The sequence below is a fragment of the Phocoena phocoena genome, chromosome 19 (assembly GCF_963924675.1).
Source record: "Phocoena phocoena chromosome 19, mPhoPho1.1, whole genome shotgun sequence".
NCBI lineage: Eukaryota > Metazoa > Chordata > Mammalia > Artiodactyla > Phocoenidae > Phocoena > Phocoena phocoena.
This window is the reverse complement of record NC_089237.1, coordinates 50148964-50209619: the sequence shown is the minus strand read 5'-3', so window position 1 is coordinate 50209619 and position 60656 is coordinate 50148964. Positions and strand designations below refer to the sequence as shown.

At 43.7% G+C, this 60656-nt stretch overlaps 4 protein-coding genes across 4 annotated transcripts in view; 1 reads left to right on the top strand and 3 right to left on the bottom strand.

The window, feature by feature from the left end:
* Nucleotides 1-1140: 1140 nt before the first annotated feature.
* Nucleotides 1141-11753, top strand: ZFP3 (ZFP3 zinc finger protein). The gene is made up of 2 exons (XM_065898165.1): nucleotides 1141-1200; nucleotides 10011-11753. The coding sequence occupies exon 2, from the start codon at nucleotides 10019-10021 to the stop codon at nucleotides 11528-11530; it is 1512 nt and encodes a 503-aa protein (XP_065754237.1). The 5' UTR covers nucleotides 1141-1200; nucleotides 10011-10018; the 3' UTR covers nucleotides 11531-11753.
* An 11828-nt stretch (nucleotides 11754-23581) lies between these two features.
* On the bottom strand, nucleotides 23582-28211 carry ZNF232 (zinc finger protein 232). Its single transcript, XM_065897567.1, has 4 exons — nucleotides 27952-28211; nucleotides 26676-27153; nucleotides 26276-26402; nucleotides 23582-24385 (listed from the first exon to the last, which is right to left on the bottom strand). Exons 2-4 carry the CDS (start codon nucleotides 27093-27095, stop codon nucleotides 23625-23627), a joined length of 1308 nt encoding a protein of 435 aa, XP_065753639.1. The 5' UTR covers nucleotides 27096-27153; nucleotides 27952-28211; the 3' UTR covers nucleotides 23582-23624.
* LOC136139161 (zinc finger protein 594-like) lies at nucleotides 27820-40525 on the bottom strand. The gene is given in 5 exon segments (XM_065898055.1): nucleotides 27820-27926; nucleotides 28413-28545; nucleotides 35025-35960; nucleotides 36611-36684; nucleotides 40207-40525. Coding segments are annotated over 5 exon segments (1569 nt in total).
* A 12101-nt stretch (nucleotides 40526-52626) lies between these two features.
* The window catches only part of ZNF594 (zinc finger protein 594), a 10806-nt gene continuing 2776 nt past the window's right edge, over nucleotides 52627-60656 (bottom strand). The window contains exons 2-4 of the mRNA XM_065898054.1: nucleotides 53581-54300; nucleotides 53210-53520; nucleotides 52627-53047 (exon numbers count right to left, since the gene is read on the bottom strand). Coding sequence (XP_065754126.1) covers nucleotides 52627-53047; nucleotides 53210-53520; nucleotides 53581-54300 — 1452 coding nt within the window. The remainder of the gene's footprint in view (nucleotides 53048-53209; nucleotides 53521-53580; nucleotides 54301-60656) is intronic.

Here is a 60656-nt window from a genome sequence, read left to right as displayed (position 1 = left end):
TATAGTCTAGGGCCTAATCCCATGAACTCAAGCAAAAGCTTTCTTTTCCCCTTTCTTTCTTTTTTTTCCTGATAGGCTGTGTACTAGATATATACATAATATCACTTTCTGTGAGTAGTCACTCCCTTCCCTATTCCATAGGATTATGGTGAGGCGAACACAGAAGCCTGCCCCCACAATTGGGGCAGACAAGTGACCCAGATTTGGCTAAACCTACTATCCCTTTCCCCTGAATACAATGATTAGTCCAGGGGTGAGCACCAGACCTAAACAAGGCCAATCATAGTCCTTCCCTGTAACTGATATTTGGGAGGGGTATCATAGTTTGAGGCAACATTAGATAGGATGGAAGGCTTCTCCTATGCAGTTACCTTTGAAGTGAGACCTGAATAACAAGAAGCAGAGGAAGTAACAAGCACAAAGGTGCTGAGTTGAGAAGGGTCAAGCTGTTCAAGAAATAAGGAGGCTAGGGAAGAATGCCGTTCCCATTGCCGGAACCGCTGTCCCCTTCACTCTTGACCCGGGCAATTCCCGCTCAACCTTCAGATTTCAGCCCAAACATCACTCCCTCCAGTAAGCCCTCCTTGACTTCAAGAGCGGGTCTCCCTTCGCCCCCAGCAGATGACTGGCCTGTTCCTAGGATGTAGGGGTCTGTGTTTACCAGACTCGTGTAGTTCAAGGGAGGGAGTGACGGGATAAGGGATGCAGGGGGGCGTGTGATCTCTGCCCGGTGAGAAAGCGAAGCCAACTTTCAATTTCTCAAGTCCAGATCAATGCTTGGGGAGCGACAGCAGCGCGCAGAGCGGCCGATCCCAGGGCGGAAGTGCATCCCTGGAGCCTTTCTAGGAAACTCGGAGGACCTAGCTCGTCAGTGATCCTGGGGCTGAAGTGGGGCATCGTCAGGCGCACAGGGCCACTTCAGAGAGCTGGTGTGGCAGGGCAGCGGCGAGATGGGGCTCGGGTGAGCGCGAGAACCGGCGCAAAGCAAGCCTGAAAAGGGTGAGGAGACCCCGGCCTGCCGACCACCTGTTCCTCCTGGGAGTGCGGCGCGCGTTGATTGGCTGGAGTGCCGCCCGGGTACCGGAAGTGGCTGATGCCCATAGCCAGTGAAACCCAGACAACAGCTGCGGGTTCAGAGGCAGCGGGCGGAGCAGCGCGGGGAGCCCGCGGGGAGCGCGTGTGGGGCGGTGGCTGCCTGAGGTGAGACCTCATTCTGTCCCGGCCGGGGGTGGAGGGTGCTGCGCTCCCGAACCCCTGGCCCACCAGCCCCGCGAAAACCCGACGTTTAGGCCCGTGCCTGACCCGGGTTCGCTCTGTGACCTTGGGCTTTATGGTCTCCCCACCCCGCACCGGGTCCCCACCGGCACATACCCTGGACGCGGCCAGGGCCCGTCTCCGTCCTGGTTCCCTGCCTGTCAGCCGCTGGCACAGGAGCAGCAGGGACACCCCCTTCCGCGGGGGTGTCCTTACGTGGGGGATGATGGGAGCTGTGGTTTCCTCTGACATTCCATCCCCAAGTGAGCTGCGGGGACGAAATGGCGGGCAGTGTCATAAACTTCAGGCCTCCTGGCAGACTGTGCCCAGGGCCGGATATTGGTTTAAGAGGGTTAGTTACGGAAAGGAGACAGATTTCAGTGCAGAGTTAATAGAGCCTTTTGATTGTGGGAACCAGGAGGACAGAGGAAAAGAGGATAACAGTGCTTTAAATTAAGTGTCATCCAGATTGGCAGAAGGAACTTATTTTTACAAATAGTTATTGACATCAGCTATGTGTCAGACACCGATCTAGGCTCTTTAGATACAAAATGAATGAACTATCCAGTTAGTCCTCAAGGGTGTCACAGATTAGTTATGTAACTAAGATATTTACACAAATTCATTTAACAGATATTTAGCAGGTACCCGAAATGTGCTTGGCGCTGGGAATATCAAGATGAATAGAACATCATCCTTGTTCATGGTCTGAAGAAGGAAGCAGAGATGAAAATAGAGTAACAGTACAATGAGGTAGCTGCAACAAGGTGAAGGAGTCTTAGGGACAGAGAAGAAGACAGAGGGGACTCTCTGTCTCTGAGCTGAGTCTTGTAGATGTTTGTTAAGTGTAAAAGTGGGCAGTAGTATTCCAGGAAGTGGGAATAGCCTGTTCTCAAAGGCAGAGAAGCTTTAAAGAATAAGAAGTGTTTGAACTGCAGCACCCTGAGCATGACTGCAGCTCCCACCTGTCATTGGAGAGCCTGGGACAGGAGATGGGAAGGGAGACAGGGGCCTGACCAGGAAGGCATGATGAGCCATGTTAAGAAGTTTTAATTCTGTAGCCATTGGAGAGCAGTGAACAGGAAGCGACATGATAACTGTAGTACAAAGAAAGAGGTGAGTGAAATGCTGATTCAGAGGACCAAGAGATAACCTCCTTCCTGCAGGTGTAGGTGAAGACTTTGGGGAGGAGGTGATCCTTGTACTGGATACTGAGTATTTAGTAGGATCTGACCTTTCAGAAGTTAAGGGAAAGTATTTTTATGAATTAAGATGCTTTTGTCTATAAGTCACAGGATACAATTCAAGCTGGCCTAAAAAATACAAGTGTATAAGCTCTCATAATTGGAAGTCAAGAGGTGAAGTGGTTTCAGGAATGACTGAATCTAGTGGCCCAGCTGGCTCCATTTCCCCTCAGTTTTTCTCAGCTCGTCCTGCCTTCATCCACAGCTGGTAGTGAAATGGCAGCAGCGGTTCCAGGCAACAATATGTAGAAGTCTCTTCTGTGGTTCTCTCAGGACGGCAGGAAACTATTCCCAGAAGTTCCCAGCAAACTTCCTCAGAGTATCATTGACCCAGATGTCCATTCCTGAAACAATCCCTACTGTTCTGAACAGTTACTGGCAGGGGAATGGTATTAACTTAACTGGGTTAACTCATTTGGAGCTCACTCCTGGAGCTCTTGGGTGAGGTCAGATCTCCTGCAAAGAGTGCGAGGCCACTGCAAACTTTTTTGCTCAAATATCCCATAAAATAATTTGAAAAGCTTTGTGTATCCCCTTACGTGTTTGTAAGTTGACATCCAAAATATTTCATCATTTTTTCATCATGAATTTGAATAGTTGCAAAGGATGTTACAAATTCTGACATTTCAAAATTAAACGTCATGCCAATTGGCAGGATTCCTGCCCTTGGATCCGTGTGCTCACCACATCCTTCACCCTGTCTGTAACCTCCACTCTTCCCTCCTTCCCCCACTTCATTTGTCTCCCTGTCTCACTTGGTCATCTCAACTGTGTCCTGGCTAACATCTTCAAGTCCCTCACTTTCTCATTCTTCCACCACACGTGTCCCCAGATTCCCAGCCTGCTCTGGGGCTGTCAAAAGTGTTGCTGGAGAAAGTCAGGAAAGCACTCCGATGGGCTGATTTCGCTCCTCTCTACACTGATGTCTCCAGCATACTTGTATCAGCAAGAGGTGGTAGGGGTGTAACAGGAGAATGTGTGTAAGTTGCTTGGCACATAGTAAGAGCTTTCATTACTCCCCAGAAGGTCAGTGCATGCTCACTTATCTTCTCTCCTTCTTTACCCCAACTCTGCACATGCTACATTGAGGTCAGAATGTTCTTTCTGTTCCTTTTCTTATTCCTCCTGTACTTCCTAGTCTCTGAGGCTTTGCTCACCCCATGCTCTGCCCAGAATGCTGTTAAGTGCAGTAGTCTTCAAATGACATATATTGAGGGAGTCCACAAACATTTTCTATAACATCTGTAAGTGCATGGATTGTTGAATGGACATCAGTCTCTAGATCCTTGACTTCAGTTTGTACCCTTGCCTACCACCAGTGTGCTTGAGAGTGGACCTGTGGCCTATAGATTTCTCTTTTCCACCTCCTTTTTCACAATTGCTCTTTTCCTCCTTTACAGAAGAAAGACATACCTCTCACCCATGCCCTCCTTAATTTTACTATGGCATATCACTCTGGGGTGGAAAAACCTCTGGAGTGCCACACAGGGGGACAATTTACTGAGGGAGTAAATGATTCTTGGACCTTTTATAACTCAAGTCCCAATCTTTGCTTTTTTAAAAATTTTTAATTTTTTCCAATCTTTGCTTTTAACAGCATTTTAAAAAGACCTAATCAGGCTGTCAGCTGATAGATTATTCAATGATTTTTTACTAAAAATCACAATATGTTTTTGGCAGATGAGTTTAGAGGATTGAGTGATATTGCTATCCCAAGAGATTGCTGTAAACTCTGATTTAGGCAGTTTGGGCAAACTCAGGTCCAGTCACGGTAACTAGGGTCAGTCAGATAAGCGTAATGGAAATGTGACCTAGTCAGTTGTATTATATTCCCTGTCTGCTCCCAGAAGTTTAGGGTAGGGTTGGGGGAGGGGTCAAGTTGGAGGGCAGGAAAAAAGAATGCAGAGCAAGAACTGGCAGTGTTATCTGTAATCCTGCTGCTTTGCACACGTGTTGATCTGCTTGGTGGACCAGACCTTGGTACAGATGGATGCACCAGACTGAGAGTTAGATAACTCCAGTCACTCAGACTGTCAAACACAGTGGTTCCCAAACCTGATAGGGCATCAGAATCACCTGGGCACTTGTTAAAAATACACATTCCTTTGCCTACTCCTGGAGATTCTGACTCTGAGAGGTCTGATGTGGGACCTGGAAGTTAGTATTTTTAGAGATTTTCCAGTTGACTTTTCTTCATCTAACCTAATTCCAGGCCAAGAATCATTATTTAAGCATCGTTCATTAAAAAAAAAAAAACTTCCTGCTATGATTGTAAGCCAACTAAACAATTTTTAGGGTTTTATGTGGTGGCTTCTCATGTAGACAGTATGGTCCTTTTGAAGTTTTATTTCTCATGGTTAATTAATAGGTGGTTTATGCATCAGTATTTTGTGAATGAGGATTTCTGAGTGCATTGAAAAAAAAAAAATCCAGATCTGCAGAGTTGAAGACCCTATTCTGAACTATGGAGACCCAGTAGATGCTTGACATCCCCCAGACTGAGGACCAAGAGTGGTCATCCTACTCCTAAGATGGCACATCCATCTTATCTCTCTCCAGAAACAACTAATTTCAAATTTAGAAAAGTGAAGAAGTGACAAACATAAGAAATTATGTTTGGAAATTTAAATTTATGCTATGAGTAATAGAGTGTTTCCATATGAGGACGGGGTCTAATGTGTATCTGTGCCTCTGGAAAATCAACCAAAAGGAGAATGGCTTTGGGACTTCCCTGGTGGTCCAGTGGTTAGAACTCTGCGCTTCCACTGTAGGGGGCATGGGTTTGATCTCTGGTCAGGGAACTAAGATCCTGCATGCCGCACAGTGCATCCAAGGAAAATAAAAAGGAGGATGGCATTGATTTGTATATGAGAAGGTGTCTATTAAACAAAACAATATTTAACAACTGGCATTAATATCGTGTCACTGGTGGAATGCAAAGTAAAAGAATAGTCAGAGGGGGCAAATTTTAGTTGGGGAAGACTTTCTGGACTAGAATTTTGAACCAGGTGTTGAAGTTGGGGATAGATATACATACCTAACTTCTATGTCTTGCATCTTGTTTTACTGTGGACACGTGATTTTCCATATGGTGTGGGACAGATGTGGGTTTTATGAATGCTGACTTTGTGTGGAGCTTGATGTTGGAAAAGAAGTAACTATGGGAGAGATGCTGGTGAAAAGGAAAGGCCAGCGAGGGGGTCAGAAGTAGATAGGGACTGAAATACCAGCTTGTAGAACTTGTTCTTGGCTGAGCATTAGAGAGAAATTTATTTAAGACAGTGCTTTCTAACTCAAATAGTACGATGGATGAAGATAGCTAAATTCTCTACAATGGATTCTTACAGTTACATAGGTACACATTATCTATAATTTTCAAAAATTTCAGTGAAAAGGAGAAATCCAGTTTCTGTGTGCCTGCCCTTATTCCAGGGGAAAATTAGAGAAGGCGCTGAGTGGGGGAAAGTTGAAGAAGATTCCAGGTCATTTTTAGGGGTAGCACAAAGAGCTTCCAACACTTCAGGATTTCAGTAGGAGATCAGGTTCCTTCCAGGTGTCAGGAAAGAGGGCTTACCAGAGCTGCACCCCTGAGTGATTAGGGAGGCCAGAGGGTATGATCCTGTGGATGACTGGAGGCTGGGCAGAGAAAAGGGGCTGTACAAAGGGCACCCCAAAATCACCCCTTAGCCCTTCCCTCACCACTTGACCCCAGTCTCTCCTGCCTCTCAGGATCTTCATTTCTTCAGTAATCTCATCTTTTCTTCCCTCTTAACCTTTCTCTCTACTGGCACCATCCTTTCTAATATAAACCTGTTCAAATCTCTACCATCAGAGAAAATTCTTCTTTGACTTTCTTTGACCTTTTACACTACTGCCCATCTTGGTCCTCTCCTTTCACCCAGATTTTTTGAAAGAAGCAGCAAATTAATTAATCAGTCCACTGCCACCTGGCTTCTGCTTCTGTCATTCCGTTGACTCTGTTTTTACATGTCATCTGTGACCACCTAATTGTCCCAGCAGACGTTTTCCAGTTCTTATCCTACTGGATCTATCAACTGTGTGTGACGCTTTGTAATTCCCTCTGCCATTGCCTTGGTGACTTATATGACACTTTTTCTGGTTCTTCTCCTACTTCACTAACCATTCTTTCTCTTCTTGGCAGGCTTCTCTTCCTTTGCCTACCCCTTTATCATTAGGGTCCTAACAGGAAACAGGTACTTCGCTCAAATTAGGATAATTTGAGAAGGGTTTATTTGCAAAGAAGTTAATATAAAAGATGCAGGTGTAGGCAGGGTACTGAGGAAAGCTGGGATTGGCAATAGCAGAGTAGTCACCAGCCCTAGGCCAGAAGAGGCAAGAGGTAGGGGAGGGCCTGAAGCCCACAGAGACAACTGGGTAGGATGATTCCTTGAGAGGAGTAATGAACTTCAATTGAGGGACACCATGAACCCAAGGTGATCTCATAGGAAGGAACCAGGAGGATAAATACTCTGACCTCACTGTCCTCCCTCCTTCCAGCCTCCTGCTAGGGCTCCCCATTGGTGAAACACAACTGGAAGCCAGAGGGCCCCTTGATGAGTGCTATATAGGTTACCTTCTGGGGCAGAGAGCAAGGTGAAGAAAAGTTGAAAGATCTGGAGGGGAACATGGAAGTTAACTGGAGTACTCTTCAATGTTGGCCTTGGCTTTCTAGGTTTCTGTCTTCAGTATCTGACAGTTGTCACAACTATACTCATTATTGTCTATGCTGAGTACTCTCAAGTCTGTATCTTTAGTCCTGACTGCTCTAAGCTTTAGACCAATATATTTTGACTGATTCCTTGGTACTTCTGTATGGATGTGTTGAAACTCATCTTGTCCAAATCACAGCTCATTTATCATCTTACCCCCTAACCTAGCTGCTCCTCAATATTCCCAACCTTGGTGGTATCACTATCCATCTAATTACACCTTCCTTACACCTATATCCAATCATACCCCAAGTCTTAGAGAATTTGTCCTCTCAAGCACTTCTCTAGTCTGTTTCCTCTTCATTCACACTACCACTATTACCCTAGTTAGATCTCATCACCCTTTGCCTTGATGACTACATCAGACTTCTAACTGATCTCCTTTATGTCCTTGTCTGCTGCTTTCTGGTTCAGCCACTAAATGGCCACTTGTGTATATCTACCTGAAATGCTAATCTGACCATGAACTGTGTCATTCCTTGGCTTAAAAACCATTCCATGACTCTGCAAAATAAGGATGAAGTCCCATAGCTGCCCCATTCCCCCTTGAGAACCACCTTCTGCAATTAACACTTTTATTGATGGGAGGATTGTGTTGCTCAGATTTGCTGTGGTGCACAGATGCACTGCTCTAGGCAAAGGGCCTCTCCTCTTCAATATTAGCTCCCGGTTGCTTAATACCTGAACAGAAGCTGGGCTCATTTCCCCAGCATTTGGATCTTCTGTGAGGGGACAGCTAAATCCCTGGGGCCATTGTACCAATTAGGAGCAAGTTTCGCTTCATAAATTAAAAAACCATAATAGCTTAAGCAAGGAAAAAGCTTATTTCTCTGTTAGATAAAAGAAGTCCAGAGACAGGCATTCCAGGGCAAGTATGGCAGCTCCACAGAGTCATCAAGGACCCAGGTGCCTTCCTGTTCTTGTCCCACTGTAAGGTATGCTGGTGAACTCATGGTCCAGGATGGCACTTCAGCTATCACTTCATGCCCCAGGCACAGCACAGAAGAAGGTGAAGAAATGTATCCCCTTACTTTTAAGGAGATATCCCAGAAGTCCCTTGTGCTGTCATTTGCATTTTACTGTCTCATTGGCCAGAAGCTAGTTACATGGCCAAATCTAGCTGTAAAGAAGGCTGAGAATATATTTCTTTAGGCAGCCTCATTGCTACAAAAATAAATTCATTATTCTGTTGCTGCTGAGGTGGGGAAGAGTGGAGATTGGGATAGACAACTAAAAATCCTTGCCACAGCCTTTTAGAAGTTTTAAAAAAGTATAGGCTTTAAGATTTATAAAAGTGTTAAAGAGGGGCTTCCTTGGTGGCACAGTGGTTAAGAATCCGCCTGCCAATGCAGGGGGACACGGGTTCGAGCGCTGGTCCAGGAAGATCCCACATGCCGCGGAACAACTAAGCCGTGCGCCACAACTACTGAGCCTGTGCTCTAGAGCCTGCGAGCCACAACTACTGAGCCCACGTGCCACAACTACTGAAGCCCGCACACCTAGAGCCCATGCTCTGCAACAAGAGAAGCCACTGCATTGAGAAGCCTGCGCACCGCAGCAAAGAGTAGCCCCCGCTCGCCGCAACTAGAGAAAGCCCACGCACAGCAACGAAGTCCCAGTGCAGCCAAAAATAAATAAAATAAATTTTTAAAAAACTAAAAAAAAAAAGTGCTAAGAAAATTGTATAAAGGGACCAATTAGAATATTAGTAAGTAAAAATCAACAGCATTGCTATATGTATGTATATATATATATGTATACACACACACACACACATACACACATATATATATAATAACAACCAGTCAGAAAATATAAGAAAAACTCACTAAAAGAGAAGACATACAGGAACGTGATGGATATAAAAACATCAGGGTAAGTTTGGAAATTTTACAAAATTATACTAAAATTTATTTGGAAAAATAGACAGGAATATTTGAAAAAGAAGACTAACAAGTGAGCACTTTCTCTAACATATTAAAAAATTTAAAGCTACAATAGGTTGAACAGTTTGGTGTTAGAGAGGGAATAGATCAATAGAACTGAATGGAGCCTGGAAATTGACCCAGATATATATGGAACTTTAGACTATGGTATAGGAGGCATTTCAAATTAGTAGGGAAAATTAGGTATTGATACAATTTAGTAACCATCTAGAAAAAAGCTAGAACCATACTTTATCCAAATATACGGGAGCCAAGGGTGGTTCCTTCTGTCCCTGTTATAGCTAAGTCACATTAACCTTTTGAATAGGTAATGCCTACAACATATACAATCCCCTATTCTCTAGAGCTGGTGAGCGCCACAGAACTGGGCTAAAGATATTTCTTCTTGCTACTCATTTCTGGTTTCTTCCTCTATAAACCCAAAGGTTATATTAGTCATTTTTGTCCCTTTCCCAACCTTTTCCATATACCATCTATTAATATGGCCACAATTTTCCTTAAATATTTTTATTACCAACCTCAGGTTCTGCCTCAATTCACTGTTAATATTATGGAACTTTTATCAGCATCTTCTTACCATCCATTTCCTATTCTCTCCTTAAATCTTTTCCTCTGATAATTTCCCTCACTCTTCTCAGTCAGCATCTGCTCTTTGTGTAGCATGTCCACCATAATCCTAAATCTTTCTCTTCTCTTCAACAGCGTCCTGTAATCTCACCAGATACAGAGAGTGCTTTTGGGTGCTGTCAGAACCATGTCAAGCTCCATACTCCCTAGTATTGGCTTCATTTAGCTGTGATACAGCCACTTCACAGACTTACCCTCTCTCATTTCAGATTGTGAGATGGGGACTGAGAACAAGGAGGTAATTCCCAAGGAAGAAATTTCTGAAGAATCTGAACCACATGGGGCAATATTAGAAAAACTTCCAAAGGTGGTTTATCAGGGTCACGAGTTTGGAGCAGCATGTGAAGAAGACATTTTGGAGGAGCATTCCAGAGAGTCCACAGAAGAGGTTCTGGAGCAGGTGTCCCCTGAGGAGAGAGACTTTGCATCAGGGTTGATTATCTTTAAGAAATCACCCTCAAGTGAGAAAGACCATGAAAATAATGAAAGTGAGCGAGCCTACAATCCTAGCTCAAACCTGATCACGTACCAGGGAGATACTACGGCAGAGGCAGTTAGCACATTTGCTGCTTCTGGCCAAAACTTCATAGAGAATTTAGGACCTAATAAAACACATAGAAATTCTCTGGGAGAAAAGCCTCATACATGTAAAGAATGTGGGAAAGCCTTTAATCAAAACTCACATCTTATTCAGCATATGAGAGTTCATAGTGGAGAGAAACCCTTTGAATGCAAAGAATGTGGAAAAACATTTGGAACTAACTCAAGCCTTCGAAGGCACCTGAGAATTCATGCTGGAGAGAAGCCCTTTGCTTGTAATGAATGTGGAAAGGCCTTCATTCAGAGTTCACATCTCATCCACCATCACAGAATTCACACTGGAGAGAGACCTTATAAATGTGAAGAATGTGGTAAAGCCTTCAGTCAGAACTCAGCCCTTATTCTACATCAGAGAATCCACACTGGGGAGAAACCATATGAATGTAATGAATGTGGGAAGACCTTTAGGGTTAGCTCACAGCTTATTCAGCATCAGAGAATTCATACTGAAGAAAGATATCATGAATGCAATGAGTGTGGCAAAGCCTTCAAGCATAGCTCAGGCCTCATTAGACACCAGAAAATTCATACTGGAGAAAAACCCTATCTGTGTAATGAATGTGGGAAAGGCTTCGGTCAGAGTTCTGAGCTCATCCGGCATCAAAGAATTCATACAGGAGACAAACCGTATGAATGTAATGAATGTGGGAAAACTTTTGGCCAGAACTCAGAGATTATTAGACATATTAGAATTCATACTGGTGAGAAGCCCTACGTATGTAAGGAATGCGGGAAGGCCTTTAGGGGAAACTCAGAACTTCTTAGACATGAGAGAATTCACACTGGAGAGAAACCCTATGAATGCTTTGAGTGTGGAAAGGCTTTTAGGCGGACCTCTCACCTTATTGTCCACCAGAGAATTCATACTGGAGAGAAACCTCATCAGTGTAATGAATGTGCCAGAACCTTTTGGGATAACTCTGAGCTGCTTCTCCACCAGAAAATTCACATTGGAGAGAAACCTTATGAATGTAATGAGTGTGAGAAAACATTCAGCCAGCATTCCCAACTTATCATACATCAGAGAATTCACACTGGAGAGAAGCCTTATGAGTGCCAAGAATGTCAGAAGACCTTTAGTCGGAGTTCTCACCTCCTCCGACATCAAAGTGTTCACTGTATGGAATGATCTGCAAAGCATGAAAGCCTTCTGTGGAAAAGCTGAAGTCAGACTTATTGTTCTCAGTCTGTACCCCAAGTTCTCAGATCAAATGAATAGACAGAACCTCCTCTGTCCTTTTACTGATTTTTATTTAAACAGTTGGTCAAAAAGGATGAGGCACTTTTATGAACTATTCATTGAGAAGTTTCAGTGTACTGAGTTAAATCATAAAAGCTGTTTCAGGCCTTAATTCTCCACTATCCCTTTTTCCTTTCCTTCCTCCCTCCCCACTAGTGGATCACATAACATTAGGGGTCTTTACTGGCCATCTAGCCCAAATTGTTACTGTTCAGGAAAAATGGAGGAACATGATTCCATCACTTCCTAGGAATGACAGAGTTGACCCCTCAAATATTACCCCTGAAATGTTAAAGTCATGGCCTAGAAGACACACCTCTCTCTTTCCCACTCTTTAGCATTGGAATTTAGTAAGCTTTTTTAGCTTCAAAATCTTCCAAACTTGCTATCAAGTTCCCTTGGAAGATGGCAGCATTAATGAAGAAGCGGGAAGCTTGGGTCATTTCCCATCTCGTGCTAGGCTTCCTTAGTCATCTGAGAGGGTGCCATGGTAGAGGAAACTGACAAGCAATTTATAGGATTGTAAGTGAAGGCCCTCAGAATCCAGAGGGGCTGATTAGCAAGGCCAGGGGATAAACAAGTGAGGCCAGACTACTCAGCATGGGCAGAAGCAGCTCTTTTGCAGCTCTTTCTCATTTCAGGGCCGTTCAGACTGAGTGCTCCCAAGAACTCTGCTGCATTCACTTTGGGCCCCAGCTTGTGTTGCTGCTGACAGATCCTGTGTCAGGAAATAACAAAGAGGACTGCAGCTTCATTGTCACTAGGCACCTGGCCACAGTGATGAGCTGGTTCACCTGACTGACCAGGACCCTGCCTTGCCAAAGCACTTAAGCTCCCATGACCTGGGTCCCACTGCTGGGGTCCCTGGCTAATAGGCCAGGATGTGACAGCCTCTTCTCAATTTGTCCTTGGCTTTGGAATTCTCTTTCTTCAGCATTTCTACATGTGTTTCCTGTGTTCTCTTACGTGTTTTTTTTTTTTTTCTTCAAGGAAACACATCCTCAATTTTTCATGTGTCAATGTTTCTGAGGCAGTGAATGGTAGTGGGAATTGCACTAACGGGGATCCAGCTTGCTTGGGGTCTGGTCTTAGAACTAGACCTTGAATAAGGCACTTCACCTGCTGATCCCTAATTTCCTCATCTGTAAAATGAGGGGAGTTGAACTAAGTGATCTCAAGTTTCAACTGGCCCAATAATTCCTTTTTTCTTTTTAAAAAATTTAACTTTATATATCTTCAGTGTTTTATTCTTTAATCTCTTTATTACACTAATACTAATCACTAGTATTTATTGAATTTTTACTATGTGCCAGGCACAGTGCCAGACAGTTTACAGTTTTGTTTTCACAGCCTCCCTATGGTGTGGGTACTCTTTTTTTTAAAAACAAACAAAACGGCTTTATTGAGGTATAATTTACATACCATAAAATTCACCTGTTTAAGTGTTCAGTTGAATGCTTTTTAGTTAATTTACAGAGTTGCACAACCATCAGTGATGTGGATTCTCTTACACCAATTTGAAAGGTGAGGGGCAGGGGAGAAGTCAAGTAACTTGCCCATGATCACACAGCTGGTAAGTGCTAGAGCCAAGACTCCAGCCCTGAGCTGTGCTCCTAAGCACTGTGTTGTACTGTGAATAGGTGCATGCATTACTGCCTTATTCGAAATCCTTTGTACATTTTCTATTCATTATTAATTACTACATGAAATTGAATATAATGGATTTAAATCATGTCCTTGGAAACATAACTGGTCATAGCCAAAACCCATCAAGTGGGTTTATTCTGTACCCCAATATGTGCCCCCACCCCCAGGCTCATGCTCTTGGCTTGAGAAAAGGGCTGTACAAGTAAAACAGTTGATGGGGACTTCCTTGGCAGTTCAGTGGTTAAGACTTTGCCTTCCAATGCAGGGGTGTGGGTTCGATCCCTGGTCGGGGAGCTAAGATCCCACATGTATCAAGGCCAAAAAAACCAAAACATAAAGCAGAAGCAATATTGTAACAAATACAGTAAAGACAAAAAAAAGTCCATATCAAAACAAACAGAAAAAAGCTGATTACACAGTTTCCACATCCTTCCAGGTACCTCGGTCTCTAGTAGTTAGACGTTAGTAGAAGTTCTTTAACTCATCTCTTTCCATAGGGTGTTTACAAGTGCAGTGTGCTCTCATTCCTTTTTTCATCACTCAAGCTCAAATTGAATTATACCCAAACATATCTTTCTCATGTGAAACCTGGATGTTACTTATTCCCTTACCTTCTTATTCCTGTGTTTGAATATTTTATTTGCACATTCACCCCTTGCCAGCCCTTAATATAGAACTCAGCACCTATTCAAGCTCCCCAGAAAGGATCCCCTCACAGAAACATATCCATGAGTAATACGGACTCTACTTAAGATTCTGGTGTGTAAGAGGTGGAGAAGGGGGTTTGCATCCTACTAGACATCTCGTTCTCAGCAGTCCCTTCTTTGCTAAACTGCCACTGAAGATTTTTCTCTTTGTCTTCCCCTCTCAGGGCTGTCACCTCAGCTCCTTTTTAGGCCCTTCAATAACAGACCGCTCATTGGAACACTAGAAGGCAATTTAGTGACCAATTTTTGTTGTGCCTGATCATATTAAGGGAAGAAGTTCTCACCTCTCATTCTAAAAAGAATTTTCCAACATATATTAATTCTTTCCCAAGAGAAATTCTGGTGAATGAAATTATTTCCACCTTGTTATATACACTACACACACATCCTGTAACCTCACTACCTGCCCTTATCCACCTTACACCCAGCTAGCTCAGAAATATTTCTCTCTTTTCCTTGTTTGCCCCCTCCCCCTCAATTTTCTTAGGAGCCAAAATCTGACCATAATATAATTGACTGGTAGTCATAATCTAGTGCAAGTAGAATTCTATCAAGGAAAGTAAAGATGTGAATTTTCTTAATTTTAGACCCATTAAAAATACCAGGCCTCACAATCTCAAAAACCTACCAAAATACCCAGAAATACCCTTCAGAATTTTTGCAGACCTAACCATGTACATTTTCATCCTTCCCTAATTAAACAGTTTTACTGGTATATTAACACTTTATGTAAATAAAGTATTTCTTTACAATTTTACTGATTTGATGCCTTTCTAAGTATATTCCAAAGTACATTGTTTCATTATGGTCTTAATATGAATTTGTATGCCATTTTCCTGCCATCCTATAAATTTCACCTTAGTACCCCAACATGTGCTCTGGTAGCTTCTGGTTTTACGTAAGCTGTTCACTCTGTCCTTTTATTATTTTTTTTAAATTAATTATTTTTGGCTGTGTTGGGTTCTCATTGCTGCGTGAGGGCTTTCTCTAGTTGCGGTGAGCAGGGGATACTCTTCGTTGCGATGCGTAGGCTTCATTGCGTGGCTTCTCGTTGCGGAGCATGGGCTCTAGGTTCGTGGGCTTCAGTAGTTGTGGCATGCAGGCTCAGTAGTTGTGGCACACAGGCTTACTTGCTCCACGGCATGTGGGATCTTCCAGAACCAGGGCTCGAACCCGTGTCCCCTGCATTGGCAGGCGGATCCTTAACCACTGCGCTACCAGGGAAGTCCTGTTTACTCGGTCCTTGATCTTCTGCTTTGCTTGGTGAGGTCTTTTATCTTTCATGACAGGGCAAATGTTACCTACTTTGTTTATCTAGATAGATACAGTTAGTTTTTCAGGATTATCAACTTAATGTAAGGTATTCTGGATCTGGAATTTCTTGGTATCCAGTGGTTAGGACACTGTGCTTTCACTGCTGAGGGCCCGATCCCTGGTCAGGGAACTAAGTTCCCACAAGCCTTGCAGTGCAGGGGGAAAAAAAAAAAGATATTCTGGATTTAAAAAAAATGTTACTGAGATTTCTGTGCTGGTGTTTATTATTGTTTTGTTTTGACATGTTCTCCTGAGTGACTCCTGGTCTGAGGCAGTTTCCTTAGGTTGTTAGGTACGGGGTCTTTGAGACTCAGGAAAGCTCTATCTAGAAAAATGTGCATGCAAATTCAGGGAACTCATGGACCATCTGAAACTCATCTTTGGACCTCTGTAGTCCTTTACACGGTCCTGAAATCAAACTTTTACCTATAAAACAAATTACCAAGTAACCCGCAATAACCTCTACCTCATCACATCCCTCAGCTTTGGGGATGAAGCTATGCCAAGACTATCTGCCTGGGTGAACCCCTGAAAGTTCGGGAGTTGGAACCTCAGTAAATTCCAGTGGGAAGCGGGACGTGGTGATTCTGGTGATAACCTGAGGCGAGGAGCCTCAATAACGGGGCCCCTGCACATTCATCAACCACCTGCTGAGCCCCTACGACACGTTGGGACCTGTGCAACGCGCGGGGGGGCTAAGCGCTAAGAGGCTGGTGGGGACTTGAGCTATGCAGTAGAGGTCAGCCCTGCGGAGTGGGGAGTAGGCGAGAAGGCTTCGATTCTCCCACGGAGGAGGAAGCCCGCCTCCTCCCTGAGAGCTGGGGAGCGGCGGCCGACGAGCCAGGCGCGGCCCCCTCCTCGAGCCCCAGGACGTGAGCTCACTCCTCTGCACCCGCTGGCAGTCCCTGCCACGTCCTTGTCTCCAGCCTGGGCCTCGCACTGGGGCTCGGCCGCGACTCGCATCTCTCCTGCGGTGCCGCTGACGAGAATGCTGATGTTTATTTGTACTACGCTTTGCAGACAGTGTTTTCATCGGTGGACCCAACTTTGCCGGCACCGACACCGACGAACCTCTAAGTCATCGAAAGCGCTCGGCCACCACTGCCTCCGGGACCAAGAGGTACTGATAAGAGCCTCATCGAGCCCTGAGGCTGGGGCCGCTCTCGGAAGCCTGGGGACCCTTGTCCGTGCGCCACCTGGCGGGCGGGGGCGGGCCGGGGCGGCGCGCGGCGTGATTGGTCGAGGCCCGGGGTGCCTTTTTGCTGGTGACCGGTGGGGGCCGGAGGCTGAGGTGGGAGGGCCCCGAGAGTGGGCTACTGCGCGCTGCTGACCCCAGAGTCAAGTACTGGGGTACCCGCCGGACGGGACCTGGGCTGGCGTCTCTCAAGCCGCCGTGATTTGTCGTTTGTGAGGACGTTTCACATCCCAGGGTGGGATCTATTCCGCCGTTCCCCCTGATGTTCATGGAGTCCTTGCCGCGGCCCAGGTTCTTTCGAACTTCCAACCAGGCCTATTAAGATACTTATCTAATAACTAATTATTAAAATTTAATTTAGTGGCAGTGGGAAAGGACATACTCAAGGTACAGAAGGCAGGTTTGGCTTCAGAAAGAAGGAAGAAAGCACTGTCCTCTGAGGCTGCTGGAGGAACTGAGACGACAGATGTGGAGGGAATGAGCGCAGGGTGGCCAGCAGAGTTGATTATTTGAGGCCTTTTGCTAAGAAGGGTGATTATGCATTGGAGTGGGCAGATTACCCAAAACATCATCTAGAAAGGAGAAAAATGCTTCTGTGCCCCTGATCTGCTGGTTATGTCGGCATTCTCTGAGCTGGGTTGTGGTGGGGACAGGGCGGAACTTTAGTCACAGGAGGACTATAATCCACACTCCACTCCATTGACTCCCAAGTGGGAGGAATCCCAGGAGTGCAGCGAATGTAGGAAAGACCCGAGAGGTCTTCATGCGGTCGGGTGGAGCTGAGATTCTCTGCATCAGAGAGTTCACACTGGTGAGTAACCCTGCTAATGTAATGAATTCCACCTTCAGACAGAATTCCCACCTTGGAGTTCATCAGAAAACTTGTACTGGAGAGGCCCTTGGAATACCAATGCGGAAAATCCTCTGATCAGAACTCACCAGTTTCAGCATCAGAGCATCCACAGTGCACAGCGATCTGGGGATTTACTCACTGTAGGACACTTTCATTCCGACCTGAAACTTTGCTCTGATCTTTCCTCTTCTTTACCGATGTCACTAGACTGGAAATGCCCTTTGTGCCAGCTAATTTTGTCCTGCTCCTTGAGGACAGGGCTACCTTGTTGTAGAAGAGCGTATCGCATTCAGCCCAGGGTTGCCACTCAAAAATTAACCAATGAATGACTTAAATAAATAAGAGGCCATAAATGATGAATTGGACATTTCAAATTTAATTAACTGAATGTAGAATCATAATGCCTTTGCTGTCCTTTATTTTTCTATGCAGATCCTTTATCTCCTAAAATGATGGCCACGGCATTAAAGGTCTATATCACCCATCTAATATAAATTATATCTCTTTATGTGATATGGGGACATGTAAAATGTTAAACAGTTGAACCAAAACCTTTCTTTAGCTGAGGGAATTGATCCACTATACGATTTACTCAAATACAAGATAGCCACAGATTGCCTTAAACACACCTCTTTTCCTTGCAACTTTCAGCACTGGAACAAAACAAAACCCAAATCAGATACTTCACCTGTACCATCCTCAAAATCTTTCTTTCATAAGAGGCTTTGTTTACTTCTTGATCTCGTTTCTGTTTTTATACATTATTTCCATCTTCTTGGATATATTAATTTTTTTCTTCATGTGAGCTATATCTTAAATGTATTTGCTGGGATTCAGTATTCTTATTTTTGCAGCTGCTTCAGCATCATCATGGGCTTATGTTTTCTTCATATGTAGTAGTATGCTCAGGATAATCTTGAAAACTAGTTGTTCTTGTGTGTTTTGTTTTGTTGGCTGAGCCACACAGCTGAGCAGGGGTTGAACCTGGGCCCTCAGCAGTGAAAGCGTGGAGTCCTAACCACTGGATGGCCAGGGAATTCCTTGAAAATTAGTTTTTAAATGACTTGTTATTGAAAAGATTAGAATCTATTGCAGGACAAACCATATGTTGGGAGCCTCACTATCTACAGCAGAACCCTGCCAGGCTGGATGTTCTGTCCATTGAATACAGGCAACGCCTCTTTAACTCCTTTCTTTCTTTCTTTCTTCCTTTCTCCCTTCCTTCCTCCTTCCTCCTTTCTTCTTTCCTTCCTTCCTTCCTTTCTCTTTCTTTCCTTCTTTCATTCTTTCTTCCTTCCTTCCTTCCTCCCTCCCTCCCTCTCTCTCTCTCTCTCTCTCTCTTTCTTTCCTTCCTTCATTCCTTTCTACAGAAATTTATTTTCTCACAGTTCTGGAGGCTACAAATCCCAGATTGAGATGCCAGCCAATTTGGTTCCTACTGAGAGCTCTCTTCCGGGCTGTGGGTGACCACGTTCTCACTATGTCCTCACATGGTGGAGGGAGAGCGGGGGAAAGAGGAAAGAAGGAAGAGAGGGAGAGCGGGAGAGCTTCTTTTTCTCTTAAAATGTTTTCTCAGGTACCTTGGGGAAAAGTGTCCCTTTTTTCTCTCTATGCCACGTGGACCCGTTCATTAGCTAGAAATAAATTCCAATTAAGCAAAGAAACAGCAGTAATGCAGGAAATGCAAGTGAATCAAGGAAAAAGTAGCCATTTGTTTTTAAGGCAAACAACCAAATAACCAGTGCTACCAGCCTGTAAAGACCCCATACACACCCAGAAATCCCTTCAGAATTCATCCTGGATTGTCTAATCTTGGTTATTCCCTGAATTTCAATTTCCTCATCCATAAAGTGGGGAAAATACCCACGCTTCAAGTTTGTGGGAGTATAGTACAAAATGGTATATCTGACAGTCCACTGCTTTGTGTATAGTAGGAGCCCAATAAATGCAGTTTCTTTTTCTCTTTTACCCACTTTCTTTCTCCTCTGATTTACCCCAAGCTAAAGATCTTTCCCACAAGCGTTAGAATTCAAAGAGAATAAAAATTGCATCTTAACCACTACATTGTACTTATTTTTATTTCCTGTTTTTTTTTCTTTCTGTGTTTTATCTTAAATGTACATTATTTCATCTACCTTAAGGACACTAAGTAGCCCTTGTAAGTTGACATGGGAATCTAATTACCATTATAACACTGTTTCTTTGTCAGGGCCAATGTATTATGTTTGCAGGTCTATCACAGAAGATTCCTTCCTTTACGAGTGGGAATTCCATTGTGAAGTGCTTATAGGAAAAGTCAAAACTTCTTTCTACTGCTTATAAGTTTTAGTTCTTGTTTCTAAAATGAAATTCCATATCTCAGCTAATTCTGCTGCCTATGTATTTATTACTGGCTTTAAGCAATTCGATTTTGATAGTACCTTGGTGTATCTGTCTTCACGTTTCTTCTGCTTTGTGTTTGTTGAACTTCTTGGATCTGTAGATTTATAGTTTACAGCAAATTTGGAAAGTTGTTAGCTGTTACTTCTTCAAATGTTTTTCTGCTTTCCTCTTTCTTCCCCTTGGGACTCTAATTACACATGTATTAGGTTGATTAAAGTTGTCTCACAACTTACTGATTGATGCTTTGTTCATCTATTTTTTTTAAATGTATTTTTTAATCTCTGTATTTCATTTTGGATAGTTTCTATCCAGTACATTTTTCATCTCAGACATATCTTTCATCTCTAGAATTCAGTTTATGTCTTGTTAATATCTCTTCTCTTTCTCCGTGCTCATGTTTTCCTTTACCTTTTTGAACATACGGAGTATAATAGCTGCATTCAGTGTCCTTGTCTAATAATTATCATCTGTGTCATTGCTGGATCTGTTTCTATCGATTTTTTCTCCTCATTATGGATCATGTTTTCCTTTTTCTTGCATGCCTTTAATTTTTGATTGGGTGCCAGGCATTGTAAATTGTATGTTGTTGGGTACTTTTTTTTTTTAAATTTAATTCCTTTAAATTATTTTTGACCTGGGAAGCCCTAAGCTAACATTTTTTAATGTTACCTGTTCTGGTCACTGGGCTAGGTGTTATTGAATTTAATCCCCATCACGACCTATGGATGGGTACTATTATTTCCCCCATTTTACAGAAGAGAAAGCTGAGACTAGGAGAGTGATTTACCCAAGGCTGAGTTATGTGTCCCACAGAATTCATGTTGAGGTCCTAATCCCCAGTACCTCAGAATGTGTCTGCATTTGGAGATAGGGTCTATAAAGAGGTAGTGAGGGCTTCCCTGGTGGCGCAGTGGTTGAGAGTCTGCCTGCCGATGCAGGGGACACGGGTTCGTGCCCCGGTCCGGCAAGATCCCACATGCCGCGGAGCGGCTGGGCCCATGAGCCATGGCCGCTGAGCCTGCGCATCCAGAGCCTGTGCCCCGCAACGGGAGAGGCCACAACAGTGAGAGGCCCGCGTACATAAAAAAAAAAAAAAAAAAGAGGTAGTGAAGTTAAAATGAGGTTATTAGGGTGGGCCCTAACCCACGATGACTGGTGCTCTTATAAGAGGAATTTAGGCCACAGATATGCAGAGAGGGAAGACCATGTGAAGACACAGGGAGATGGTGGTCATCTGCAAGCCAAGGGGAGAGACCTCAGAAGAAACCAACCCTACCAACACTTTGATCTTGACCTCTACCTTCCAGAATCTTAAGAAAATAAATTTCTATTGTTTCAGCCACCCAGTCTATTGTACTTTGTTCGGGCAGCCCTCATGAACTCACAGGATCACCACAGCTAGTGAGTCCTGAGCTTTGGGATCTGTACTGGCTGCCTGCCTGCAGAGCCCACCACTGCTGAACTGACCACTGCTGCCGAAAGGGTTCTCTCAACTGCAGGCTGCCTATCAGCTTCCTGAGAGGGGGAACAATCTGTTTCTTCCTCTATCTCCTGCTGTGGACAAAAGACCACACTCGTTAGCAGGTACAAGTTCTTTTGTTTATTCAGCTGCACAGCTAGGGGGACTTTCTGCTACCAGTGAATTCCAAAATGCACCTGTGAGCAGGGCACTCATACATAGAAACACGAACAGATTATGATTGGACCAGTATGGCACCTTTAAATCCCAGGAGCCCCTCTTGGATACGGAACTAGTTCCTGTAATACAACCAAACTAAGTATACAGAACCTCTGCTGTTGGAATAGCTTCTTTTGCACTAACGAAGTCAGAAGAGATGGCCTCAGGTCAACATTTTGCCTACAAAATATTCTGGTTTCAGCTCTCCTCAGTGATGAATACAGGGTGCTGCAGTCAAAATGATGGCTATTTCTGGAGTGACCACCACCAAGACCAGAGCTCTAATCCATACCCTTGACGTCTTGACCACATCATCTGCTTCCCAGATCCTGCTCTGCCCTTTCAGGGACCAGGACTCTCCTTCGCCAGTCAGTCCTCAGCACCAGGCTGCAGAAGTGGGGAGATGTTCCATGGGGTGGAGCACGCTCATGGTCTTCCCAAATTTGTTCTCTCCTTCTCCAGTTTTAACTGGGCAAATTGTCACCCTACTAGAGGTGTTTTCCAGCCTCCCTGGTAGGTAGATGTGGCTGTGTAGTTGAATCTTCACCAAAGGATTGGGTCCCGTTCTGTGACACCTGCTGAAAAGGAAATTGCCAGTCCTTGAGACCATTACTTCACTCTTCCTGGGAAATGGGATGTGGATACAGTGAGGATCCAGCATCAACCATGCAGACAAACACATCCTAATCCAGGGGACAGAGGAGCAAGGTGGGTCCCTGACGTACCTGGTGGAATTAAACTGAGCTGTCCCTTAGACCAGGGCTTGAAAAAAATTTCCCGTAAGGGGCCAGAAGTAAATATTTTAGGCTTTGTGAGCCACAGTCTGTCACTTAACTCTTCTTTCCTGCTTTTTACACTTAAAAAAATGTAAAAACCATTCTTAGCTTGTGGGCTTTAAAAAACAGGCCGCAAGATGGATTTGGCCTGTGGGCTGTTTGCTGACCACCTGCTCATGTCTGGACATTTATGTGAGAGAGAAATAAAACTTGTATCTCAGAGTCAGGGAAGGCCTCTCTCAAGAGGTGACACTTAAGTGGAGATCTAGACAAAGTAAAATGTGACTTATGTAACGTAACTATCTGGGAGGAGAGCATGGAGTTAGGGAATGGAGAATGAGGACAGAGGTCCTGAGGTGGAAAGGAGCTTATAACATGGGCCAGTTAGCAAATAATCACCTCCTCACTCCAAGTCTGCCATCCCCTGCCGTACTCTATGAGACTGGAGCTGGAACTGTCGACATCTCCCCTTTGCCAGCTGGCACAGTGTCAGGCTTTGCCAGTAAAGGGCACTGGAGGGACACAGCAAAGAGGAAGGGGCCTGTCTTTCTGGTAGTTTTCCTTCTTGTCCTTAGAGTGCAGCACCCGTCCTCTGGTGAGTTTGTGGGCACCTCGACCAGTGGCTTCCTGCTCTGACCTGCAGAGCCTTGATGAACTTCACCAGCCAGTGTCAATATTTAACAACTAGTTAAAAAAGAAAAGCCCTGATTTGTAGCATTTCCTGACTTCCACGGCATGAATACTCTCACCATGGCCAATTTCAGTGCAGGCTGGCGAAAAGAAGTGCAGAACTGGCTGTTGCGAGCCTGTACAGACCAGCTCGCACATACCCCTGGGGCAGCCACACCTGTCCAGTCAGGCCTGAATTTCACCTGTCCAGTCTTGGGCTGGGGGTGCGGGGGAGGGTTGGCTCTCCTAGGTCTGCTTCTTCCTCTGATGCTCTCCCTCAGTCCTAGAGGTAGTAGCTGTTCCCCATGCTGCTATTCCCATATTAAGATCTCGTTACCTCCTTTAACAGATAATCCCCCTTTACTAGCTAGCACTTCTTTGTATTAAACATTTCCTGCTCAGAGAACAAGTGTGGTTTCTGTCTCATGCCTGGACACTTGTAGATGTGACCCTGTCCCAAGAGGCAGCTCAGTATGGGGCTGAGGAAGGGCCAGGACCAAAGGCCCATTCACAATAATACTAATATAGGATGGCCACTGCCTGCACAGCTGCTCTGTGCCAGGCCCAGAACCCTAATGAAGTCGGCATCTTGGCTGTTACTCGCAGCCAAAGGCACGCTAGTTGATACAGTCATCTCAAACAGAGGGCATGAGGCGATGAGCTGAAGGTGGAACTAGGTAAACATTTTTTCCTAAATCAAGAAAGACACAGGAAAAATCTTAAGGTGCTTATAACTTTTATGGAATATAGTCCTAAAACTGATCAGACAAAGGTACAATTCTGTCTGGAGACTTTCTCACCCACAGTCCATTGGGAAGGCTCTTTTTTGGCATGAACTCTCTGATGTCTGATAAGCTCAGAACTCCATCTGTAGGCCTTCCCACATTCTTTACATAGGAAAGGTTTCTCACCACTGTGGATTCTCAGATGCTGACTTAGATATGAGCTTTGACTGAAGGCCTTCCCACACTCATTACACTCATAGGGCTTCTCCCCTGAATGAACCCTCTGATGTTGAACAAGGTGAGCACTCCACCTGAAGGACTTCCCACACACATGACATTCGTAGGGTTTCTCTCCTGTATGAATTCTCTGATGCTGAATGAGGTTTGAGCTCTGGTTGAAAGTTTTCCCACAGTCACTGCACTTATAGGGTTTCTCTCCAGAATGGATTCTCTGGTGGATTATAAGGTGTGAGTTATAAATGAAGGCTTTACCACATTCACCGCATTCATGGTCTTTCTTCCCTGTGGGAGTTGTCTTAAGGGTGATGACCATCTGCCTGAAGCTTTTCCCCTGAGCGGGGGACTGCTTCAGCCTTTCCCCTTTGAGATTTCTCTGCTGCTGCTCTAAAGGGGCCTCAACTTCAGAGGCAGCTTCAAATGTAGAGGTGCTGGTGGTGAGTTTTTCTCTGAGCACCTGTGATTCCACGTCAGTAATGGGTGGTTCTGGCAATGACCCTCTGTCCTTGGGCTCTGCATCATCTTCTGCAACAACTGATGGAAAATGTAAATATACCTGTTCTGGAGGTATGGAGAAATGATACTTGGATTAGGATTTCTGGCATGAAAATAAAAGCTTAAAAAATTATTCAATATACACACACGACAAAATTCAGAAGGAAAGTCATTTAAATATGAACACTGGTCATCTGCTGGTGATGGGATTGTATAGGGGAGAAGGTTTCTCCTTTTTTCTCCCCCCTCCCCCTTATCTGTTTTTTCTAAATTTTCCTTAATGGAACACTGCAAAAATGTTATTTGAAAAATAAATTTCAAGGCAGGACCTTCTTTTTTTAGGATTTACTCTTAAAAAATATGAGCAAAAATAATATTTTCAAGAAACTGGGGAGTGATGTTGTGTGGGAAGGGAAAAATGAGAATCACAGGTTGAGGGAAAAGGGATGTTCCTAAACGCGCAAAGACCCTGCTCCTCCTGACTCCGTGACCTTCACCTCTTCCCCGTCATTCCCTGCCCCACAAATCTCTAGCCACAGAAAAGGATCCCCAAGCAGCTGGCTCCTTTACTGAAGGGACGACTGCCTTCTTGGTGCTTTCTGCCTTTCCCTTTGACCTGCTCCTTAAAAAACGAAGAGAAGAGTGCTTTGCGTTTTGGTTTTTAAAACATCTCTAACGCTTTTTGTCTTTTAATTGTAATGCTTTCTGTGGTCTAAAGAGGACAAAAAGCAATTGCTATAAGGTAATGCAAGACTTTAAAAATACATTTTTTTTCAGGTTAAATGCTTGTGGTTAAAGAAATCTGAAACATGCTTGCTGAAAAAAAAAAGTCAAACAGTAGTTAGCTTTGAAGAGAGACTTACAAAACAAAAGTAAAGGAGACAAGGAGAACTCTGCAAGAAAGGCAAGGAAGTGCTGGGAAATAAAAACATACTTATGGAGCAGACACTAAGATTAATCTCCATTTCTAGTTTTTCCCATTTTGTTGCCAACAAGAATTTGAATTTTCATAGGCTTTTGTCTGATGGTGGTGGGGTTGTGGTGTAAAATGAAGTATTTAAATAGAGTCTTCTTGATTAGCAAAATATTCATGTCACGTTCCCGATCGTTCATGAGGTTATACAGCACTCAGCAATGCCAGTGTGTGGTCCTGAGGCTCTCCCTCTAGAGTTTGCCGTAGGAAGGAGGAGAGGATGTTTGTGGGGATGAAGGCAGGCCGGAAAGGAAGTTTTTGTGGTGAATCTGAAGGGCAGAAGTGTAGATGGAAGAGGGTATCAAATAGGGCTTTTAGGTGGGGGGTAGGTGGTAGATAAAGGTGATGACAGGCTGTGTCTCACGTGGAGTGTGTTATGGCTTAAAAAGTATGTTTTGGGAGTCATGAGAAAGTTGAAAAAGATTTCCAGGCTGGCCTGTAGCCCAGGGCAGTGGAGATGATGAGACAGGAAGTGAATGAAGTATTTTCTGGTCCTGTTTTAGGGCCCTCTAAAGCCTGGAGATGCTGGTGAGGCTTTACAGCCAGGTTCTGATTGAAATTTAATCCTTACAGCTACTACATAAGGTAGGTTATCGTTATTCCTAATTTTGTGAGTGATGAAACAGGCTACGTCTCTCACCTAAGAGGTAAGAATAGTAAGGGCAAGATGAGGATAGCCAACTTTTTTTTTTTTTTTTTTTTTTTTTCGGTACGTGGGCCTCTCACCGCTGTGGCCTCTCCCATTGCGGAGCACAGGCTCCGGACGCGCAGGCTCAGCGGCCAAGGCCCACAGGCCCAGCCGCTCCGCAGCACGTGGGATCCTCCCGGACCGGGGCACGAACCCGTGTCCCCTGCATCGGCAGGCGGACTCTCAACCACTGCGCCACCAGGGAAGCCCAGGATAGCCAACTTTTGACCACCTACTCTGCGCCCTTTATACCCTCTCCTCCTCCTCTCCCTCCCCACAGAATCCTGCTCCTCACCACGCTCTGGGAAAGGCTGGGTCTCCTTATGCTGGAGCTGGATGCTTGGTTTCTCCTGGGCTGCTCCCACAGGCTCCTTCTCCTCCCACGGCTCTTCCTGTGCAGGTCCGTGTGCCGGGCCTGGGACCTGGAGATGATCAGGCACCACTCGGTTTCTGTGGAGCCAAAGCTTCCAAGGAGACTTTGGAGAGCCTCCTCAGAGTCAGCACAGGGGCAGGAAGAGGAGCTAGAGTCTTATTCAGGACTTGAGGGCAGAAAAAACACACAGAAACACACACTCACTGCTCTGCCTGGCCCAAAAGAGTTTTGAACTTGGCAACTCCCCCTACTGCTGCCCCTCTGTCCAGCCTGAAGGTCATTGATCTGGCTCCCACAACAGATCGTATGTTCCCCTTCCCACCTGCAGTCCTGGTTCATCAAGTCCTTTCTCTAAATCCTCCAGCACAGTCACAGCTTCCTCTCCACTCTCAGGGTGATGTCCCCGCACCCAGGACTGGAGCTTCTCTGGTAGGATGGTCAGGAATTGTTCCAGCACGAGCAACTCCAGGATCTGCTCCTTGGTGTGCCTCTCAGGCCTTAGCCACTCACAGCAGAGCACCCTTAGTCGGCTCAGGGCCTCCCGGGGACCAGGAGTCTCCTGGTAGCAGAGCTGCCTGAAGCGTTGGCGGAAGATCTCCTGACTGGGAGAGCGGTTCCCATGTAGCCTGGTCTCACACTCCCAAGACTGTTCCTCTTCCTTTGGCTCCATCATCATAATCTTCTCTTGACCCTGTGTATCCTGAAGGGCCAGAGTTTCAGCTGCTGTTAGTGATCCAGCCATCCTAGCCTGGACTGGCTCTGTAGAAGGCCCATACTAGCAGGAGTCTTTCAGGGGCACCCTGTAACATAAGTAGAAATCATTCTTTTTTTTTTTTTTTTTTGTGCTGTACGTGGGCCTCTCACTGTTGTGGCCTCTCCCGTCGTGGAGCACAGGCGCCGGATGCGCAGGCTCGGCGGCCATGGCTCACGGGCCCAGCTGCTCCGCGGCATGTGGGATCTTCCCAGACCGGGGCATGAACCGGCGTCCCCTGCATCGGCAGGTGGACTCTCAACCACTGCGCCACCAGGGAAGCCCCATTCTTTTTTTTTTTTTTTTAAATTCATTAACACACACTCAGAATCTACCAAGAGCCAAACCCTGTACTATACCCTTTAATACTTTTTTCTCCATTCATCTCCAGATTCTTATTCCAGTAAGAGTCATTGCCTTTGAGATACTTACAATCTGGTAGACAGATATGTAAAGAGTTTGCTACACTAGATTCTACAACTAGATAAATGCTATAGCAGGAGAAAACAGCAGGAAAAAAAAAAAGTGTTCCAGGATCCCACTGGAAGAAACAAGTTTAAGCAAAACCCAAGTTTCCAGAGCTCAGAGCTGAGAAACGTTTCAGTGCAAGGTGACTGACTCTCAGAGGTATTGAAGAGGCAGCCTCCTCCCAGATGGCCTCTCACTCTTTCTCAAGTTTCTGTAGTGGCCACAACAAAAGAAAAATTTAAATTTCCTATGAGGCAATCTTATTCAAACGCCCATGATCTGTAGTAGGGTCCTGAGATGCGGCTGCTATGGGCAAGACGTGGTCTCGGGTAAGGTGTCCAGCGTCAGGAAAATCTAAAGGGAAGGAGGTGGGACGCACCCAGAGGCCATTAAAGGCACACAAACAGGGGCGCTGGCCGAGGACAAAGGAAGCACGGAAGACGAGCGCAGAAGGCTGTTTCTCGGGGTGATGTTCCAGCGGCGCCAGCCCGCAGCTGAACTGCGCACGGCACTGGGCAGGGGACCGCCCGATCGCCTGGGGAGGGGGCTGTCCTCCATACCAGTTACAATTCCCCACCCTTCACTTTAACCCCTGGGATCTCCAGAGAAGAGAAGAGGCGCACCGGGCCAGCCACCGCCCTCCACAACACGTGACGTAATCCGTGCAACCGGGCGCGGGAACCGTGGGGACCCAGACCCCGTTCCACGCGGTCTGGCCTCGGCTCCTCACAGGGTTGCCTGCGGAGTGCGCTCACTGCAGAAACCGCCGCTGCCTTCCGGGACTGGCCATAGCAGCGCGGGCCGAAGAGCGACACCCGGGGCGCCGCCGCTAAGACTCACCTCGCAGGTCCCGGAGCTCCCATCTGACCACTTCTGCGTAGCGCGCTTCCAGCCCACCCGCGGGGGCAGGTGTGCGCCTGCGCACCCGCGGCCGCGACCTCTCCGGTCGCGGAGGGCTCTGGGAATCGCAGTCCTTGGACAGGGGAGCGGGGCCGGCGTGAGCGGGCCTTTTGGCTTAATGGCTGGAGGGCCTCGCTTTTCTGTTCAGTTGTAGGCCCAGGGGCCGTCCAAGCCGATTTAAACGGCAGGGAAATTCCAGCCTGTGCGTGGCCTCTTTGCAGCGTTTCCTCCTCTACGTTCTGTTTTCTCGTTACATCTTCCCAGACCTGATTAAAGGGTCACAGCCGAGGAGGAAGTTACCCCCAGGGAGAAAATATTCCCAACCACCGGCCTATGCGTGTCCGTTAGTAAATAAAAAACAATTCCTGTGGAGGAGTAAAAAGAAATGTAAGGTTGCGGTTTACTGGGGTAGGGGAAAAAGGACTTGTTGATAGAGGAAATCACTGCCATCTTCTTTTCCAATAATGAGAGAAATATGCATCTGATTATGAGTTCTAGGGGAGGTAACCATTATGGGAATGGAAAAGTACAGTAGAACGTCCAAAGTAACAAGGGAAAAAATAGGATGCACTAGAACTTGAGCAAACTAGTAAAAATCAGAAAGAAAAGAATCCAACTGGATCAAAAGAGGAAATCAAAAGCGAAATTACAAACTCTTGAATTCTGCAGGGGGGATCAGGAAAGCCTGAGATAAGAATTTGGACAATTCATTAGCTGTTTAGGGACAGGCAATAAACAGAACACTTCGTGGTAAAATCTATAGGACCTAGCAACAGCCATGCTTGAAAATGTATAACCTTAACTACCTCACTTGTTAATGAAAATAGATATAAAACAATTTAAGTCACCTTAAGAAACTTTTTTTCTTAAGCTGAATTTTTTTTTTTTTTTTAATTAATTAATTAATTTTTGACTGTGTTGGGTCTTTGTTGCTGCTCCCGGGCTTTTTCTAGTTGCAGCGAGCGGGGGCTACTCTTCGTTGCAGTGCATGGGCTTCTTATTGCGGTGGCTTCTCTTGTTGCAGAGCACGGGCTCTAGGTGCGCGGGCTTCAGTAGCTGTGTCTCGCGGGCTCTAGAGTGCAGGCTCAGTAGTTGTGGCGCACAGGCTTAGTTGCTCTGCAGCCATTGGGATCTTCCCGGACCAGGGCTCGAACCCGTGTCCCCTGCATTGGCAGGCGGATTCTTAACCACTGTGCCACCAGGGAAGTCCCAAGAACTTTAAAATCATAGTAAAATAAACCCAAAGAAGCAAAGAAGAGTGAATCAGTAAAGATAAAAACTAATTAATGGAGACTTCCCTGGTGGCGCAGTGGCTAAGACTCCGCGCTCCCAATGCAGGGGGACTAGATCCCACATGCCGCAACTAAGAGTTCACAGGCTGCAACTAAAAAAAAGATCCCCCATGCTGCAACTAAGACCCAGTGCAGCCAAATAAATAAGTAAATAAATACTTTTAAAAAAACATGGAAAAATTAAAAAGGAGAGATAAATTCAAATGCTCATTTCTTTGAAATGAGCAATAAGGCCGATAAACTTGTTAAGAGCCTTATTAAGAAAAAGAAAAATTAACCAGAATGGGAATGAGAAATAGAACATAACCATAGAATCAGAAGAGATGAAAAGAATTAGAGACCATTTCTTTAGGGTAGGATATTAGAAAACCTAGATGAAATGGATGATCTTCTGGCAAAATATAAATTACCAAAATTGTGTGCACCAGCCAAATGTATATAAAACAACCCTGACTGGGGGTGGCAGGGGGTGGGTAAGAAGACCCCAAGAAAGTGCTAGAGAGCAATTACATTTAGATGTAACATGAAGCACCACTTTCTGGCAAACAACCTAGTTTTAAATGGGAATCATTAAAATACTTAACTAGAGGGAATTCCCTGGAGGTCCAGTGGTTAGAACTCTGGCACTTTCACTTCCGGGCCCGGGTTGGATCTCTAGTCAGGGAACTAAGATCCCACAAGCTGCGTGGCACAGCCAAAACAACAAAAACACTCAACTAGAAACCAGTCACCAAGTTTAATTTGAAATAAATGGATACTTTGACCAAGCAAGCAAAATATAATATAACCTGAATTTTTTTCTGCAGTGACTAGTTTATGGTTACATCTGGAATGGAAAGAAAAGAAAGGAAATTACACATACTGTGCTCCTGTGATGACTATAGTTTTCAACAACTGCCACAAAACTAGAAAATTATAAACTCGGACATTCATTCAAACATTTATTGAACAAAAATATATATGTAAATCTAGGTCTGGGTTGGAGGAGAGGGGATACAAAAACGTAGTTCCCTGCTTTCAAAAAGCTAAATGTGGGGCTTCCCTGGTGGCGCAGCGGTTGCGAGTCCGCCTGCCGATGCAGGGGACGCGGGTTCGTGCCCCACATGCCGCGGAGCGGCTGGGCCCGTGAGCCATGGCCGCTGAGCCTGCGCGTCCGGAGCCTGTGCTCCGCAACAGGAGAGGCCACAACAGTGAGAGGCCCGCGTACCGCCAAAAAAAAAAAGCTAAATGTGTAGGGAGTGTGAAGAAAAAAGAACATGCATAAAAGATTTACAATGTAATAATGGCTTCCTGTAAGCTGTGAGACTGGAGAAACAAAGGACTTTGGTTTGTTCATTCAAACAAGTCATGCTTCAGTGTTTGAATTTTTCTTACAATGAACAATGTAAAAAAAAAAAAAAGCGACAAGGCATTTTCCTTTAAAGAATTGAGTGTGTACCAGAACCTGTCAGACATGTTGCCTGTGTTTAAAGAAAAAGTTAGTTTAAGCGGTGGGGACTCTGAATGCCGCAGGGGATCAGGAGAGCCTGAGATAAGAGTCAGGACAATGCATTAGCTGTTTAGGGACAGTAATTAGACCAGACCTCAAACTAAATGCCAAGCCAAGAACTTTTACTTTAGGTAATGGGCAGCCACTGGCTACTTTCTGAATGTGAGTTTGCATGTCTGTGTGTGAGATAATAAAAGCAGTATTTCAAGAAAATCAAATAGTGGTGTGTATGATGGATTAAAAAGGTGAACAGTTCTGAGGCAAGTAGAACAGCAATGGAAGACCAAGGCTCAGAGAAGCCTAGTTCACTTTCACTCTCAGGATCTCAAGGTGCTGCCAGATCTGATCCAGATTCTTTATGCTAAGAGGAAAGAAAGCACATGGGGGTACAGTCTCCTTGATCACACATCCAAAAAATGGTCATGGATACCCTTCAGAGGTAATGAGGAAAAATCATTTTACCCAAGATTCTAATAAAACTCCAGAGACAGAGAAACCAGTCCTTCCAAACTCGTCCCCAGCTGTTCAAGGCCCTCTTCACCATAGGCTTAACTCATGCCCAACCATACAAGACATGGGCATAGTGTCATATGACTGACCAGAATTTTAGGTCTTCTAATCTCATAAGCATCAGAGGTAGGGAGAAATTTCCTCCAAATCTTTATTTCATGAGAGATTCAGAAGCTGAAAGGAGAAATTATTTGTACTCTAACTGCAGCCAAAGGACATCAACATATTTACCTGCTCTATTTTCAACATCCTCAGCTGCTACATTCAAACCCATCCTGCTTCAGGGAAGAAATGGTTTGGAGGAAAGGAGCCAGCTCAAGAGGAGATTTAGTGACCAATGTCACTGGTGTGCTTGGTAAAGACAGATTTGATAGTGTGTTGGGAGAGAGACCTCAATGGGTTGAGGAAGAGAGTTAAGAATTGGAGACAATGTGGGAATCCCCTGGTGGTCCAGTGGTTAGGACTCTGTGCTTTCACTGCGGTTTTGATCTCTGGTTGGGGAACTAAGATCCTGCAAAAACTGGCTACAAAGGGAAATGATATAGGGAAAAAATGGGTTGGGGTTGAATTTTGTTTGGTTTTTAGGACGCAAGATACTTGAACATATTTGTACACATCTGGGGAGGGGCAGTGGAGAAGAGAGGTGAAGATACAGGAAGGAGATGGGATAATGGGATGCGGTGAGGTCCCAGAGGGAGTGGGATAGAAAGCACAGACAGAAAGATGACCCCCTAGATATGAGAAAAGGCAGTTCTATTAAGAAGGGAGCAAAGTTGGTTACAGTATATGAGAGATGTGTGAGGGAAAGGAATGGAAGCAGAAAGTTGAAAATGTTTCTGTGCAAAGGTCTCTACTTTCTTTGTGAAGAGATTGCGTGCTAAGAAGGGCAGTGGGTGGGTGGTTAGATGTGCAAAGAGAGGGGCAGGTGTTAAGTGGTATTACAGACAATGGGAGAGAGTGCCGACTAGAATTGTATTAGTGTTGAGTGTCCAAAGGCCTATGTCTCCCTAGGTTTGTGATTTTCTTCCTCAACCCAGGTGCAGGCTCAGGAAAGGACAATTAGGACTGTCCATGGTAGTTTCCTTTTGGCCAGGTACACGTGACTGAAGAATGAGGCAAAAAGGATATTGGTAAAAGAGTGGCTGAAGTGTTGGACAGAGGTATCTAATAGGAAAGGGTAAAAACCAGGGAGGGACAATAGATAGAAAGGTCACTGGACTGGAGACCCGATGAGTTATAAGAACACAAAAATTAAACTATACAACAGTGCCTTGACTCCTTTGAAATAGTTCAGATGGTCAAAAGAGACTTTCCAACTCACTACAATTTGCCTTTTATGATATGGCATGTAATTTGCTCCCTTCCATCTTTCTTTCTTCCTTCCCTTCCCTTTCCTTTCTTCCTTTCCTTCTTTCTTTCTCTCTCTCTCCCTCCCCCTTCCTTCCTTCCTTCCTTTCTTTGATATCTTTGTCTGGTTTTGGTATCAGGGTTTTGTTAATTCTTCTCTAAACGTTTGATAGAATTCGCCTGTGAAGCCATCTGGTCCTGGACTTTTGTTTGTTGTCTTCTATCATGTGAAAAAGTTGAGACCTCCTTATTTTCTCTGATTATTACTGTCTCAAAACCAGTTAAGCCACCTACAGGAATTAGAGTTCACTATCATATTTGCAAGATACTTATTGATTTGACCTCTTAATACTTTCAGCTTAACGCTAGCCTCTCCAAGAAAAATCGTAATTCAACTCTATAGTGCTATATAACTTCTCTCAGATTCACTGCTAACTTTATTATTCCAAGATACAGCATCCTACAGAAGGACAAATACTGCATGATTCCACTTATACGAAGTACCGAAAATAGTCAAAGTCACAGAAGCAAAGCGTAGGATAGTGGTTGCCAGGGGTTGGGGGGAGGGAGAAATAGGGAGTTGCTATTTGGCAGGTGCAGTTTCAGTTATGGAAGATAAGTAAGTTCTAGGGGTCTGCTGTTCAACACTGTGCCTATAGTTAAAAGACTGTCATACACTTAAAAATTTGTTAAGAGGGTTAATCTCATGTTGAGTGTTCTTACCACAAAAAAAAAATAAAAGAAGAAAAAAGATACAGCATCCTTGAAAATTTGTATAAATCCCCCCCACCCCCACTTTCCCCAATCCTTACCATTTACTTACACTAAGCCAAGCCCCTTCTGACTTCAAGTAGGATCAGGAAATGCAGAATCATGTAATTTTCCAGAAGGCTTTAGCCTGGGAGAATGTTGTCTCCTTTCCTTCAAAATGCCTTAGATAATCACTGCCCATAGGAACTACTGATAAAAAATCTATCATTTGTTGTATACTATGTGTCTAGAACTTTGCTAAATGCTTAACAAAACTGTCTCATTTAATCTTCACGATAGCCCAAGGGAGGTATTGTTATCTTGATTTTACATATGAGAAAACCAAGGCTCAGAAACATAAAAAAAAAATTGCCTAAGATTACATAGATTAAAAGTGACAGAACCTGGATTTCAGTATATCAGATTTCAAAGTGCCATTATACTTTAAAATCCTACAGAAGAGATTTCATCACAACTTCTACCCTTATATGAAAGAAGGTAACTGTCCTATGATTTACTAGTCACTTCCTTTTCCTAATTAAACTAGCTGCTTCTGTATCTGATTTTACTAGGAATGGAAGAACAAGCTCAAACTCCCTAATCTTCTCTATATATTGACATTTATTCTAATGAGAAAACATCAGGACCATTTTCAGACTTTTGGATTAGACTCTGTCCCAGGAAGAACCATTCATTCTAGAGTTCAGGATATCACACCTATCTTATATTCCCTTGGTACAGTTCATATTATGGATAAAAAGATAGGAAAAGTTATTATATTCCTGGTGCTGCTGAAGAAGACATACAAGGACACAATTTTGTGATGATGTAGGTGCTTTACAAGCAAGTTCTTCCATTTGCAAGATTTCCCTGTGGTGTGGAACCTCTGATGATAAAGTAAGGAGTGAAAATGTAATTAAAGGCTTACCCCATCAAGGTCTTTGTGGAAAGTGTTTAGGAAGGACAAATCTGCACACAGCCTGAGGCTGAACACTCTAAACTGAATCAGATGAAAATCGCTCTTAAGAAGCTTAGAATTTTCCAAGTATTATAGTTACAATGGCTAAAGGTAGACACAACAGTATTTAAAAACAAATATATATATATATATATATACATATATATATATATATATATATATATATATAGACATTTTATCATTACTGTCTTCCTAGGATTCTGTGTGGTGTCTCTGATGCTAAGACCTGAGCTCTGACTGAAAGTTTCTCCATACTCATTACATTCATGAACTTTCTCTCCAGTGTGAATTTTCTGATGCCTAACAAGGTCTGAGCTCCATCTGAAGGCTTTTCCACATTCATTACATTCATAGGGCTTTTCTCCACTATGAATCCTGTGATGTCAAATAAGGTTTGAGCTCTGATTAAAAGTCTTGCAACATTCATTGCATTCATAGGGTTTCTTTCCTCTGTGAATTCTTTGATGCTGAATAAGTTGAGAGCTCCCCCTAAAGGCTTTCCCACATTCACTGCATTTATAAGGCCTCTCACCAGTATGGATTCTCTGATGTTCTATAAGGACTGAGTTCCTGCTGAAGGCCTTTCCACATTCACTGCATTCAAAAGGTTTTTCTCCAGTGTGAATTGTTTGATATCTAATAAGATCTGAGCTTCCTAGGAAGGTTTTTCCACATTCATTACATTCATAAGATTTCTTTTCCTTGTGAATTCTCTCCTGTCCATTAAGTTCTGAATCTGAACTGAAAGCTTTCTCATATTCAAGTTTTTCTCCAATATGAAGTCTCTGATGTTTAAGAGAAACTGTGCACCCACAGAAGGCTTTCCCACATTCAGGGCATTTGTAGGGTTTCTCTCCACTATGGATTCTTTGATGCTGAATAAGAAGGGAACTCTGCCGGAGGGCTTTTCCACATTCGCTGCATTCATAGGGTTTCTCCCCAGTATGAATTCTCTGGTGGTTAACAAGATGGGAGCTCTGACTGAATGCTTTCCCACAGTCATTACATTCATAGGGTTTCTCTCCACTGTGAATGCTGTGATGGATAATAAGATCTGAGCTTTGATTGAAGGCCTTCCCACATTCATTACATACATATGGCTTCCCTCCACTATGAATTCTCTGGTGCAGGATAAGGTTTGAGCTTCCCCTGAAAGCTCTTCCACACTGATTACATTCATAGGGATTCTCCTTGGTATGAATTCGTGGATGTCACATAAGATTGGAGCTCAGCTAAAGTCTTTGCCTCAGTCACCACCAACATAAGGCTTCCTTCCCGTGTGAATTCTCTGACATATAACCAAGTTAGAGCTCCTGGTGAAGACCTTTCCGCATTCGTTGCACTAACAGCTTCTCTTTACGGTATGGATTTTCTGATGCTGAGTAAGTCCTGACTTCTGTTTGAAGCTCTGGCCACATGCCTTGCACCTATAGGTTCTTTCCTTTGTTGAAACTGATGTGTAACGGTTGGGGTCAGATCACAAATTCTCAGTTTCTTATCAATGTCAAGCTTTCCTTTCTTAAGGGTAATGCTCACTTGGCTGAACCCCTTTTCCTCAAAAGAAGAGTGTAGCAGTCCAGCCTCTGCTGAGTTTACCTGTTGCCTCTCCAAGCTGTTCTCAGTTTCCCTGGGTCCTAACAATTTAGATCCACGGGGTATTTGTACTAGGTGTCCTGATCCTGTTTCTTCAGAAATTTCTTGCTTTAGCTTCCATTCCTCCTTCTCAGTTTTCTTTTCATTATCTGAAACATAAGTTAAAAGTATAAATGCTGTGATGGATAATCAGATCTGAGCTTTGATTTAAGGCCTTTCCCACATTCGTTACATATATATGGCTTCCCTCCACTATGCTAGGAGAAAAGAAATTCTTAGAAGGGGAAACAAATGTTCAAAGTAAAACATTTCTATGATTGGGTTAAGCTTCTAGATTCTCAAAAATGGTGTTATAATCTGGGAAAGAGAAAGGCTTCTAAACCTAACTTTGGTCTCTATGGTCTATAAAAGCAGTTCCCAAACTTGGCTGATTGTCAGAAACACACGGGAGAGCTACTGAATCAGACTTTGAGTCCACATCATTCTCTCGGCAAACTGTCTTTTTCCTTTAGTACCTTAGCTCCTGGATCGTAAAATTTCCTTTATGCAAAAGATCAGCCCTGTATTAACTAGATTTCTTTAGTTCCACTTCCAAAATCTTAGAAAAGAGAATCAGTTATCCCAGTTTAGGTCAAGTGTTGACTTTGACTGTAATCAGTGGTGGTAGGGGCTAGGGGGTGTCACACAGTTGCTGGGAGCCCACCTCTGGAGGTGAGAAGGGCAGTTAGATGGATCATGGTGAGCAGCCTTGATACTTCAAGAGTTGTTTATGACATATTTTTGCCTGAGAGGTGAGACCCTTAGTTACAGTTTCATCTTCTTGGCCATTTAGTGGATATACCCAATAAATAGGGAGAAGAATGGCAAGTAGTTTTATCTCAACTGTCAACCATGAAGGACTGAAAAGTAATTGCCTCAAAGCACCACTTTAAATGCAGAGGCTGTCTCTGGGCCCAGTAAGAACACAGCACTGTGCTGGATTACATAAGTCTGTGGGGAAGTATAGAGAGTAGTGGAGGTAAAGGAAGGATGGGTGGGCTTGCTATCCCTTCAAAGGAGCAAAGTAAAGATGCCAATAGAACTTGGAAGAGATTACTCTTTAATAATAAACCAGCAAGTATCAACATATAATGGCTGAAATTACCCACATGCAGAAATAACTCAAAGAGGTAAGGAAATCCTGGAATTCCTAAGTCCAATCATGGTTACCAGGACCTGGTTTCAGAGGAGCACTGGATGGAGTATGATTATAATAATCAAGACAGGGGAACTTAATCAATTATCTTAAACCTGACATGAAGAAACACTAGGTTTCTACATCTAGAAAAGAGGGACTCAGAGAGCAAAAATGTGCCTGTGCCTCCAGCACTGGTTCAGGGGAGGGTGCTCACTCCAGCTCATGGGGATATTCTCTGTCCCCTTGGTAGACACCTGCCCTCCTCCCAAGAGCATGTAGATATACCAAGTGATCAGAGCAGGATGACATCTGCATTAATATTACCTGACAATGCCCTTGCTTTGTTTCCATGCCCACTAAGCAAACTTTTCTTTTCTTTTTTTTTTTTTTGGCTGCCTTGGGTGTTTGTTGCTGCGTGCGGGCTTTTCTCTAGTTGCGGCGAGCGGGGCCTACTCTTCGTTGTGGTGTGTGGGCCTCTCATTGGGTGGCTTCTCTTGTTGCCGAGCACGGGTTCTAGGCACATGGGCTTCAGCAGCTGTGGCGTGCGGGCTCAGTAGTTGTGCCTCGCGGGCTCTAGAGCGCAGGCTCAGTAGTTGTGGCACATGGGCTTAGTTGCTCCGTGGCATGTGGGATCTTCCTGGACCAGGGCTCAAACCCGTGTCCCCTGCTTTGGCAGGAGGATTCCCAACCACTGTGCCACCAGGGAAGCCCTAAGCAAACTTCTGATTAGAATTTACCTTCCTCTATAGGTTTTCCTAGATAGAAAATGTGTTGACAGCCCACTCAATTTCTGATCAGGCAGTTGTATTTTCCCCTGTTTTTTATACCACTTTCTTGTGGTTTGGGTAGGTCTATTTCCCTGGCCTGAATAATTCTGGATAGGTACACTGACAAAGTAAAATTTCTGGACCTGGAAAGTGTAGGACCAGACCCTGAAATCTGGTGATCAGAGCGTAAGGCCCAACTAAAGAGCCAGCTGGACTTCCTGAACAAAATCTATATCTCACAACCAAATGAAATGGTGAATATTTTCTCTTGGAAACCAGATTATTTCTAAATTTACCATTCTGAAACTGACATGTTTTTCTAATATTCTTGTCTCTGGTAATGCCTTGCCCCAAGCTCCTAATCTTACATTATTCTTGAATAATTTTTCCCTACTGTGCTGCATTAAATGGTGTCCCCCTAAAATTCATGTCCACCTGGCACCTATGGATGTGACCTTATTTGGGTATAGGGTCTTTGAAGATGTAATCAAGTTAAGATGATGTCATTAGGGTGGGCCCTGAATCCAATATGACTGGTGTCATTATAAGAAGAGGGAGGGCTTCCCTGGTGGTGCAGTGGTTGGGAGTCTGCCTGCCGATGCAGGGGACGCGGGTTCGTGCCCTGGTCTGGGAGGATCCCACATGCCGCAGAGCGGCTGCGCCCGTGAGCCATGGCTGCTGAGCCTGCGCATCCGGAGCCTGTGCTCCGCGGCGGGAGAGGCCGCAGCCATGAGAGGCCCGCGTACCGCAAAAAAAAAAAAAAGAAGAGGGGAATTTGGACAGAGAACCGGAAGTAAGATAACCATATGAAGATGGAGGCAGATATTAGAATTATGCTGCCACAAACCAAGGAACCCCTAGGGCTACCAGAAGCTGGAAGAGGCATGAAAGGATCCTTCCCTAGAGGCTTCAGAGGGAGCATGGCCCAGCCAACAGTTTGATTTTGGACTTGTAGCCTCCGTAACAGTGAGGGAATAAATTTCTGTTGTTTTAAGCCACTCAGTTTGTGGTAATTAGGAAACTAATACGCTTACTATGAAGTCCAGTTAATTTTCCAGAAAAAAATGTCATTCTTTCCATTCCCGTAATTTCTCCCTGGCACCACTCATGGCTTTCCAGATTTCAGTAGATTACCATAAGAGACTGGAGCATAGTCATTAGGAACATGGGCTCTGGACATAGGCTGCCTTGTCTGCCTCTACCATTTATTTGCGGTGTGACCTTCAGTTACTTAACGTTTCTGTGCCTTTGTTTCCTCATCTGTCAAATGTGGACAGTAATAGCATTTAAAAGAGGTTTTGTGGGGATTAAATACATGTAAAGTGCTTAAAATGACACCTGGCAGAGTTAGCGCTCGATAAATAATGGATAGTTTAAATTTTGTTACTTGGTTAATGATCTTGACACCAAGATTTTCCCGCTTCAGTTCAGACTGGACAATGCTGTTAGTTATGCATCACTTTCGTCATGTTAATCACTGTTCAGAAACCTTTAATTCTGTTTATTACTGTACCAAATCTAACTTACTTTAGTTGAGTGCAGGAATTACTGCAAGGCATCAGGATGTCTCATTTTATTTGCTAGAGGCATTTTTTGGGGGTGGGGGTGGGAGGGACGAGCACTGGCGCAGTGAGCCTGACTTTCTAGATAATAGTTCAAAACGGAACAGAGACAGTTCTGTATCCCAGAGGGATTCAGAGGTCTGTGATGCTTGTTCCAAATCCAAGAAGCCACCAACCTGACCCTCATCCAACCCAGAAGAAACTTCGTTTTGCGAAGGTCACAAGGTCCCCATAAATAACTCTTGGAGTCACTGAAGAAGCTCCTTACCCAGCATGACCTTGTCCCCTTCACTCTCCTGCACTCGGTTCTCGCGGAGACCGCCTTGTGCGTGGACTGGCAGCGCACCCGGCCTGGCCGCATCCCGTACGGTCTCTGCTCCCGTAGATAACAGCCCGGGAGGCGCTGAGCCAGGAAGGGCCATCCTGCCTACCTGGGCTGCGTGGGCCGCCCGGAGGACCTCAAAGCTGCGGGCTGAGGCTGCAAGCGGGAGACCACGGGATGGGACCGTGACTGACTGGGGCCCTGGCGGCTGGGCCAGACCGTCGGAGCCAGAGACCTGAGCCCAGGAGCCCAGCGCCGCACGCATCGCCACTACGGGGCCTCGCCGCAGCGCCACCCTCAGTGTCCCCATCACTTAATGCTACCTCCGCCGCTTCGGCCATTGTGTTCCCCGCCCCCCCCCCCCCCAGCAACTTGTCACGGGTGGAGCCGCGGCCAGCCAGGGGAGGCTCGGAGTCAGGCCAGCCCGCCCCTCGCCCCGCACCCCCGGGGCGCAAGAACCGGATGGCCACCAAGTCCAGTCCTCCGGTCTTCCTAGACAAGCCCGGGGGAGGGGGACGCCGCACTTCCACCCACGTGAGCTGCAGTCTCCTCCTCAGTCACTGAGCTTGCAAAGATGCAGATCCGGTCTTTGTCTTGGGTGTGCTCCGTCTAGTGTGGTGACTAGAAAGTTAAAATTACTGTGTTGTGGTGGCTGTGGCCAGTGGGAACAGGGTGGAAGCGCTCAACTTCGACTGGGTGTGTGTCAGGGAAGGCGACCGGGGAGAATGAGGTGAACGTGAAGGAGTTGGGAGACAGTACTTCAGTGCCTAAGAAAATGGGCTTTGGAGTCAGGCAGTCCTGGGCTTGAATCCCAGTTTCTTCACTTACTAGTTTCGGGTCTCTGGGCAAATTACGTCGCCTTCTTGACTTTAATTTCCTGTGTAGAAAACGGGGATAACAGTAGTACCCACCAATTAAGACTGAGCCAAAGAATGCAAGAGGAAATTGGTGGTAAGTCCTTGTCAGTACCCAACATACGGGAAGTACAAAAAAAATAGTGGAGCTAGGTAAGGAGGGAGAGAGCCTTCCTAGCAGAGGGAACAGCTCGTGGAAAGGCAAGAGGGTAGTGCCTAGGTGCTTGGGGAACTGCAGATAGTTCAGGGGTAAATTTTGGGTTTAGAAAAGTGAGCACTTTGCAGAAAGGTCCCCACTGCAGTATCATGCCTATCCTTTGTGCCGGTTCCAATGGTTGTAATTTAACTTAAGATTCTAATTAGGGCTTCCCTGGTGGCGCAGTGGTGGAGAGCCCGCCTGCCGATGCAGGGGACACGGGTTCGTGCCCCGGTCCGGGAAGATCCCACGTGCCGCGGAGCGGCTAGGCCCGTGAGCCATGGCCGCTGAGCCTGTGCGTCCGGAGCCTGTGCTCTCCCCAACGGGAGAGGCCACAACGGTGAGAGGCCCGCGTACCGCAAAAAAAAAAAAAAAAAAAAAAGATTCTAATTAATCTCTCCTCTGCTATTATAAATAAGCTCCAGGACAGAGACTGCTGTCTGTTTCTGCTCTTCATACCCCCCAGTGCTTGTGGTATATTAGAAGCTCAATAAATATTTATCGAAGGAGTGGGTGAATGGGGCCAGATCAGGACATGTGTCCCCGCTAAGGACTGGGCTTCAGGCTCAGGTTAGTGGGAAACCACTGCAGAAGTCCGGAGAGGGGTGGCACTATCAGATTTATTCTAAAGAACGATCATTCAGGCTGCTCTGTACAGAAATGGAAGCAGGGAGGCTGTGGTAATAACACGAAATGAAGATGGTGGCTTCTTTAAGTAAGGGCATCAAAAATTAAGAAAAGTGGACTAAATTGGCAGATTATTGGGTAACATTCCCTTCCTCTACTATATTCACACACTCTCTCTCCCCAGGTTGTAGCAGTCTTGCTTCCTATGAAATCTTTACATGGAGCCAACGCTTAACCCATGTTCCAATCACCCCTGTTCCTCAAAGAGATTTGATGCTCTCTCAGCTTTGGTCCTGAGTTTAGTTCTTTAGCTTTTTAAGGTCTCATGAAGGTAAATTTTTATCCTTCAGGCTCTTTTCCCAAAGTTCCAGTGTAGGCTACTCCCTAACAGGTAGATCTTATTCTGTGGCACTCAGGTTTACAAATTGGACAGGAATTTTAATACTTAAGTCTAGTTATGTCATACCAATCAGAAGTATTAGTGGTTATACATGAATTTGAATAGCAAAAAATAAAAGAATTATTCTTTAATAAATGCAGTTAGGCAAACAAAAGTTTTTGAAACACAGGGCACAAGGGAGGGCTTTGGTGTTTAAAAGTTGGAAACCACTGCATTAAATTACCTTCAAGTCCATTTTCAATATCCTGCTTGTCCTAAAAAACATCACTCTCACTGTACAGCACTATAAATACAGGTAAAGGAGACGGGGAAAGTCTTTTCAGAATAAATTTCCAATTCCTTTCTTTTATAAAAATAGAATGCAAATGTGTTCTGGTTAGCTAAAGGTTTTGAATAGAGTCTGGGATAACTCAAAAAATTTAAGTATCTTTAATTTTTAATCCAAGTGTATCACTGAGGATAGCTATTTTGAATTCCTTTTGCATCTCAAATATATTTAAAGATATTCTGATATAAAAAGACCATTCAGTAATTTATGTGAAGTTGCTAAAGAGCTTAAACCTTTGAGGCAGGTGATGGGGGCAGGCAGGCTCCTGGACCCCTTGTGCCACACATCATCCACAGGCAGGCAGCCAGCTTTCTTTCTTTCTTTTTATTTTGGCTGCACCTCACGGCCTGCGGAGATCTTAGTTCCCCAACCAGGAATCGAACCTGGGCCCAGGGCAGTGAAAGCACTGAGTCTTAACCACTGGACTGCCAGGGAATTCCCCAGGAGCCAGCTTTCAGGGATGATGTGGATGGGCTTTTCCACTTCAAGACATCCCACTACTGTTCAGGATGCCCCTCTGGGGAAGCCATAGCCCCCAGTGCTTTGAACTTTAAGGGGTCATATTCTTTTTTTTTTTAAAATAAATTTAATTATTTATTCATTTATTTTAGGCTGCGTTGGGTCTTCGTTGCTGCGCGCGGGCTTTCTCTAGTTGTGGCGAGCAGGGGCTACTCTTCGTTGTGGTGCGTAGGCTTCTCATTGCGGTGGCTTCTCTTGTTGCGGAGCACAGCTTCTAGGCACACAGTCTTCAGTAGTTGTGGCACGTGGGCTCAGTGATTGTGGCTCTCGGGCTCTAGAGCGCAGGTTCAGTAGTTGTGGCGCACAGGCTTAGTTGCTTCACGGCATGTGGGATCTTCCCGGACCAGAACTTGAATCCATGTCCCCTGCATTGGCAGGGGGATTCTTAACCACTGTGCCACCAGGGAAGTCCCAGGGGGTCATATTCTTTACACCAGCCATGGGACTCCACTGTATCTTACACATTATATATTTTGCTTGTAAATACTTCATCTTCTATTTTAACATGATTGAAGCTCTAGATATCCTTCTATGTGTCAACAGTAATTTCAGTTTTCTCATTTAAACCTCACAATTACACCATGAAGTAGATAATTTTATCACCATTTTATTAGGAAAATAAGGATCAGGGTTATATAATTTGTTCCAGGTCCTGAAGCCAATATGTCATACTGGGATTCAAACCCACATCTGTGCTCCCCCAACTACAACACGTTGCTTCTCCTGAAACAGTTCATCAAACTACAGTTTTCTATCAGACTCTGGGTTCCCCTTGGGATGCACTGCCACCACCCACATCACACTGAAGTGCTTGCTTAAGTGGCCCCAGGTGACGTGTTCTAAATATCCAAGGGCATGGTTTCTCAACCATGGCACTATTGACACTTAGGGCCAGATAATTCTTTGTTGGGGAGGACCTATGTATTGTAAGATATTTAGCAACATTCCTGGTCTTTAGATGCCAATATTTTCTTCTCAGTTGCGACAACCAAAATGTCTCTGGACACTGCCAAATGTCCTCTCGGAGGCAAAATCACCCCCGCTGAGAACCACTGATCCCCTCTGTGCATCTCACAAGCCACTCCCACTGAGGAAAGATATGAGCTCGAAATTCTGGCCTTACACTGTCCCATTCAGTAACTTTCTTATCTGCTGATTTGTGTAAGTTCATATACAATCTACCAGTAGCTCAGGGTACAAGAAATATTTGACGATTGAGTTTGATTGCACAGATATGCAATGCACAGATATAAATGCAGGGCCTAATTACCAATATCAGTTATCAGGTTAAAGATGACTGATCTCTTTTTTCCTTTTACATTTTCACAAGCTTTTTATTTTTTTAATTTATTTTTTATTTAATTTAACTTTTAGTTCTTGATAAATATTTTTTAACATCTTCATTGGAGTATAATTGCTTTACAATGGTGTGTTTCTGCTTTATAACAAAGTGAATCAGCTATAAATATAGATATATCCCCATATCTCCTCCCTCTTGCGTCTCCCTCCCACCCTCCCTACCCCACCCCTCTAGGTGGTCACAAAGCACCAAGCTTATCTCCCTGTGCTATGTGGCTGCTTACCACTAGCTATCTATTTTACATTTGGTAGTGTATATATGTCCATGCCACTCTCTCAGTTCGTCCCAGCTTACACTTTCCCCTCCCCGTGTCCTCAAGTCCATTCTCTATGTCTGCGTCTTTATTCCTGTCCTGCCCCTAGGTTCTTCAGAACCATTTTTTTTTTTTAGATTCCATATATATGTGTTAGCATACGGTATTTGTTTTTCTCTTTCTGACTTCACTCCGTATGTCAGTCTCTAGGTCTATCCACCTCACTACAAATAACTCAATTTCGTTTCTTTTTATGGCTAAGTAATATTCCATTGTATATATGTGCCACATCTTCTTTATCCATTCATCTGTTGATGGACACTTAGGTTGCTTCCATGTCCTGGCGATTGTAAGTAGAACTGCAATGAACATTGTGGTATGTGACTATTTTTGAATTATGGTTTTTCTCAGGGTATATGCCCAGTAGTGGGATTGCTGGGTCATATGGTAGTTCTATTTTTAGTTTTTTAAGGAACCTCCATACTGTTCTCCATAGCGGCTGTATCAATTTACATTCCCACTAACAGTGCAAGAGGGTTTCCTTTTCTCCACACCCTCTCCAGCATTTATTGTTTGTAGATTTTTTGATGATGGCCATTCTTACTGGTATGAGATGATATCTCACTGTAGTTTTGATTTGCATTTCTCTAATGATTAGTGATGTTGAGCATCCTTTCATGTGTTTGTTGGCAATCTGTATATCTTCTTTGGAGAAATGTCTGTTTAGGTCTTCTGCCCATTTATGGATTGGGTTGTTTGTTTTTTTGATATTGAGCTGCATGAGCTGCTTGTATATTTTGGAGATTAATCCTTTGTCAGTTGCTTTGTTTGAAAATACTTTCTCCCATTCTGAGGGTTGTCTTTTCATCTTGTTTATGGTTTCCTTTGCTGTGCAAAAGCTTTTAAGTTTCATTAGGTCCCATTTGTTTATTTTTGTTTTTATTTCCATTCCTCTAGGAGATGGGTCAAAAAGGATCTTGCCGTGATTTATGTCATGGAGTGTTCTGCCTATGTTTTCCTCTAAGAGTTTTAGTGTCTGGTCTTACATTTAGGTCTTTAATCCATTTTGAGTTTATTTTTGTGTATGGTGTTAGGGGGTGTTCTAATTTCATTCTTTTACATGTAGCTGTCCAGTTTTCCCAGCACCACTTATTGAAGAGGCTGTCTTTTCTCCATTGTATATTCTTGCCTCCTTTATCAAAGATAAGGTGACCATATGTGTTGGGTTTATCTCTGGGCTTTCCATCCTGTTCCATTGATCTATATTTCTGTTTTTGTGCCAGTACCATACTGTCTTGATTTGTAGTATAGTCTGAAGTCAGGGAGCCTGATTCCTGCAGCTCCGTTTTAGTTTCTCAAGATTGCTTTGGCTAGTCAGGGTCTTTTGTGTTTCCATACAAATTGTGAAATTTTTTGTTCTAGTTCTGTGAACAATGCCATTGGTAGTTTGATAGGGATTGCACTGAATCTGTAGATTGCTTTGGGCAGTATAGTCATTTTCACAATGTTGATTCTTCCAATCCAAGAACATGGTATCTCTCTCCATCTGTTTGTATCATCTTTAATTTTTTTCAACAGTGTCTTATGGTTTTCTGCATACAGGTCTTTTGTCTCCTTAGGTAGGTTTATTCCTAGGTATTTTATTCTTTTTGTTGCAATGGTAAATGGGAATGTTTCCTCAATTTCACTTTCAGAGTTTTCATCATTAGTGTATAGGAATGCAAGAGATTTCTGTGCAGGCTTCCCTGGTGGCGCAGTGGTTGAGAGTCTGCCTGCCAATGCAGGGGATACGGGTTTGTGCCCCGGTCCGGGAAGATCCCACATGCTGTGGAGTGGCTGGGCCCATGAGCCATGGCTGCTGAGCCTGCGTGTCTGGAGCCTGTGCTCTGCAACAGGGGAGGCCACAACAGTGAGAGGCCCGCGTACCGCAAAAAAAAAAAAGATTAATTTTGTATCCTGCAACTTTACCAAATTCATTGATTACCTCTAGTAGTTTTCTGGTAGCATCTTTAAGATTCTCTGTGTATAGTATCATGTCATCTGCAAACAGTGACAGTTTTACTTCTTCTTTTCCGATTTGGATTCCTTTTATTTCTTTTTTTTCTCTGATTGCTGTGGCTAAAACTTCCAAAACTATGTTGAATAATAGTGGTGAGAGTGGGCAACCTTGTCTTGTTCCTGATCTTAGTGGAAATGGTTTCAGTTTTTCACCATTGAGAATGATGTTGGCTGTGGGTTTGTCATATATGGCCTTTATTATGTTGAGGTAAGCTCCCTCTATGCCTACTTTCTGGAGAGTTTTTTATCATAAATGGGTGTTGAACTTCGTCGAAAGCTTTTTCTGCATCTGTTGAGATGATCACATGGTTTTTCTCCTCCAATTTGTTAATATTGTTTATCACATTGATTTGCGTATATTGAAGAATCCTTGCATTCCTGGGATAAACCCTGCTTGATCATGGTGTATGATCCTTTTAATGTGCTGTTGGATTCTTTTTGCTAGTATTTTGTTGAGGATTTTTGCATCTATGTTCATCAGTGATATTGGCCTGTAGTTTTCTTTTATTGTGGCATCTTTGTCTGGTTTTGGTATCAGGGTGATTGATGGTGGCCTCATAGAATGAGTTTGGGAGTGTTCCTCCCTCTGCTATATTTTGGAAGAGTTTGAGAAGGATAGATATTAGCTCTTCTCTAAGTATTTGATAGAATTCACCTGTGAAGCCATGTGGTCCTGGGCTTTTGTTTATTGGAAGATTTTTTTTTTCTTTTTGTTTTTTTTGGCCGTATGCGGGCCTCTCACTGCTGTGGCCCCTCCCGCTGTGGAGCACAGGCTCCGGACGCACAGGCTCAGCGGCCATGGCTCACGGGCCCAGCCGCTCCGTGGCATGTGGGATCCTCCCGGACCGGGGCACAAACCCGTGTCCCCTGCATCGGCAGGCGGACTCTCAACCACTGCGCCACCAGGGAATCCCCTGTTGGAAGATTTTTAATCACAGTTTCAATTTCAGTGCTTGTGATTGGTCTGTTTATATTTTCTATTTCTTCCTGGTTCAGTCTCAGAAGGTTGTGCCTTTCTAAGAATTTGTCCATTTCTTCCAGGTTGTCCATTTTATTGGCATAGAGTTGCTTGTAGTAATCTCTCATGATCCTTCATATTTCTGCAGTTGTCCATTTTATTGGCATAGAGTTGCTTGTAGTAATCTCTCATGATCCTTCATATTTCTGCAGTGTCAGTTGTTACTTCTCTCTTTTCATTTCTAATTCTATTGATTTGAGTCTTCTCCCTTTTTTTCCTGAAGAGTCTGGCTAATGGTTTATCAATTTTGTTTATCTTCTCAGAGAACCAGCTTTTAGTTTTATTGATCTTTGCTATCATTTCCTTCATGTCTTTTTCATTTATTTCTGATCTGATCTTTATGATTTCTTTCCTTCTGCTCACTTTGGGTTTTTAAAATTCTTTCTCTAGTTCCTTTAGGTGTAAGGTTAGGTTGTTTATTTGAGATGTTTCTTGTTTCTTGAGGTAGGACTGTATTGCTATAAACTTCCCTCTTAGAACTGCTTTTGCTGCATCCCATAGGTTTTGGGTCGTCGTGTTTTCATTGTCATTTGTTTCTGGGTAGTTTTTTATTTCCTCTTTGGTTTCTTCAGTGATCTCTTGGTTATTTAGTAGTGTATTTTTTAGCCTCCATGTGCTTGTATTTTTTACAGACTTTTTCCTGTAATTGATATCTAGTCGCATAGCGTTGTGGTCAGAAAAGATACTTGATATGATCTCAGTTTTCTTAAATTTACCAAGGTTTGATTTGTGACCCAAGATATGATCTATCCAGGAGAATGTTCTTGCACACTTGAGAAGAAAGTATAATCTGCTGTTTTTGGATGGAATGTCCTATAAATATCAATTAAGTCCATCTTGTTTAATGTATCATTTAAAGCTTGTGTTTCCTTATTTATTTTCATTTTGGATGACCTATCCTTGGTGAAAGTGGGGTGTTAAAGTCCCCTACTATGATTGTGTTACTGTCAATTTCCCCTTTTATAGCTGTTAGCATTTGCCTTATGTATTGAGGTGCTCCTATGTTGGGTGCATAAATATTTACAATTGTTATATCTTCTTCTTGGATTCCCTTGATCATTATGTAGTGTCCTTCTTTGTCTCTTGTAATACTCTTTATTTTAAAGTCTGTTTTGTCTGATATGAGAATTGCTACTCCAGCTTTCTTTTGATCTCCATTTGCATGGAATATCTTTTTCCATCCCCTCACTTTCAGTCTGTATGTGTCCCTAGGTCTGAAGTGGGTCTCTTGTAGACAGCATATATACGGGTCTTGTTTTTGTATCCATTCAGCCAGTCTATGTCTTCGGTTGGAGCATTTAATCCATTTATATTTAAGGTAGTTATTGATATGTATGTTCCTGTTACCATTTTCTTAATTGTTTTGGGTTTGTTATTGTAGGTCTTTTCCTTCTCTCGTGTTTCCTGCCTAGAGAAGTTCCTTTAGCATTTGTTGTAAAGCTGGTTTGGTGGTGCTGAATTCTCTTAGCTTTTGCTTGTCTGTAAAGGTTTTAATTTCTCCATTGAATGTGAATGAGATCCCTGCTGGGTACAGTAATCTGGGTTGTAGGTTTTTCCCTTTCATCACTTTAAATATGTCCTGCCACTCCCTTCTGGCTTGCAGAGTTTCTGTTGAAAGATCAGCTGTTAACCTTATGGGGATTCCTTTGTATGTTAATTGTTGCTTTTCCCTTGCTGCTTTTAATATTTTTTCTTTGTATTTAATTTTTGATAGTTTGATTAATATGTGTCTTGGCGTGTTTCTCCTTGGATTTATCCTGTATGGTACTCTCTGCGCTTCCTGGACTTGACTATTTCCTTACCCATAGTAGGGAAGTTTTCAACTATAATCTCTTCAAATATTTTCTCAGTCCCTTTTTTTTTCTCTTCTTCTTCTGGGACCTCTCTAAATCAAATGTTGGTGAGTTTTATGTTGTCCCAGAGGGCTTTGAGATCGTCCTCATTTCTTTTCATTCTTTTTTCTCTATTCTGCTCTGCATTCGTTATTTCCACTAGTTTATCTTCCAGGTAACTTATCCGTTCTTCTGCCTCAGTTATTCTCCTATTGATTCCTTCTAGAGAATTTTAAATTTCATTTATTGTGTTGTTCATCATTGTTTGTTTCCTCCTTAGTTCTTCTAGGCCCTTGTTAAACATTTCTTGTATTTTCTCCATTCTATTTCCAAGATTTTGGATCATCTTTACTATCATTACTCTGAATTCTTTTTCAGGTAGACTGCCTATTTCCTCTTCATTTGTTTCGTCTGGTGGGTTTTTACCTTGCTCCTTCATCTGCTGTGTATTTCTCTCTCTTCTCATTTTGCTTAACTTACTGTGTTTGGGGTCTCCGTTTCACAGGCTGCAGGTTCGTAGTTCCCATTGTTTTTGGTTTCTGCTCCCAGTGGGTAAGGTTGGTTCAGTGGGTTGTGTAGTCTTCCTGGTGGAGGGGACTGGTGCCTGTGTTCTGGTGGATGTGGCTGGATCTTGTCTTTCTGGTGGGCAGAACCACGTCCGGTCGTGTGTTTTGGGGTGTCTGTGAACTTATTATGATTTTAGGCAGCCTCACTGCTAATGAGTGGGGCTGTGTTCCTGTCTTGCTAGTTGTTTGGCATAGGGTGTCCAGCACTGTAGCTTGCTGGTCGTTGCATGGAGCTGGGTCTTAGCGTTGAGATGGAGATCTCTGGGAGAGCTTTTGCCATTTGCTATTATGTGGGGGCTGGAGGTCTCTGGTGGACCAATGTCCTGAACTTGGCTATCCCACCTCTGAGGCTCAAGCCTGACACCCGGCCAGAGCACCAAGACCCTGTCAGCCACATAGCTCAGAAGAAAAGGGAGAAAAAGAAAGAAAGGAAGGAAGGGAGGGAGGGAGGAAGGGGAGGAAGGGAGGGAGGAAAGCAGGAAGGAGGGAAGGAAGGATAAAATAAAGTTATTAAAATGGAAAAAATTATTAAAAATAAAAAATTTTAAAAGTAATTAAAAAAAAGAGAAGGAAAGAAGAGAACAACCAAACCAAAAAACAAATCCACCAATGATAAAAGTGCTAAAAACTATACAAAAGAAACAAAACAAAACAAATAAGAAAACCCAGACAGTCAGAACTCTAGGACCCTAGGACAAATGGCAAAAGCAAAGCTATACAGACAAAATCACACAAAGATGCATACATATACACACTCACAGAAAGAGAAAAAGGAAAAAAATATATATATATAAAATAAAAAAAGGAAGAGGGCAACCAAATCAATAAACAAATGTACCAATGATAATAAGCTCTAAATACTAAACTAAGATTAACATAAAACCAGAAACAAATTGGATGCAGAAAGCAAACCCCAAGTGTACAGTTGCTCCCAAAGTCTACCACCTCAATTTTGGGATGATTTGTTGTCTATTCAGATATTCCAGAGATGTAGGGTACATCAATTTGATTGTGGAGATTTAATCTGCTGCTCCTGAGGCTGCTGGGAGGGATTTCCCTTTCTCTTCTTTGTTCACACAACTCCTGGGGTTCAGCTTTGGATTTGGCCCCACCTCTGTGTGCAGGTCACCTGAGGGCGTCTTTTGGGAAGTCTGAGGCCTTCTGCCAGCGTTCAGTAGATGTTCTGTAGGAGTTGTTCCACATGTAGATGTAGTTTTGATGTATTTGTGGGGAGGAAGGTGATCTCCACGTCTTACTTCTCTGCCATCTTGAAGGCAACCCCCACTGATCTCTTTCAGAGTTCTACTTAGACTCTCCAGTTCTCAAATAATTACAAAGCCCTGGTTCAAGATAAAACTACTCTCCTGTAATCACCTGACCTTTCACAGTTGTTGCTTTCTTCTAATTCCCAGCAACTCAGGTCACCTAAATGCTCTTCCCTGGTGCTCAGTCTAATCCTATTCCCAACACCCACTGTCCTTTCTTTGCTCTTTCATTTCCTGATACTCCTAATCATCACCATTCTTTTCTGGGGAATACCTCACTTGGTTCTTGTGTCCTGGCCTTCAGCTCTCCTGTTTTCAAGTCATTTCTATTATTTTTTTGTTTCCTCTAAATTAATGCGGTGGTCCCCAACCTTCTTGGCACCAGGGACTGGTTTCGTGGAAAACAGTTTATCCATGGATCAGGGGTGGAGGGTGAGGAGGATGGTTCAGGAAGTAATGCGAGTGATGGGGAGCAGCAGATGAAGCTTCGATCACTCGCCTGATGCTCACCTCCTGCTGTGCGGTCTGGTTCCTTACAGGCCTCGGCCCAGTACCCGTCCATGGCCTGGAGGTTGGGGACCCCTGAATTAATGGATCATTCTAATTAGTATTATCACATATGCATAAGCATATTTTTATAAGGAGATAAAAGGGGAATATGTATAAAATATATATCTAACGGGAAGAACTCATCCCAGACAAAGATTTAATCACTCTAAAGTACCTAAAACAGATTTATACTTGTCACTGGACTAGGTAGTCGAGATTGAAATGGCTCCTTCCATGAAGAATTTAGTTTGGGGGTTGGTGACAAAGTGATTTCTAATGATTTTATTAACAATGGAAGTCCCGTAAAACATTCTTAATTAATTTTATCCTGGGGACCATACTCCAGTGTCAACTCTGAGGCAGAAAAAAGGCGATTATGTCCAAGAGCTTTCCCACATTACACTTATATGTTTTCCATCCAGTAGGCTCTTCTAATGTTTTCCTACCTTCAAAGAGTTTTCAGCAATAAAAACCTTCTATTGTGCAATATGATGTGGCCTCCATCAGGCTTTTCCTATGTTCATTAGGTCTCTGTTACCTATTAGAATAAGTCCTGTTTGTGGACTCTCTTGTGTTCCCCAAGCTCCTTTCCAGTATGAAGTTTCTGATGTTTAAGAAAAGCTGTGCGCCCACTGAAGGCCTTCCCACAGTTGCTACATTCAAAGGGTTTCTCTCCAGTGTGAATTCTCTGGTGACTAACAAGGTGTGAGTTCTGACTGAAGGCCTTCCCACATTCAGGGCATTCATAGGGTTTCTCTCTAGTATGAACACGGTGGTGTTTAATGAGATCTGAGCTGCCCCTGAAAGATTTCCCACATTTATTGCACATATAAGGTTTTTCTCCACTATGAATTCTGTGATGTCTCATAAGGTCTGAGCTCTGATTGAAAGTTTTCCCACATTCTTTACATTCATAGGGTTTCTCTCCTGAATGAGTTACCTGATGTCGGATGAGGTCTGAGCTGCCTCGGAAAGTTCTACCACACTGATTGCACTGATAAGCTTTCACTTCTTGGCGAATTCTCCGCTCTTCTCTAAGCAACTCTTCCTTGCTAAATGTTTTCTCAACTTCCACAAGTTTCTCTCCAGTATGAAGTCTCTGATGTTTGAGAAAAGCCGTGCGCCAGATGAAGGCTTTTCCGCATTCCTTACATTCATAGGGTTTCTCACCACTGTGGATTCTCTGATGCTGGACAAGGAGTGAACGCTGCCGGAAGGCTTTCCCACATTCATTGCACTGATAGGGTTTCTCTCCAGTGTGAATTTTCTGATGTGTAACAAGGTGTGACCTCTGGCTAAAGGCTTTCCCACATTCATTACATTCATAGGGTTTCTCTCCAGTGTGAGTTATCCAATGCCGAATTAGATCTGAACTTCCTCGGAAGGTTTTTCCACACTCAGTACATTCATAAGGTTTTTCTTCCCTGTGAATTCTCTGTTGTTGGATAAGAGCTAAGTCAGAATTGCAGGCTTTTTCACATTCAAGTTCCTTTACAGTATGTAGTCTCTGATGTTTAAGAAAGGCTGTGCGCCCACTGAAGGATTTCCCACATTTGTGACATTCACGGGGTCTCTCCCCACTGTGGAGTCTCTGGTGTTCTGTGAGGCGTGAACGCTGCCTGAAGGCCTTTTCACAGGTGTTGCACTTGAAGGGTTTCTCTCCAGTATGAATTCTCTGATGTGTGACAAGGTGTGAACTCTGACTGAAGGTTTGTCCACATTCATAACATTCATAGGGTTTCTCCCCAGTGTGAATTCTGTGATGGATAATAAGATCTGAACTTTGATTGAAGGCCTTCCCACACTCATCACATACATATGGCTTCCCTCCACTGTGAATTCTCTGGTGCAGGACAAGTTTCGAGCTTCCCTTGAAGGCCTTTCCACAGTCTTTACATTCATAGGGATTCTCGTCATTATGTATTCTCTTATGTCGGGCCAGATTAGAGCTCTGATTGAAGTCTTTTCCACATTCATGACATATATAAGGTTTCTTTCCTGTATGAATTCTCTGATGTATAATAAGATTTGAACTTTGATTAAAGTCTTTTCCACATTCACTACATACATATGGTTTCTTTCCTGTATGAATTCTCTGATGTACGATCAGGTTTGAGCTCCGACTGAAATTTTTTCCACATTCCTTACATTCATAGGTTTTCTTTATATTACCAGTTTTCTGATGTTCAGTTACTTCTGACTTCTGTTTGAAGCTCTGGCCACAGACTTCATATCTGTGGGGTCTTTCTCCTGCAGAAAGTATTTTTTCTCTTTCCTTACATCCATGGACTCTCTCTCCTGCAATGGCTTTCTTGGGGATCAGATTCACTTCCCTGATACCTCTCTCTTGGGAAGGGGGATATCCCACTGCATCCTCTAAGGGGCTTACCCAATACCTCAATAACCTGTCCTGAGGATCACCAGTTTCAACTAACCCACATTCTTGGGAGATCTGTCTTTGGAGTCTTTCTGATACAGCCCTTGCTGAATCTTTTTCTTCAGAAATTTCCATCTTTGTCTTCCAATCTTTCATCTTATTTTTGGTCTCAGAATCTGAAATAATAAGTAGAACATTCTATGATTCCTAAAATACAAATTTTCACCTCTTTCCTACACTGGGAAGTCTCAGAGGGAGGAACAAGGAACTTGGAAGAAGACTCTTCCCTTCTGGAGCTGAGATTCAGACGTTTTTCAGAGGGATTGTGGCTACCACAGGAACACACACCCTATTGGTGGAGAAGAAACTTGCCAGGGTGCAGGCTGGAGCTGGTGTGTGTGGGTGGCCTGTAGGGTGGTGGAAGAATTCACTGGAGGTGGGCAGTCTGGAGCTGGAAGTGGCCTGTTTGATGGGGGTAGGAACCTGCTGGGCCCTGAGGCCAGGCCAGAATGGGCTCACAGGAAGCAACTCACTAGAGTGATTGCCACCAGGCCTCCCACAAGTTGGTCTGCTGGCAGCCACACCAATAAATAAGATAAAATAGCACACCAGCACCAGGAAAAGAAGTTCCTTCCTTTTCCTATGGCCTTGTATTTCCCTCCAGCATCCTCTATTGACAAAATCTAAATGTTGTACCAGTTGGCAAAGGAGAAATCGTCCAGATCCAGTAACTTAAGCAAAGCAAAGAAGGGTAGATTTGGAGTTGAGATATGATAAATTAATAACGGATCCACTAACCATTCCTCCCAATATATCATGACAGTTAAACAAATATGAAACTATGCCTCAGAATAAAAATGCTTGGCTGCCATTTTAATAGAAATCAATTCTCCCTTTCTCAGACCTGGCATTTTTCTTTCTGGTATTCTGGTGGAACTGCCTCCTTTGTATGGCAATTTTGTATCCTCCTGCAACTGGAAGACAGATGAGTTTATTGCTTTTGAGTGTTCATATCATCAAATCCCTGACCTTGCCCAGTCACAAAAACACATTTCTGAGCTCCTTGAGAGAGCCATTTCACCTTGGCCCGGGGGATTGGAATGCTCTAGTCAGTAATCTTTTTGCAATGAATAAGAGGAAACACAGCATAGAGATTAAGAGTGTGGATTCTTAACTGACTGTCGGACAAAATGCCTGGGTTTGAATCCTATCTCCATCACTTACTGACTGTGTGACGTTAGGCAAGTTGCTGCAACTCTCTGTGCCTGTTTCCTCATCTCTAAAATGGAGATAATAATAGTATTTACCTCATAGAGTTGTTATGAGAATTAAATATATGTAAAACATTTAGAACCATGCTTGGCATATAGAAAGCACTATGTAAGTGTCAGCTGCTGTTACTATTACTACTATTATCATTAATCATTACCCTTTATGCCCAAGAATTATCATTAAGTAATGTGTCCCTACCACAAACCTCCATATCTAGGCTGGATTTTATTTATTTAACATTCAAATAAAATACTGGAAAGAATTGGCTTTGTCATAATTTTCCCTTAAAGTGATTTTTTGGGGGGTTTGTTTGATATATAGTGTTCAAAATTTAGAAACAGTTTAAAAGATGGAAAAGGCATTTCTCAAAACCCACTGAAAACAGTTAAAAGAATGACAAATGAGGTAAACTCCATCTTCAAAAAAAGGGTCATATACAGATGTCTCCCAAAGTCTCATATCCTGAAAGGCATGGTCAGTGATCTTCTAATTAGAGTGAAGAGATCTAGAGCCATGGCGGGGAGGCAGGTGACAGAAGCAGGGACTGTCCCATAGAGATCTAGTCTGACATATCAGAGTGGCAGGGGAAGATGCTAAAGAAGAAACGGTGCCGGCAGATCATTTAGGTTGTCTTCCACCTGGTACCTGGCTGAGGAACACTGGCAGCCATGGAGCAAGATGAAGAAAGGAGATGAGTGTGACTGTCAGACTGTGCTACGAAAGTCCAGTGATCTACAGGGCTTTTTCTGTGCCATGTTGATCTCCTGGAAACCAAAAGCTGAAGGGAGATAATGCCTGTAGATTTGATAAGAAGGTGTTTGTGGCAGCAGATCTGTATGAAGGCTTTGAGGTGCCCTTGCTCAATTCCCTCTGCCTCTTCCCTCTTTCATAGAGAACCTGCTTCATGCACTGTTGAGTAGTAATCATTCAGGTAACTTTGTGGGATGTGTGCTTGAAAACAGGGGGTTGTTGCTTTAGGAAAGAAAGCAACATGAGTAACAGAGGGATTAGGAGCATACACCCAAGAGGAACAGCAAAGGAATTAATAGGACGCATCCAGCAGAGCTCTCCACTATCTCAAAGAAATTATAGACAAAACCACTGTTTAAATGAAAACTCAAAGAAGACATATAAGAGCTCAAAATAGAGTGTAGATTATAAAAGAATAAAAAGAAGTGAGAAAAAAAAAAAAGAAGTGAGAAGTAATCTGGCAGAGCTGAAGGAAAGAAGTGGAAGGGAAAACTAAATGCATTACGTAGATGAAACTCATCAAAGAAAAAAGAAAAATAATCACTACGGGACAAGATGAGGCCTGGGGAGATGACACAGAATGCAGTGGATATTAATATGATTATAGAGAAAACAAGTTGCTACAGAAAGATATTCAAATATATACATAATTAGTGTTCCTAAAGAAGAGAAAAGAACAAACAGAAGGAAAAAAAACCCATTCAAACATAACAGAAGGAAATGTGGCTGAAATAAAGACTTGAATCTATTGGAAGGATACAGTGTAGTCCATAGAAAGTTGATATAGAACAGTCCACACCAAGGCATAGCCTGGTGAAGTAACTAAATTTCAGGAATAAATGAACATATGAAGATCTGAGGCAGATGAGCAAGTGATGGGCAAGAGGGAATTTCAGGCTGAGTTTATACTCCTCCATGTTACACTCATGCCAGAGTATAGTAATGCCTGTAAAGTTCTGAAGAGACACAAAGTGTGACTTGATCATTTTTTACCTGGCAAACTGTTCCCTCATATTAAAACAGGCAAATGTTCTCAAGTAGGTAAAAACTCAGGGAGTATGACAGGCAGCCCTTTTTGAAAAGAACTGCTGGGCAATGAGATATAGCCAGTGAAGAAATGAGTGAAAATAAACACTCAGGACCTCAGAGAACATTGTAAAACAATGGATGAGGAGTGTTGAATAAATTTAAATATGGAACTGACATTAAACAATTAGAAATTATTTTTGTAGAATAGAGGAGGAGAGGTAGTGGGAGTTAAGTATAAATTGTGCTAATTTGCCTGTCTGTCATGACAGGGATCAAGAGGTAGCATCTCAAGTAGAAATACATAATTTTAAAAGAAGATCCAAACCTTAATATGTTTCATGATCAGTTTTCCCCCATAATTTTAAAGGAATAATATTTCAAAATTACAGAGAAACAGACTTCCCTGCTGGTCCCGTGGTTAAGACTCTGAGCAGTGGTTAAGACTGCGCTTCCACTGCGGTGGGTGCAGGTTTGATCCCTGGTCGGGGAACTAAGATCCCACATGTCACACATAGCGCAGCCAAAAATAAAATAAAATTACAGAGAAACACTTTTTTTTTTTTGGCTGCGCCTCGTGGCATGCAGGATCCTAATTTTCCGACCAGGGATCAAACCTGTGCCCCCTGCAACCCGCGCCGACTGCATTGGAAGTGCAGAGTCAACCACTGGACTGCCAGGGGAGTTCCCACTTTTTCTATTTTTGATCATAAAAATACTACATGCTCATTATAGGAAAAACCAAGAGTAGAGAAGAGCACAGAGAAGAAACTAAAGATACCCAATATTTTGTTATATATTCTCCCAGTCTTATTTCTGGGCATAAATTTTTTTGATACAAAAATGGGATCACAGTATACATGCCCTTATTGTCCTCTTTGCCCTACTTGTGATACTGGAGCTGGACCCTGGAAACAGTTCCCTTTTGTTGGCTGGCTTTGTCAATAGAGGGTGCTGGAGGAACACTGTAAGCCACACAAAGAGAAAGGGGTTTCTCTTGGTACTTTTGAGCTGTTTTGTCTTTTGGTGGGGCCCCCAAATCAACATAAGGGAGGCTTGATGGGGTAGACCAACCAGCTCTGGCCTACCCAACCCTCCAGTGAGTTTTTCCACTACCCAGCAGGCCTTTCCTATGGATTACCTCTAGCCTGCCTGCACCCTTCAGTGAATTTCTCTGTCATTTGGCAGGCCGTGCTGACAGACATGCCCTGTGACAAATTTCTTTACACCAGCAGGCTGTGTTTCTTTGGCAACCACAACCCATCCAAAAAAGTCTTAATCCCTGCTTTGGGGTGGGGGGGAGCCCTCTTCTAAATTTGTGGTTCCTTCCTTATTTACTCCTCCTTAGTCCTAGAGGTAAGATGGCTTCCTGCGTTATCTATTTCTACACTCCTTAGTGTTTTCTTTAGATCCTTTTAGTAGTTAGCTACCTTTACCGGTTAAATATTCTTTATATTAAATGTCCCTTGTTTAAACTATTGGTATAGTTTTTGTCTCCTGACTGGATCCTGACTGATACAGATACATATTATCATTTCATTTTAGTTCTAGAACAAAGTGAAGATGATACAAGAAGAATAGGAAGGGGGCTAAGAAAGAGGAAACAAAAATTTGTTTAGAAATAGTGCTAAAAGGAGTCCTCTCTGTAAGAATCATTAGGGTCAACCTTTACCACAGGCATAGGTATGGCAAAGCACCCAGTCCTTAGTCCTACACAGCATTCCCTGCAGAGATGAATGGCATTCTCTGCTCAACATTTTCATCCAGTTCCATAGGTGAAAGGAATAGGGAGTAATTTAAGGAACTCTTTGCCTCAGAGGATGTCTGGAGAAGGGTACAGTATCTGAAACATAGGCTTGATCAGAGATGAGTCCTCCTCTACAATCCAATCCAGCTGAACTCAGAGCTTCTGGGAAAAGGGCATTGTTATTTCATATCACTCACTGATGTGTTCACCTAACTTACATTAACTAAGCACCCACCATATTCCAGACACTGTACTAGGTACTGGCAATACAAAGGTGAACATCCCTGCCCTCAAAGAACTTACAGTTCAATGAAGGGAGATACATGTGTAAATGGACAAGAAGATAGTGTGGCCAGTGCTGGAATAAGGTGAGCACTGTCCGGTATGGGAGAACCTGAATCAATGAAACATGGTAACTGCAGGTGGGGGAAGAAAGGAGTCAAGAATGACTTTCAGTTTTCTGGCTTAGGCAATGGGTGGGATACGGTGCTGTTTATGAAGACAGGGGTCAGAGAAGGAAGGGTAGGTTTGGAGGGTGGGAGAGTAGGTCCAAAGATCTGAAGATGAGTTGAGTTTTTCGTCATCTCTTGGTTTCTAACAGGAACCAAGCTCAGGGAGAGGCAAGGAGTTGTCAACTCCACAGATTAGGCTAGACGCCCTTCAACAAAGAGCAGAAGCATCTTATCTTGTCTCCAAGAGTCAAAGCCATTGGGAATCCTTAATCCTCCAATTCCACTGAGCTCTTTAAAACCTTTTCTTGTTTTTTGCTTTTCAACCGAAACTCAGAGAATTCGGGGTGTATAGAGTCTAAGTTAGAGGACAGAGCCCCTGCTCGGTGAGACCAGCTCTGTCTCTTCCTCTAGTGTCTCTGCCATGCAGGGATTCCACTGAGTGTGGACCTGAGGCCCAGCATCCTTTTGCGATTCATTCACAGCCACATCCTGCAACATCTTGAATTCCTGAAACAGAAGTTCCTGTTCTGCAACTACCCAATAAGGAGTTGGCAGCAGATACTCCATCGCTTCCCTTTCCTTTTTAAATCTCTACTACTTCCTGCATTCCCTTGGTCTCAGTAGATAATCTTGCCCCTCGCTTTAAAAATATGTGAGACCATGTGGTAAAAATCACCTCACGTTCCTCTCTCTTTTCAATGACTCCTCATCTTTACTGTATTTTGTCTCTTCCATTCTCTAGTATTTACTGCTCTTTAACTGAGCCCCTATGATGGGCCAAGCACCACGCTAGGTGGTTAGAATACAATAATGAGAACAGAGCCCCTGCCCTTGACTAGTGTGTGGTGTCGATTAAATGTATTAATTACACAACAAGGGTAAGTGTGGGTGCCGTGGGACCTCATGAGAAGAGCACAACCTGAGGGGGGTGGGATGGGTAAGGAAAC

Coding starts and splice junctions, on each gene's coding strand:
- ZNF232 (XM_065897567.1), bottom strand. CDS start 27,095: ATGGCTGGATCACTAACAGCAGCTGAAACTCTGGCCCTTCAGGATACA. Junction 26,403..26,675: donor TTGATGAACCAGGACTGCAG/GTGGGAAGGGGA, acceptor GATCATCTCCAG/GTCCCAGGCCCGGCACACGG. Junction 24,386..26,275: donor CCAGCCTTTCCCAGAGCGTG/GTGAGGAGCAGG, acceptor CCATACCTCCAG/AACAGGTATATTTACATTTT.
- ZFP3 (XM_065898165.1), top strand. CDS start 10,019: ATGGGGACTGAGAACAAGGAGGTAATTCCCAAGGAAGAAATTTCTGAA.